This window comes from Mustela nivalis (assembly GCF_964662115.1).
Source record: "Mustela nivalis genome assembly, chromosome: 3".
Lineage (NCBI taxonomy): Eukaryota > Metazoa > Chordata > Mammalia > Carnivora > Mustelidae > Mustela > Mustela nivalis.
This window is the reverse complement of record NC_139022.1, coordinates 15631802-15703890: the sequence shown is the minus strand read 5'-3', so window position 1 is coordinate 15703890 and position 72089 is coordinate 15631802.

Here is a 72089-nt window from a genome sequence, read left to right as displayed (position 1 = left end):
GCCTGACTCTCTGCCTACTTGTGATCTCTCTCTGTCAAATAAATAAAATAAAATAAAAAATCTTAAAAAAAAAAAGGAGTCAGGAAGAAGTCATTCCCACACTTGAGGCATGGGTTGGTACTGACCAGAGACACTGGGCAAGAGACAGTGTCCTAGGACTGCTGTAAGACTAGCCGGGTCCAGGCAAAGCGCCTAACAGTGTGTAGATGTAACCCATCTGTAAAAGGTGGACGGGGGGTGGTGGTTGCAGCTGGTTGAGCATCTGACTCTTTGTTTTGGCACAGGTCCATTCACCTGGCCCATTCACCTGTGCCTGCATGTGTTCTTTGGTGTGCTCTTTATCTCTCTCTCTCTCTCAAATAAATAAATCAAAAAAAAAAAAAAAGGAAGTCAGGAAGGATCAGGAGACCTGCTGTTAAGGTCCCAAAGACTCCACCCTCCTCAACTAGCCTCCGGAAATAAAGTAAGTGGATGCCCAGGAGCCTCCTGGACACAAAACTTTCCAAAGCAAAGCTTTCAATTTCATACTGGAGAAAAGGTTGTTGTGCAAATTCAAGACAAAAAAAGCCGGCCATGGTGGGGTGGGTTTGGACAGGGTTGGTCCTGTAGGGCTCTGGCCACTAAATGCCCACTGCCCAAGCCAGGAGCCTGGAGTCTGTGCAGCCAGTGCTTCCTGAGGCTTCCACATCATAGCCTCACTCTGAAGTTTCCTCCTGGAAGCTCCTTACCCAGGGAGGCCACCTGTGAGCACCCCCTCACACACACCCCAGCTTCTGCCCCTCCATCCAGCTGGAGTGAAGGATCCCCAAGCCTGCTCTCTCTGGTCTCTCCTGCACAGAGAGGAGTATGTGCCCTGGAAAGGAAGGTCCCTGAGGATACCTGAGTCCTTGGTCCAAAGACAGCTGGCTTGAGAATGTGGGGTTTCGGTGCTCTAGGCACAGCAGTTCCTAGAGGAAACAGGGTAGGGAGCTCCAAGGTGAAGGGGAGTCCCGGGAGTCTGGTATCACAGATGCCAGTGGCCCCCAAGTGGAAGAGTTTCAGTAACTCCAGAGGTGAGAGGGGCCAGGGGTCAGGCCTGGAGGTGGACAAGGACCTGTGGGGTAGGGGGCCGGAGATGGAAGTGATCCCAGGGTGGTTGCAGGCCCAAAGTAGAGGGGTGGGGGTGGGGGTGGGGGAAAGGGGTCCATGGGCCAGAAAAAAATGGTATTCTGGGGCCCCTGGGTAAAAGGCACTTGAAGTGGAGGGGGCCCAGTGGGGTCCAGGCTGCACGGGCAGAGCCAGCGCCTCTCAGGCTAGGGAGCCCAGCGATTCTGAGGGACAAAATTTTCCATCAAGTTCTGGAAAAGAAGCCTGTCAGCACAGGTGTCTCTCTGGGGTTCAGACGAGCCCAGTGGTGCTGGGCCCCTTGATGTCAGTAGGGCCCCACGGGTTCCATGGATACTGAGAAGTGGAGCGAGGGCTGTGGGGCAAGGGCTATGGGGCTTAGGAGCACCAGGCCCCCCTCCCGCTCCCTTGGACGAAGCAGCAGGTGGCAGCGGGCAGCAGGGCCCCAGTCTCCCTCTCTGCCTAGCGCCCCTACTCCTCCCCAGCCCTCAGTACCTGAGTCAGCGGGGCACCGATGCACTCCCCCGCGCCTTGCCCAGCCAGCCCAGAACCCCTGCCTTCCCGGGAGGCGCTACTTGCTCAGTGAGTTTGCTGGGCCCACAGAAGGCGGTGGGCGGGGCAGGCAGGTGCAGGCGAGCTTTGGCGGGTGGGGGGCGGCAAACAGCAGTGCAGGCCTCTCTGCAGGCCTGCGCGCCCTCGCCCAGCCTCCTGTTCAGTCCTGTCCGGTGAGGGGGCTGGCTGCGCCCCCTGCTGGTTCCCGCTGCTCTTCTGCTGACTCCAGGACCCCAGTCCCCGCCCAGTCCCGGCCTCCCTGCTGCTCCCTGCCACTGCTTGAGCTCCAGGCTAGGCCCGCTGCTGCTCCTGGGCGGCCGAGCTGTGGCCCCGGTGCGGTGTGGCTGGCCCTTTTCTCTCCCCAGGGCACAGTGGAGCCGCGAGGGAAGGCCTGAGGGGATCTTCCGTCTGCTCAGTGCCAGTGGACACTCTCCAGGGGACTCTCTACCTGGTGGGCTCCACCCATGGCCATCTTGGAACCCCTGGAATCCCCTTCAGAGACCAGGTGAAGCCCTCCTTGGGGAATCCAGGCTCCTGGGACCAAGGCGAGTTGATCTTGTGTACTGCTGTGTTTGTTCCCTGGACTGGCATGGATTGACAGTTGCTGAATTGATCTATTCTGGGGTCATCAAGGGCAGAGCAAAGAGTTCAGGGCTGGTATCCCCAGGCCTGGGGTCCACACAGGCTTGGAGCCCTCTTGGCTGTCCCTGACAGAATGACCAAAGAGGAACCCTCAGAAACATGGATCTGCCTTGAACTGGCAGAGCATTCAGGGACAGGAAGGGGAATGTCTCCTTCGCAGAGTATCTGGAAGCCTGAAGTGGAAGATGGATTTGTCTGTGCCATGGTCATTAGTGTTGGGCCATGGAACCCCTGGCTTGCTTCTCCTACCTGCATCCTAGGTCTAAAAGGGTGTCTGGGTGGCTCCCTCAGTGCAGCATCTGTCCAGGGTCCTGGGATCCAGCCCTGCATCTGGCTCCCTGCTCAGTGCAGATCCTGCTTCTCTTTCATCCTCTCCCTCTACTTGTGCTGTCAAATAAAATAAAAAATAAAAAAAAGTTAAGAGGGGAGACAAAATGGCGCGGAAGTAGGAGGCGTCTTTTCAACTTGTACCCCAAAATGAGCTGATTACCTACCAATCACCCATGAACTCCAATCACCCATGAAATCAGCCTGAGATCAGAATTATACACGTGTGGATCTCTACAGGGGGAGAAGAAGCCAGTGGGCAGGTAAAGCAGAGTGGGAACTGTGAACTGATATCAGAAGATAAACAAAAGGGGGAGGGAGCTACCAGAGGCAACCAGTTGGAAAGTAATACCCCAATACAAGCGAGAGTGCCCTGCGTCTGGGGACCAGCATTAACTCGGAGACTGGTTGAAAGCACTCCAAAAGAGCAAAGCATCTCTGGGGAAATTGTGGGAATCGGGGCGGCTAGGGACAGGGGCTTAAGTCCCTGGTCCCAGGACAGCCTCCCTTGGCACTGAGTCAGAGAGAGTGCGGCAGAGAAACCAGCTCTTGGTCCCTAAGCTGCCAGAGCAAGGAGAATGCATGGGGTCCGTTTCCTGTGAGGGGATGGGAGCCACACCAGGCGGCAGAATGCAAGAGTCCTGCTATAGAGCCTGAGATACTCCCCTGAGAGAGGTATAAAGGCCCAGCCAGTGCCCTTTGATACACGCCCTTGTTTCAGAGCCTGCACCAAACTCTCGCCCCAGAGAGGTGCGCGAAGGCCCAGCCTGGTGCTCTCAGACCTGTGCCCCATTCTCAGAGCCTGAGACCCGTGCGCGAACCTCTGCCTTCCCTGAAATTGGTGCATGTAAGGTGGGCGCTCTTAGACCCAGAAAGACCGGGCACTCCCAGCCCGGGCCAGCGGGAAAATCTCAGTGTGCGATTGCTGCTTGGAACCTCTCTAGCGGTCTAGAGGTGCCCAAAGCTGCTGCTGCCATGCTTTTGGGTACAAGCAAAAGATCCTCCATCCCCAGGGACAGCGACTTGGAACCTGCTCTGCCAGCGGCCAAGGGGGAACTTATTTGGGCTCTGCAGCCAGACTGAGGCTTCTCTCTGAGAGGGAGATCAGGGTGCGGTTTGTTTTCCTCTAAAACTACAAAAACCATCAAAAGCGGTCAAAGTGAGAAAAAAAAAAGTGAACAAACAAAAAACCGCCAGAGAACAAAAGCCTGAAAAAAAAAAAGTTTCCTCAGAGCCCACCCCCTCAAGGGGGGCGGTAGGACTTAAGTCAGGGAACATCATTGACTGAAAACCCACATGGCAGGCCCCTTCCCCAGAAAACAAACCAAGAAAGAAAAAAAAAAAAAGAGAGAGAGAGAGAGAAAAAAAGTACTACAAGAGAACTACCACTACTACATAGGAAACTTTTATCTTTCATTCATTCCCACTATTCTGGTTCTTTTTTTATATATATATAGGTAATTTTTTTAACCCCAGCAGGATGGTGGAAGGGGTACATGGCTGAGTGCCTCCCGGGTCTGACCCTGTGTGACGCCACCCGGTGCCTGCAGCTGCCCTCTGGAAGGTGTTGCTTTAGTGGCAGAGCCGGAGGGCACCAACCATGTGTGTGTCTCCAAAGTCCTGGGCACCACATCACAATGCCTTCCTGAGAAGCAGAATCAAGGACAGTTGCTGATCTTCATTCCTTCCTACCAAAGGTATCTCATACACCATCTTTGGAAGTTGGAGCCAGGGGGCGCCTGGGTGGCTCAGTTGGTTAAGTGTCTTTCTTCAGCTCAGGTCATGATCCCAGGCTCCTGGGATGGAGTCCCACACATTTGCCTCCCTGCTCAGCTCCCCTGAGCCTGCTTCTCCTTCTCCCTCTGCCATTCCCCCAACTTGTGTTTTCTGGCTCTCTGTGTGTCAAATAAGTGAATAAAATCTTTTTAAAAAGTTTGGGCCAGGGGGCGCCTGGGTGGCTCAGTGGGTTAAGCCGCTGCCTTCTGCTCAGGCCATGATCTCAGGGTCCTGGGATCGAGTCCCGCATCGGGCTCTCTGCTCGGCAGGGAGCCTGCTTCCCTCTCTCTCTCTCTCTCTGACTGCCTCTCCATCTACTTGTGATTTTTCTCTGTCAAATAAATAAATAAAATCTTTAAAAAAAAAAAAGTTTGGGCCAGGGATGCCTGGGTGGCTCAGTTGGTTAAGCCGCTGCCTTCGGCTCGGGTTATGATTCCAAGGTCCTGGGATCGAGTTCCACATCGGGCTCCTTGCTCGGCGGAAAGCCTGCTTCTCTCGCTGCCTCTGCCTGCCTCTCTGCCTGCTTGTGTGTACTCTCTCTCTCTATCTCAGGCAAATAAATAAAATCTTTAAAAAAAAAAAGTGTGGGCCATACTCTTTAGCCATTCTACTTTCCCTGGGGTAATTTGCCACCTCCCTGAATTTACCTGCATCTTTCCCAAAATCTACTTATCTTCCTGCCTTCGTGACCATAATGAGTCTATAAATTTTCAATAGACAGTGTGAACTTACACTTGCTAATATTTGCATAACATGCACCCCTTTCGATCTCAAAGAAAAGCTTCACACCACAATGGTCTCTAATCTCCAGTTAGTTTCTGTTCTGGGATCCCACTGGAATTCTATGCGCCTGTCCCCTAAGATCGCATAAATTGTGGTCCAGTTTCCCAGCCAGCCAAGGAAAGCACATGGGAAATCTTGCTGAAGTATGAGTAAGAGCCAACGAAAGGGAACATATTTATCTGCCTCGAATGCTGGGACCTGAGGAAAGCAAGTTTCATTACAGACAAATCAGGAAGGAGGTGCAGATTGCTTTTTATGTCACTCTGGAGTGGAGGTCTGCTCACTCACAGAAGCTCAAAATCTTCACAAAGGACAATTCCCCCCACCCCCAAAGTCAGCTGGGGATTCTCAGGAAAACTTTAATTGAAAGTATTACGGATTCTCCAACTTCCCAAAATGCAGGAGGAACATCTACAAGCAAGACTGTCACCACTTTTAGGCAATTACACTTATTTACCTTTTTTCTTTCTAGAAAATCATCCTCTCTCCCAATCCATGCTCTTCTTTTTGTAACAGTTTCCTAAAGAAGGAAACAGGTGTCCTCCCATTCCAGTTCCATCCAAAATAATAAAATAAAAATCTTTAAAATTTAAAAAAAAAATTGTGATTTGTTGAGACAGAGCACATATGCAGAGGGACAAGCAGACTCTCCCACTGAGCAGGAAGCCTGATTTGGGGCTCGATCCCAGGACCCTGAGACCATGACCTGAACGAAGGCAGATGCTTAACCAACTGAGGCACCCAGGAAGCCCCAAAATAATTCAATTTTTAATCACTTTGCCATAGACACTTTTGGGTGGCTTTGAAACACCAGAATCTCATTGACTTATCAGTGTCCTCTTCACCATCTCAGAAAAGGACTGGGTGCCTCTCAGAGGCCTCTCTCCCCTCCTGACCCAGGTCCCAGCCAAAGGTCCTTCACATTAGAGTATGAGGTACTGAGCGGGATGGGGTGTGGAAGCACCCTGGGGTGGGGTGGGGGGCTCTGGGGCCCTCCCACTCCCAACTTCAAAGACAGCGCCTGCTTTCCCCTGCCTCATATAGGTACCCTGGGTTTGCCCTCTTTAAGGTTCCTGGTTGCTGCAAAGGTCTGAAAATCTCCTAAGTAGCACAAAAGCCATCATGTGCATTTTGGCCACACGGGACAGAGGGAGTTTAAAGGAAGAAAGATAAAGCTCCCCAGAATGAGCCAGCAGCTCTGGGCTTCCCCGCACATCTTTCCTGACCTTCAGAACCCTGGGAAGGAGCCCCTTGGTGCAAAGTCACAGGGGGAGCCCACGCATAGCCCAGGCCTCCTGCCCCAGGACCTCTCCAGCCATAAACTGACCCCCTAGCCCCTTCCAAACCGTCTACAGCCTCAAACCAGTGACGTGCGGTTCAGCACCCATCTCCAGAGCGCAGGATGCACGTGGCTTCCCGGCACCCTTCCGTGGCCGCTCCCAAAATCACCGTGGGAATGTCGTAGCAAGGAGACAGGGACTCGATTTTTATCCTCTGGGTTGTCTTCCCTCGTAGCCCCTCAGGAGTCCCCACGCAGCAATGCCGCGTGGGCCCAACTGCTCTGAATCCACTTCCCCGGAGGAATCTGCTTTTCTTCAGTGTCTGTGTCTGCAAACCCGGCTCCTCTAACACCCCCCACCAAACGTACCAAGAACCAACGGGGGAAGAAGTTCATTTCTGGCCGACAAGCCTTTAATCCCTGAGAGCTGTGGCTGATGCAGGAGCAGCTTTTCTCCAAATGGTGATTTCAATACGAGGTCGTTTTGCCTGCCGGCCCCCAACATCCCTGACGTGTGGCTGCCAGGGGCCTCCCCGCGGCCAGGCCTGAGAGTGGAGCCCACCCTTGGGCTCATTTTTCACCGCGCTGAATCCAGGCAGCGGCCCCGTCTCACGACAAAGGGTGCTGAGTAACGAGGTGCCGCCACCAGGAAGAGAGGCAGCAGGTCAGACAGATCTGGAGAATGACACTGGCCTTCAAGGGCCCCTCACAAGGGAAATAACATTAAGTAGCAGATCTGAACAGATATACTGTGTTCCACATTCACGCCGTAAGGATGGGGTTTCCTCGAGCCCTAATCAAAGGAACTCTTTCACCTGAGATCACTTGACCAATCGGTGACTCAGTTTCCTTATACTAAAAATGAGGATAACAATACATCGCAAGATTGTTTTGAGGAGCACACACGTTACAAAGTGTTTAGAGGCACCTGGGTGGCTCAGTGGGTAAGCATCTGACTTCAGCTTAGGTCATGATCTCATGGTCCTGGGAGAGGGCCGTGTCAGGCTCCTTGCTCAGCGAGGAGTCTGCATGTCCCTCTCCCTCCCTCTTCACTTCCTGCCCTCTCTCTCTCTCTCTCAAATATATAAATAAAATCTTTAAAAAAACGAAGTTCTTAGAACACTATATGCACATAGTAAAGGACACACAAGCACTTGTTAAACAGATAAAAGGGTACAAGAGGCTGGCTTCCCTTCAGATTTCTAATAGGCTCCTGTCTGGGGGTCTCTAGCTCTTAGGAAGTGGGCAGGCTGCAGAAGCCCAAGATTGTAGAGTTCCTCCGAGGCCAAGTTCAGTTTTCTATGCAGGACAGAAAACCTGTAAAACACATCCCAGACTTGCTTCGCTGCCTTCCTAGTAGGGAATCCGTTCCCTCAAGAGTGGTCCAACCTCTCTTCCACTATTTGGGATGTAGAAAACGTTTATACATTTCTCCATTGGTGCTGATTCCATCCTCATTTTTAACAATCTAGCTGTGTGTTCATCTGGTCTTCTGTTAGTTCCTTTATTCAACAAACATAGAGGACTCACCGTGTCCTAACTGTGACCAAGACATCCAGCATCTCATCCCACAAAGGAAACATATTAGCAAATGTGGCAGCAAAGAGGGATGGGGTAAGGCAGTGACATCTGAATCAAGATCAAACTAACAAGCAGAGCCTGCCATGAAGAACATTCCAGGTATGGGCCCCATAGGCATGAAGGCGGAAATGAATAGATTATGTGCAGACAGCAGGACAGGGGACTAAGGGGACACTGGAAAGGAAGGCTGCAGAGCAGCTGTCGGCATTGGAGGCCTTGCGAAGGACTCTGGAATTCCCTTTGGTTTCAGCCAGAAGCTACATGAAGGTTTAAGCGGGGAATCATCAGATTAGCCTATATTTGTAAAAGATCGCTCCTCTTCCACAGAAGAAATGGGGATGGGGTGGGGGTGTCCACGAGCCTAGAAGCTGGAAATGGAAGCAGATGAAGTTTCCAATATCCTGGCCAAGGAGTGAGTCTGTCGCAGTGAGAGTGTCAAGATTTGCAGTTCTAAACTTTTTAGTAAAGTGGCTTATTAAACACACAGCTAACTATTGCCCGGGGTTCCTACTTTTGTAATAAGTTTTTTCTGAAACTCAAAAAGGGGAGAGGGGCTCTCTGCACCACGTGCCAGTCTGGGCAGAACATCATCGTCACATTACAGGGTGTTTTCAGAGCCTGTTATCCTTTTAGTACGACATCCCTCCCACCCCAAGACAACACCGTGCCTCTTTCCGCCAACAGAAGTTGAGTTTTTCCCTTTCCCTCTTCCTTCTTTCGAGGGCAGAGCTCAGGGCTTCTCCAGAGATTCCATCCTAAGTTCATAGATCTCACCGAGCCGACCACATTCCCCTCCCTGTGGGCGCCAGGAAACGCCGGAAACATCTGTATCTGCACCTGAACATGGGACCTTGGATCCCAGCTACAGTTACTTGTGCTGTGGTAACAAGGACATCATGTCGCGTTTCAGGACATTTTCGTATATAAGGCCTCGGGTCGGGATGCTCAGGGTAGGAAAAGGGTGGGTTCGCCCCTGGGCAGAGTGGCATACCTTCTCTCTCCTCCTGGCCTTTGCCCGAGTTGGAGATGCCCTGTTCCTTCCTCTTCACCTGAGTAATCATTATCTCTGCTTCCAGAAGCAGCTCAGGGGGCCACCTCCATCCGAGGGGCCACCTCCTCCCCAACCCCGCTGGACCAGATGACCCTCCCCAGAATTCCATATAAATCCCTGTTAACGTTGATCCCACTGCTTCCCAGAGGCTCTTTCTCCTTGTCTTTACTTTGTCTCTCCTGCTGGACCCCAGGAGACAGGTCTCACTCATCATTATATCCCAGCAGGGTTCAGTATGTTGCTGAATTAACACATGGCATGTCCCGCACATCACTGGCAGCTGGATGAACTGGAACACAGTGTGGCAGCATGTACTGAAGCAGGGGTTCTCAGAGCACCAGGGGATTCAGTCTGTGAAGCATCTGCCTTCGGCTCAGGTCATGATCCTAAGGTCCTGGGATCCAGGCCTGCACCGGGATCCCTACTCAACAGGGAGTTGGCTTCTCCCTCTCCCTCTGCTTCTCCCCTCCCTCTCAAATAAATACATAAAATCTTTTCAAAAAATAAATTTAAAATAAATTTTAAAAAAATTAAGCAGTTGTTCTCAGCTGCAGGTGATTTGGCTCCCCAGGGGACATATGGCAATGCCTGGAGAAACGTTTGGTTGATGTAATTGGAGGAAAGGGCGCCACTGGGCATTTGGTGGGGAGAGGCCAAATTGGAGGTGGCCAACATCTGGCCATGCACAAGACAGGCCTCAGCAAAACATCACCCAGTACACGAGGTCGACAGGGGAGACCCGCATCTAATCTAGGAACTGGAAAACCTTTTCCTAGGTTTACATGATCAAGGGAAATGTATCTGTCCATCAAAACCACAAGAATGTCTAAAGCAGCTTATCCTCGGAAGCCCCAAACTGGATGCCATGTAAAAGACCATTAACAGGAGAACGGATAACCGACTACAGTACCTACGTGATGGAAGACAACAGACGATAACGAAATTTAAGATGCCACATACGTGACAACAAGAAGGAATCCACAGATGTCCTGAGGAACCGAACCACCAGAGCAAGGTAACAGGCAAACTTGATCGCTGGTGATGGAAGAGAAGCAGGGGGCACGGAGTGACTGACTGGGAAGGAGCAGGAGCGAACCTCTGGTGTGCTCAGAATGTTCCTGATCCTCATCTGGGTAGTAGTTACACACAGCGTGCTGCATGCTAGGACTCATGTGCTGTATGTGTGTATTACACCTCAGCAAGCTTTACCAAAGGCAACGGTCCTCTAAGAGCCCCGGCGGGCAGGAATCACACACTGGAGCAGGTCCTCCGAGCATGACTTTCTAAGGATTTCGGTGCACAGCTGGCAGGAGCATTGTAGATATGTTTATGGAGACCTATTTCACCACAGACACCAAAAACCTTACAGTGGGTCCTTGATTCAATTCTGCTTCGGTCATTTTCTGCTAAGGATTGTGCTACAGATGTGCATACAGACTTAGGTTTCAAGAATACTTATCACAGCAGAACAAATACAAGAGGGAGGCAGCAACAACATGGACCCAGAGGAAACTGTGTGATACCGCGGACTCATTAAATCGACATTTAAAAATGTAAATGGAAAACGACTACAATATATTAATTACAATTAAAGAGCAGGGCACCCAACAAGCTGACACCTAAGATATATGAAGAATATACTCAATATGATTAACTATGATTAGCTAAGGTCATGAGGAGTTATGGGATTTCTTAAAATTTTATCATTTTTCCCTAAAATGTACATATATTACTTATTAATAAGAAAAAATACACAATCACACTTCTTAAAAATATAGGTGAGTTTTCAACTCTAAAACTGAGTACCAGGGGCGCCTGGGTGGTTCAGTGGGTTAAAGCCTCTGCCTTCGGCTCAGGTCATGATCTCAGGGTCCTGGGATCGAGCCCCGCATCGGGTTCTCTGCTCAGCAGGGAGTCTGCTTCCTCGTCCCTCTCTCTGCCTGCCTCTCTGCCTACTTGTGATCTCTATCTGTCAAATAAAATAAATAAAATCTTTAAATAAATAAAATAAAACTGAGTACCAGACCCCACACAACTCCCAGATTCCCCATGGATTCAGAGCCCTGCTGCCTGCAGAAGCGCTCTATCGACGCTCATCACAGTGGCTGAGAAAGATTAAATAAAGAGATAACATTGCAGATTTCCTGTCTCTTATCCGACTGTGCAGATTGGTTACACAAATCCAAATCCATACATGCATTAGATCTCACTGAACTGCGTACGCCCTGAGAAAAAGACCCTGTAAAGCAATTCCCTGTAAAAATACAAAAGTATTTCTGACAGCAAAAGTTTTCAGATGCTGTAAAGAAAAAAAAAACTAAAAAGGCACGACCTTCCCTGATTAATCAAGTCTCCCTCCAGAGAAGGCTACCACTTCCCCAGGTAATCTCATCGCCTCAGACGAAACCATGTTTCTCTGTGAAGTGGAGGTGATCGCAGCTCTCTCGGAGTACTCGCAAAGGTTTGGCGTGATTATGAAACGGAACACTATGACCGGGGCCCGCTGGTTGTGGTCACCGTCATGCCCACAGCCTGAACACCACCTCCCTCCAGGAAGCTCCCTTCTCTGAATTCTGTGTGGTAGGAGCACTGCATAAGGCGTACCCTGTCGCTTGCCCAGATGCCCAGCTCCTCCCGGAGCCACCGAATGCCATACAGAGCTAAAGCTGGGAGCAGTGGCTCACCGTGGACACCAATGATGAGGGATCAGGTACCTCAGCTCACAAACCCATTACAAGCATATACATTTAACTCTAGCTTTAAGATGTTTCTCCTCTTACTTCTCAGTCAAAAAAGACTTTAAGCTGAGTAAATCAACAACAAACCCTAAGATAAAACATTTAACCGTGTTAATTTCCTAAGGCCTACGGTCGTCTTCAGCTTCTCAAGGTCACACCTCCCTGCTGAATGATTACCGAGGGTTGCTGACACGGTACACAGAAAAAAAAAAAATCTTAGGATGTCCAGCCTCTAAGAGAAAAAGCAAACAGCTCAGAATGCAGCCAGCCACGGCAAAGGAACCACCGACAAAGCCAAACACAGAGGGGCCCCTGAGCATCTGGGAATCTGCCTGTTCCTTTGCCTCCTCAGAGGAAACGAGTCACAAGACTGCTCAGAATGGGAAATGAGAAGGGCAGAAGCCCGGAAAGCAGCGCGTCCTGAATTTCGTGCTGCTTCCAAGGAGTGAGCCCGCCTGCTGTGCTGCTGTGTCAGTTATTTACACAGTGGGCAGGTGAGGCTGACAGCTTGAAGGGGTTATTTTAGAGGGAGAGCTGTAAGTCTGATCAGGAGAAGGTTCTGGACCCTGGGGTCCCAGCACGCATCTCCAGCTTACAAGCTGACCCTCCCTTCAGACAGGGTTTAAGAGGCAGCAGGGCAAGCATGGTCTTTGTATTTAAATCACCTCAAGGGGGCCCATATCTCCAGGCACAACCAGAAGCCAGGGAGGAGAGGGAAGGGGGAGAGGGAGAGGATACCTCCACTCCTATCTGCTGGCTGCACTTCTGGAGCGCCTGATCCAGGAAGCTAAATGTGTGGACAGAACAGAAGGAAGAATCTGGGAAGACTGGAAGACTAGAAGAGCTGTTCGTGGACTAGTCTCAACCTGAACCACAGAAACACCTCTGCCTCCCTGCCCTCCTCCCCTCGGCTGGGCACCAGGTGCCTCCCTACTGCACTCCAGATGCAGATCCAAGCTCAGGGGTGCCCAGTGCCGATGCCTCTCTCCGGCGCAGGGACTCTAGGGCATCAGCGGGACTCCTAGACAGCACCTGTGATCTCTAATTTAAAACCAAAACCAAAATCCCCAACCAGCCCAATCCAGCACAAGCAATACATATTTATGTGTAAGACACCTATGCACACATACACATTCACTTATCTACACACACACACACACACACACGCTTTTGCAGCAGAAGGCAGGCATGAAACCTGTTCCCTAAGTCCTTTGCTTTCCTCATCTGCTTCTAGCAGCAACATCCATTTCTGCTACGGATTTTCCTATTCGAGGGTTGATCACAGATCCAAATGCCACCATCCTGTTTGCCACCCTTTCCTACCCCACCGGCCCGCTGACGTCTGTCAGTGAACCATGGAACAAAGATGGAAGACAGGCCCAAGCTGCCTTCCTAAAGTGGGGTTATATTTGACACTTTAATAAACCTCAGAGCCTGAGCCTCTCTGCTCTCAGACTGGCCAGGGTGCAGCTCTCACTCTTACCAAACCCGTCCATCTCTCCTCCCCCCACCGTGGGGCACAAGGGTTTTCTCTGCCCGGCATCTATTTCCAGGCCCCATAAATCATATCCCATTGTTCCAGGCCATCTGAACTCATGCTTAATAAACCATCCACCTCACCCTTCCGCCACCACCCCGAATTTCCCACAGGGAAAGACTGTTTCAAGAAGAAAAGGAAATTCTTCATTAGGGCTGGATTTTAAAAGCAAGCTTCCACAAGAAACCAGAAAACAAAATTGGGTATAAATACCATCCAATAACCACTAAATGTCTTTGGTTAAAGCACCTGCCTGCCTGTGATTCTCAGGTCCAGATGTGAGCTCAGTGCACATCCAAAGGAAGCAGAATTTGAACCTGATGCTAAATGACAAATGATCCTGAACTTCATGACCATTTAAGTGCCACAGTGGCTAGACTAAATTGCTCTGATGCAGAATTTCTCCCAAGTAGAGGTTACTGAGAAACATAATATTGCTTGAAAATGTATTTAGGTGCGCTCATCCTTCTCAGACCAACACTCATGGGCTCTTAGTCATAACCAGGCTTAAGCTAACACGATTCCCCTATTTTCCCCAGAGAGGGAGGGAAACAAGAGGACATGTCTCTCATGTTCCAAGATCAAAAACTGGATCACAGCACTCACAGCATCAAGTCTGCCAAACCAGAGCTCTGGGTATGTACAATTCTTAAAGAGCTAATTGAATGGAAAACAGCCATCTGGGGCTGGAAACCCTTATGACATTCTGGGAAATGTATGGGCTTTAAAAGGATTATGCAGGGTGATGTGACTTTCAAAATTCCCAAACTCTGAACGGAAGCCTAAATGAGAATATGTTAAATTCACCCATTCCAAAACACAGCACAGTTGACTCGGACCCTAGAGCCCAGCTGTAGCTCAGGGTGTCCACACTGCAGCCTGGCTGTGGGAGGTCTGCAGACCACTCCCTGCTGAGAGAGTCCAGCCAACCCAATCAGCCTACCAGCAGGCTGTGGCACAAGGTCCAGATCCTAGCCCAGGCACCAGCCAGGGTTCCCTTTGGCCTGCCCTCTTATGGTTGAACAACAATCATGGAGAGCCACAGGGAGAGCGGCATTGGGTCCAGTATGGCCACTCCCTGGTCCTCCACAACACTGGTTGCACACTCTTCAACACAAGAAAATGGTGTGCAGAATCAAGGGCCTGCCACAGTAGGCTGTCGAGCAAGGAACAGAAAGCATCAGGGGACAGGTGGGACTGCTGGCTGGTCTCCACCTCTCCCAGAGGGCAGAGGCCGCAGAGCTTCTGCAGGCTAAGCAGAGACGTGCCAGAATTACCTTCCCAAAAAGTAGGCAGTAAAGGAGGATTTCAAGCAGCCACAACCACCAGCAGGCCTGCGACCTCCAGATATCAGGGGCTTGACCATGACCGTGTTGGTAAGCAGAACACACAAGTGCCTTCTGGAGCGAGAGAAGACAGCTTAACGCTGATAACTGGTCCTCTCACTCTTCTCTGCTCTCAGCAAGTGATCCTGAAAGGGATGGACAAAGTTGGTCAGATTCACTGGAGAAAACACGAGCCAGTGAAGACGTCCCGGCTCGCACTAGGCCTCCTTCCAAAGGGTGGCTGCCCCACCCCTGGCACCTGGGTAACGCTGCTCTGAGGCCATCCACACAAAACGATTTACGTACCCCCCACCCGCAACAAACACACACAGACACAGACACACAGACACACACACACACATACACACACAAGCTGCATCGGGCTTTAGGAACCTAACTCAAATGCACCCCTAACGAGCAACCCCACAGGTGTGACTGGGTTGGACACTCCCAGCAAGGGAGGGAAGGCCCCCCCCTTGGGTCCTTGCCAGCGGCAGGGTGCCACCTGGGCCTCCGCCTCATCCTCTACATCCGCGGGGAAGTCGGAGCGGCCCCCACCAACCACCACCACACAACCAGATTGATTCTCCCACTTCAAATCCCCGCTGCCAGGGTCCCATCTGGGTGCTGACCGAAAAGCCGCCCTCAAGCAGCTGGCCCGCGGAGCATCTGGAGTTCTCCCAGCCCCGCGCTCACACCTCCCCAGGCCGCCCCCTCCCCCGCGGGCCTCGCCTTACCGCCAGTGTCCACGAAGCGCGGGGGCGGGCGGTCCCGCAGCGTGGCACTCCAACCCGCGCTGGCCTCGTCCTCGTCGGACTCCGGCCCTTCGGGGGCGTCGGGAGGCAGCGGGGGGGCCGGGGCGCTCGTGTTCGGCGTCCGAGGAGGAGCGCGAGGCGGCGGACGTGCTGTAGAAGGCGTTCCCGCCGCTGTCCGGGCCGGACTCGCGGAACACTTCGTCCCAGATGTGCAGGCTCTCTTGGCCCGCGAGGGCCGCCTCGAGCAGCGCCGGCGCCCTCCTCCGCGCGCTCCCGCCGACCTGGGTCATGGCCCCGGCCGCCGCCCGCGCGCCCGCCCCCCAGAGCGCCTCCCAGCCGCACGCGCCGGGCACCAGGCCCGCGCCGCGGCCCGCCGCCCCCCACCAGCGCAGCCCACAGCACAGCGCCTGCCGCCCCACGCCCGGCCGGACCGCCATCTTGGCCGCCTCGGGCCCAGCGCCCGAGGAAGCGCCCTCGGAGCTCGGGCGCCGCAGGCTGCAGGCCGCGGAGGGACGCAGGGCGCGAGGGCGGGAGGCAGGGGCTGCGGCCGGGCCCAGGTGCCGCCGCTACCGCCGCCGCTGCGTCTCCTCGGCGCCCGCTGCGTTCCCCCGCGCCCTCCTGCCGCACCCCGCGCTCCCTGGCCGACCTTCCCGGGCGCGAGCCGCCAGAGACGGACCCGCCTCCTCGCACCTGCGGCCCGCCCGCCGGCCAATGGGGAGCAGGCCGGGGCGGGGCCCGCACGTGGCACGCCCCACACCCCTCGGCCGAGCGGGGCGAGGAGAGCAGCTGCGGTGGCGGTGGCGGCAGGGGGGAGGGCGGCCGGTGGCTTCCTCGCCTGCGGGACGTGTGGCCCGGGTCGGCCACCCGCAGGCCCCGCGCGGCCCCGCAGGGGGAAGGGAGGAACCCAGTGGGTGTCGGAGGTTGGGGGGGACGCAGCCGGTCTTCCCGCCGCCCCAGCCGGCTCACGGAGCGTGAAGCCTGCGCTCTCGGTCCCCTTCCGCAGTCGGCGCCGGCGGCGGCGGGGAGCTGTCCGCCCCGGTGGTTCTGAACCAGGCGCTGCGGAAATTCCAGGTAGGCGCCGGGCCTGAGGGTCACGATTCCCGTGGCTGCTGTGGCTGCTGCTGCTTCGATGCTCCACAGCCGGCTGTACCTTGAGCTCTTGCAAGCACAAGGGCTATCTGGCTTCCGGGAGCCTTGCTCTAATAAGGAGCCCTCCTCGCTGGTTCATTCCTGGGGTCAGGTGGTGACTCAGTCTCGCTTCAATACCCTGTAATTTGAGGGGGTCAACATCTGATCTTAGTCATTCCTTCCGTCTTTGACCTTTGACATCTTTAAAATCAAAATATTCATTACCTTCCAAATATTAATTACTCTAACACCACCACTGCAACATCTTCACCCATACATTTGACACACTTGTCTGTTAAAGTACAGCACAATCACCCAGGCTTCAGTGTTCTGATAAACAATAGATCAGAAAGGTTTCATCCATCCCTTTGCCTTGGCCAGGAGTGCGTGGCACTCATTCCATTGATGACGATACACGTGATCAGGCGTTTCTTGCTCCTCTCTCCCTCCCACAATAATGCAATAAGTCACAATGATGGTAATTGGGCCATAAAGTCACTTGCACTCTGAAATAAAATAAATCCACAGAGATGTGAAGGGCTTGCAAATCCTACTGGGTATTAACTAAATAAGGATGACACGAAAGGGAAAGGCATATTGCTATTTCATGCATAAAGGATGCAGATGCATAAAGGGTGAAGATGTTGGTACCACCAGCTAAGGTCGTTCTAACAGCAGGTGAGCAGCTTCTGCTCTCGCCCTCCCCTCGCAAGCCCCTCTTTCCTCCTCCCAAACCAGAGTCTCTGTACCAGCATGAATTCCTGATCATCACTGAAAGATGATATATAAAAAGGAAAGGATTCACATGACATTGCTTTGTATATGAATTGGCTGATATACGTGAAATTGTTTGCAAAGCATTTCAACTCCGTTGGAAGAATTGTGTCACAGAAAAGAACTGGTTTCCAGCACTTCTCTATACTGTGTTAACCAGGGAAAGATTCTGAAGAGAGTTCATACAGGTAATCAGACTTAAAAAGGTCACTGACACATAGATTAAAGACGAAAAGTAAGATTGTGTAGCTCAAGTTCAAATTCTGCAATTAGGAATTCTGTAATACTCCTGTAAAATTTAATGACATATATTTTAAAAAATAATTGAAAGGGATCAAAACACTGAAATACATAGGCAAGAACTCCTTCTCTTCTCCAGGCAGCCAATGAAAAGTCAGCAGCTAAAGTGTGCATTTTAAAAACAGTGGCTTGCTTTGCTACCCAGAGGAAGCAGGAAGTAGAGTAGTAACAGTTACAAGGATGGAATCAGTCTTCCATTGTGCCAAATCTGCATTTGTATGGTGCTAATCCCAAAGAAACCTTAGAGTCTTTGTGCTTATGAGCTCTCAAGTGCTTGTAGCTCACAGAGCATGCAACACTGGGAGAGGATTATATGGTCACAAAAGAAACAGACTGGGAAATCAAATTGTTATCCAAACCCTGGCCCAACAAAAATGAGATGGCTATGTCCATTTAGAATCAAGGGTTTAGCAACCAAGTGCTACTTTGTTTAAACAAATGTTTCCGACCAAGAACAGTAAAAATACTTCAGCCTTTTAAAACAGGTGGCTGGGGGCGCCTGGGTGGCTCAGTGGGTTAAGCCGCTGCCCTCTGCTCAGGTCATGATCTCAGAGTCCTGGGATCGAGTCCCGCATCGGGCTCTCTGCTCAGCAGAGAGCCTGCTTTCCTCTCTCTCTCTCTGCCTGCATCTCCATCTACTTGTGATTTCTCTCTGTCAAATAAATAAATAAAATCTTAAAAAAAAAAACAGGTGGCTGATTCTCCTTGTGAAAGGAGGGGAGGAAAGGGAAGAAAACAACTGGAAAACAAAAACCAAAAAACTTTCCCATCTGCTTGGCAACCTCCTACTCGATGCTATGATTATGGTTCTACATCATTAAGTTTTACAAGTAATGTTTTCTGGGAGGATAATTATAGAACCAGCATTATACTGAGATCTTTTAACTTTGAGTTTTCCAAATAATACAACTTTGTAATATAATTAATTTTAAGATTAATATTGAGCTTTTGGTTCATAGTCTGCACAAAAGGCTCCAGGGTAGTAAGAACAACCCATTTCTGTAGTAGATTCCTTAGGCTTTGTTAAGCCAGAGAGGTTCATGCTCTTGTGAAACTGGGGATAATAGCCATATTTCATTGAGTCTTGGCCTCCTTTCCTGGTATAGTTTAAAAAGAAACAAAAAATGCTACCATTCAAACTATGATACAATGTTTTCTTTTCATTAATATTTTAATTTAAATGTATTCAAAAAGCTCTTTGGTAAGTATTTAGACAGATTTTTATTACATATGGCCTTAATGCATACATAAAATAAAAGTTAAAATTTTTGGTTAACGTTTTTCCAAACCTCACATTAAGAATCTCATTACTTTTATTTACTTTCTAACTGAGAGATTTCAGTGCCCAGATTTTTCTCACAATATGTTCCTCTGAGCCACCCAGAGCTTTTGTCATGCTGCACTTAAAAAATTATTATTAGACATATACCTGACATTCAATGTTAAATTAGTTTCAGGTGTACAACATAGTAATTTGACAATTCTATATATTACTCAGTGATCACCACAATAAGTATATCATCACGTCACCATATAAACTTATTATAATATCATTGGATGTATTCCCAATGCTGTACTTTTCATCTCCAGATGAGAACAGGAAATTATTTTATTTATTTTATAACAGGAAATTTGTACCTCTTAATCCCCTTCACCTATTTCACCCATCCCCCATCCACCTTCCCTCCCATAACCACCAGTTTGTTCTTTGTATTTAAGAGTCTATTTTTGTTTTGTTTTGTTTTGTTTTTGTCTGTTCACTTGTTTCTTTTTTTATATTCCATATAGACGTGAAATTACAGGGGCCCCTGGGTGGCTTAGTGGGTTAAAGCCTCTGCCTTTGGCTCAGGTCATGATACCATGTTCCTGGAATCGAGGCCCGAGTCGGGCTCTCTGCTCGGTGGGGACCCTGCTTCACCTGCCTCTCTGCCTGTCTCTCTGCCTACTTGTGATCTCTCTCTCTTTCAAATAAATAAATAAAATCTTAAAAAGAAAAAAAAAAGGAAGTGAAATCATATGGTATTTGCCTTTCTCGGTCTGACTTATTTCTCTTAACCTAATACCTTCTAGATCCAGCCATATTGTCACAAATAGCAAGATCTCATTCTTTTTTATAGCTGGATAATATTCCATTATATATCTATATACACCATATCTTTACCCATTCATCTACTGATAAACACCTGAACTGCTTCCATATACTGGCTATTATAAATAGTGCTGCAGAAAACCTAGGAGGGCATATATCTTTTGGAATCAAGTGTTTTTATTTCCTTTGGGTAAATATCAAGTACTAGAATTACTAAAGCATATGGTAAATCTATTTTTAATTTTTTGAGGAACCTCCATACTGTTTTCCACAGTTGTTGCACCAATTTACATTCCCACTAAAAATGTACAGAGGTTCCTTTTTCTCCACATCCTGGCCAACACTTGTTCTTTCTTGTCTTTTTAATACTAGCAATTCTGACAAGTATAAGGTGATACATCTCCCTGTGGTTTTGATTTTATTTTCCTGATGATGAGTGATATTGAGCATCTTTTCACATGTCTATTGGGTGTCTGTATGTATTTTTTAGAAAAATGTCTATTAAGTCCTCTGCCCATTTTTCAATTGGATTATATGTTGGGGTTTGGGTTTTTTTGGGGTTTGGTGTGTGTGTGTGTGTGTGTTCTTTACATATTTTGGTTATTAATTCTTTATTTTATTTATCATTCACCACTGTATTCTCCCATTCTGTAGGTTCCCTTTTGGTTTTGTTGCGGGTTTCCCTTACTGTGCAAAAGCTTTTTATTTTGTTGTAGTCTTAATAATTTATTTTTGTTCTTGTTTCCCTTGCCTAAGCAGACATACCCACAAATAATGTTGCTAAAACCAATCTCCAAGTGATTACTGCTTATTGTCTTTTAGAAGTTTTATGGTTTCAGGGCTCTCATTTATTCATTTAATTTTTTTTTTTAAGTAAGCTTTACACTGAATGTGGGACCTAAACTCACAGCCTCAAGAATAAGAGTCACATGCTGTAAAGGCTGAGCAAGACAGGCACACCTCACACTTCACATTTAGATCTTTGATCCATTTTGAGTTTCTTTACGTGTATGGTAAAAGAATGTGGTCTAGTTTCATTCTTTTGCAAATGGCTCTCCAGTTTTCCCAACACTGTTTTTGAGGAGACTTTCTTCTGTTACATATACTTGCCTCCTTTGTCAAAGATTAATTGACCATATAATTGTGGATTTATTTCTGGGCTCTCTATCCTGTTTCCATTGATTTATGCGTATATTTTATCCCAGTACCCTACTGTTTTGATAACTATAACTTTGTAGTATATCTTGAAATCCAAGAAACTGATACCTCCAGCTTTGTTCTCCTTTCTCAAGATTGTTTTGCATGCTACACTTCTTATAAAAGTATTCTGAGGTCATCCATTCTGCTTGGTTTGATGCTGGTAGGGTTTCTCTTTTTCTTTTTTCTTTTTTTTTTCCTTATCTGAGATTTTCATATAATAACCAGTTTATTTTCTTTCTTTAAATGGTCCTCAAAAGGCCTGTGGCTTGGCATGCCAAGGGATGTAGATGATCAGTTGTGCCCTAGGAGCAATAACCACATGGCCCAGGGTCAAGCTGTGGTAACTTTATAGGGACTTCCAATTGCTCAGCCCCAACTATAAGACAATTCCTGACATTGGAGATGTGAAAGAAAATGGGAGGGGAGGGGCATCTTAAAATCCATAAAATATGGCATATTGTCTCCTGTTTGTACTTTTACAATTTCTGATTTTGCAAATGGCCAAGCTGCCGCAGGGAACAAAAATGAGGTCCTAAGGTGGCAGAGACTGACCTGGCCAGCCGTGTACTGCACAGGCTATGCGTTACTGGATCAGTATGAATGGAGAAAGCAGGGGTGAGTCAGGGAAGCTGCTGCTTCTCCCTACATTGCCTTCATCACCCACAGGGAGGGGGCCCAAAGCCAAGGAGGACCTCCTGGAACTGAGACAGGGGAGGGGAAAAGAAAGCTGAACGATGCCACAGCTGCTGAACCATGACCAAAATATGGGGGAGAAGGCTGGAGGCAAATGTGCATGGTACACCGTGACATTTGGAGTCCTAGGTGACATAGAAGCTTAAGGATCCAACCTTGCTCAAACTGATTTTACATGATGATTTTATCTACTAATCAACCCAGAGATGCAGAGAATGAAATAGGGCAATACTATAGAAAATGCTTGAGAGAAATCTCTCTTATGATTGAGATAACCTGATATTTCCATTGATTCATTCATTCATTCATTCATTCGTTCAACAATTATGTACTGAGTATTATGTATCAAATCCTCTTCTGAACACAGAATAAATAAGGAAAAAAACCCACAAATACCATTTTTATAGCACATGCATTCAAATAGAAGAGAGAGAACAGACAGTAAATAAATAAATATATAATATGTCAGCTGTTGATAAGAAGTCAAAAGTAGAGAGGGACAGAAACTATGTTGATTGTGATGGTGCTGGTGCTGGCTGTGTGTGCAGTTAGGGGAGATTACTCTGATAAGACATTGGCAGATCCTTGAGTGGATTCAGAGAACAAGACGGGTACATTTAAGAAGAGGAAACAAGTGCAACGCCCCAAGAAAGGCACGCACTTGCTGTACTCTGTTAAACACTAAGGAGGCTGGTGAGCGGAGGCAGAGACAGCTGAGTGAAGAGGTAGGAGATGCATTGAGAAGGAAGTTGAGTGTTAAATTTTGTAAGACTGAATTTTGTATTGAGTGAAGTGGGGAGCCATTGGAGATCTTAGAGCAGAGAAATAACAAGGCCTGACTTTTGTCTTAAACGGATTGCTTTAACTGCTGAGTGGAAAATAAACTAGAACAGAGCAAAGATGGAATCCAGAAGACCAGATAGAAGACTATTACAATAACTCATAGAAGACGGTGTTTTGGACCACAGTGGGAGTAACTGAAATGTGGAGAACTGGTCAGATTTAGAATATATTTTGAAGATAGAATCCACAGCTTCTACCAAAGAATTAAACGTGGGCAGTGAAAGAAAGAGATGAATCAAGAATGACTCTACAGTTTCCTGTTTGAGCTATTGCAAGACCAGCAGAGCTCGAGAAGAATAAGAGCTTGGTTTTGAACATGTTGGGTTTAACTCATCTAGGTAGATCTGGAAAGCAGGCAGTGGAAGAAAGCTCAAAATCCAGGTCTGGACTGGAGGTGGAGATGTGGAGTCATTAGGAGATAGATGGTAGAAGAGGGACAGTCACCAAGGACTCAGTGTAGACAGAGGAGAAGTCTGAGGTTGGGTCCTGGAGCACATTCATACTCAGAGATCAGGGAAATGAGAATAAACCCCAAGTGGAGGGGCTTGTCCTCACTCATAAGGGATTGGAGTAAGGGTTCCACCCAGGTAAACTTAGTGGGATTCTGTGGGTCTTCTTTCCTTACCGATTTTTCTTTTCAAGATTTATTTGAGAGAGAGAGAGAGAGAGAGAGAGCAGGAGCACACACATGCAGGGGGAAGAGACAGAAGGAGAGGGAGAGAATCTCAATCAGATTCCCCACTGAGCATGGAGCCTGACGTGGGGCTCGACTCCATAACCCTGAGCTCATGACCTGAGCCAAGATTCATACGCTTAACCACTTAGCCAACTAGACACACACCCAGTTTGTTTTTCATTCTTTTTTTAAAATATTTTATTCATTTATTTATTTGACACAGAGAGAAAAGAGAGAGAGAGATCACAAGTAGGCAGAGAGGCAGGCAGAGGAAGAGGGAGAAGCAGGTTTCCTGCTGAGCAGAGAGCCTGATGCGAGAGCCCGAGACCCTGAGACCATTATCTGAGCTGAAGCCACCCAGGTGCCCTCAATTTACTTTTCTCAGAGAAGTCATCAGAATGGTCGGTCATCAGCTGTATCTGATGGAAGGTGTTCAATTCTCACTCTGAACAAAATGGCTGTACATTAGAATCACTGGGAGAATTTTAAAAGCACACTTATATCCAGACCCCAATTGGATATTAATCTAATTGGTTCTACACCAATTAGATCAGGTCATTTGGAGGTGGGCACTCCTGTGTTTTAAAGTCTTCCAGGTGATTCAAAAGTGTGGCCAGTGTTGAGAAGCCCTGGCTTAAGGTTGGAGGAAAGAAGATGTGAAATAGTAAAAATATTTCACGAGAAGAATGGAGATTCTGTCGGTCAGAGAAACATACTTGGATTTGTGGCTGAGAATTTAATGTAAAAGGGGCGCCTGGTAGGCTCAGTGGGTTAAGCCGCTGCCTTCGGCTCAGGTCATGATCTCAGGGTCCTGGGATCCAGTCCCACATTGGGCTCTCTGCTCAGCAGGGCGCCTGCTTCCCTTCCACTTTCTGTGATCTCTTCCCTTCCTCTCTCCTACTGTGATCTCTCTCTGTCAAATAAATAAATAAAATCTTAAAAAAAAAAAAAGAATTTAATGTGAAAGCTTCCAGCATTGTTGCTTTTCTCACCAACCACCTTCAGCTGCCAGGGGCAGACATAGGGTGGACAGAAGGTTGGGTTTTTACCAGGGTGGGGTTTTATCAGGTATGTATGATGTATGATGGAGGTGAGAGTATGGGACAGGGATTATAGTTATGGGAGTGGACTCTGTGCCAGCTGCGGAGGCCTGTGAGAATTTGGGGTAAGGATCAAAAACCACAGAAAATGAAATAGGGGGACGCCTGGATGGCTCAGTTGGTTAAGCAGCTGCCTTCGGCTCAGGCCATGATCCCAGCGTCCTGGGATCAAGTCCCACATCAGGCTCCTTGCTCGGCAGGGAGCCTGCTTCTCCCTCAGTCTCTGCCTGCCACTCTGTCTGCCTGTGCTCGCTCTTGCTCCCTCTCTCTCTCTGACAAATAAATAAAATCTTTAAAAAAAAAAGATTCTCTTCAAAAAAAGAAAATGAAATAGGTAAATGGATTCTTCTGAGTGACTTAGATAATACTTCTTGAAATAATTTAGTGCAGCCAGACCCCTGCAAAGCAGCACAAACAACTCTGATGAGTGATTCAATCTACCACTTCTTCCCAGGGCTTCAATCAATTGCTTTCAACAAGTGAACATTGAGATATTTAGAGCAAAGGAAAAAAAAATAAATATTGGAAGTTCGCATTTTTTTTAAGATTTTATTTATTTATTTGACAGAGACACAATGAGATAGGGAATACAAGCAGTGGGAGAGGGAGAAGCAGGTTTTTCCTCTGAGAAGGGAGCCCGATGCGGGGCTGGATTCTCAGGCCCCTGGGATCATGACCTGAGCCAAAGAGCAGATGCTTAACAATTGAGCTACCCAGGCTCCCCTGGAAGTTAGCTTTTTACATTCTTGGAAAATGGGATTTTGTACATTTATGTCCTTTTTCTGTCCCCTTGTGGATATTTTCCCTCTTGAAACACACCCAACCCCTGCTCCACAGTTGTCCAGTAAAAGAAAGGGATCTGAGTGCCATCCCCAAAGTTCACTTGCGTTTAAAGGAGAAACAATCCTGGGAAGCTGTTTTACACAAAAGAGTAGATTGCTCAGTTGTAGAAATCAGGTATTATAAGAAAACGGGAGAGATATTCATTACTAGAAGGGGGACTTGCTCAGCGTTTCTAAATTCACATTGGTAGATTGTTGAACTGTTGTAGGCTGAGTGTTAAAATCACATCTTTCCCTCCGTTTTCTTACAGAGACAATGATGGTTCTTCCAAGATTGTCTGTGAAAGGCTAGGCACCTGCAAAACCACACATTTGACCTGAGCCATCACCCAAGTAGAATGTAATCCGCTCTCAGATCATAGGAGAAAAAAGAGAGAGAGAGAATCTCAAGAAGAAACACTCACGTCAGGATTTTCATCAAATTTAGTGCACGTCTCACCATTTATCTTCATTTGCAGTAATTTTTAAAATAAACACTAATGTCGAATTGCCCTGCGTTACAACGAGCAACTCAATTATCAGAAAATCACGAGTCTCCAACGTTTGTTCTAATTACTAAAGCAGAAGAGTGGACAGAGTTTAGAAAAATTTCAACAAGGCTTAAACAAGAGAGATTTTCCACTTTTTTCTAATCAGGTCAACATAGATACCACTTTCCCTACAACCTTGTAGGCAGTTGGTATTTTTCAGAGATATCATTTGGTTCTTTATAGAAGGCTTAAAGTTGGAGGTCCATAAAAATGATAATCAACTTTTATGTGTGCCTTCTATAGGCCAGGAACTGTGCTAAATGAACAGTATCTAATTTAATCCTCCTAACAAGCCCTGTGAAGTCAATACTACTGACTATTCTCACTCCAAGGGGGGGCAAAGCAGATGCTTCGAGAGTTGAACTCAGTTTTCCAAGTTCATACAGCTCGTATATGATGGAATCAGGACTTGAGCTTAGTCTAATGCCAGGTTGGACCCTCAGTGGCAGCTACTGTAGTTTTTTTGACCTTCACCTGCTACCCTCCCCCACCCCCGCCCTCATCTCATTCCCATTTAGGGATAATCAGCCATACCTAAATGACAGTGGCCAGGCAGGAAGGGTGGCTACTGGGTTTAATTATTTATATCCAGGGGGAAGAGCCGCCTCGCCCCATACGTTCTGCTTCAGCTCTTGCCCTGCCAGGGGAGTAGCCATCCTTCAAACCATCAGTGTTAATTGCTGGTGAGGGATGAATTAGGCGGCAGGGGTCACACACAGTTTACTAGTCATGCATATTTCTTTCAGAATAACTAAGTACCATTCCCTTGGAGATGAGAAGAAATGATGGGAGGGATGTTAAAAGGGACTCCCAGAAATATTTCTGGACCAGTCATGATCACTAGCCCTTATGATACTCTTGGAGTCATTTTACTGGTTCTTGAAATGAGTGCACTTGCCCTAGGATGGCTTGGCCCCTCCCAGTAATCAGAAGCTCCCAGGATGGGTCAAAGATTACTTTATTTGCTATAATTCTGCAAGTTGAATGTATCTCTCAGCCATTTCCTGTGAATGCTATTATGGGGCAGGCACAGGGGGATGACTATGGGACAGAAACATATCAGGTGAGAGGGATCCTATGCTTTTGTATGAAGGAGAAGCCCATTCTCCTTGGTGATGGGAGTTTTCCTTCTGCTCTGACTCCTGCCCAGCCGGGATCAGTGGGGAGCCTCCTCCTTTGGGCGACAGGTCTCTTTCTTTCTAAATCTTCTTTTTTTGGGACAAAAAGCAAGACTACCCTTCTTTTCATCTTTCAGCTTTTTCATCCTGGCCAACGACACTCAAACACCCTCGCCCCCAATTTGGGCTGCTAGACTATGCCAAGAGGCCACATACTGGATATATTACCTCAGGCCCAGTGTTTGGACTTCACTGAACCTTAATTGTAACATCTGAGAAGGGTTGGGGAGGCGGATGTTGTGAGGATTCATTAAGACAATGTTATATTTTTATCACGGAGTCAAGAAAGATCTCTTGTTAGGAATGTGTTCAATCTTACCAGGATAGAGGGCAAAATAGCATTTTACATATATTTTTTTAATAAAGTATTTCTTTTTAAAAAATTATTTATTTGACAGAGAGACAGAGCAGGAATACAAGCAGGGGAGTGGGAGAGGGAGAAGAAGTCTTCCTGCTGAGCAGGGAGCCCAATGTGGGCCTCCATCCCAAGACCCTAAGATTATGATCTGAGTGGAAAAACGACGCTTTAAGGACTGAGCCACCCAGGTTCCCTGCAACACAGCATTTTTTTTTTAAAGATTTTATTTATTAATTTGACCGACAGAGATCACAAGTAGGCAGAGAAGCAGGCAGAGAGAGAGGGAGAAGCAGGCTCCCCGCTGAGCAGAGAGCCCGATGAGGGGCTCCATCCCAGGACCCTGGGATCATGATCTGAGCTGAAGGCAGAGGCTTTAACCCACCGAGCCACCAGGCACCCCGGAAAACAGCCTTTTAAACAATATTTTTATTTTTATTTTATACATATATATGTAAACAGAGAATTGAATGTATACATATAAATATAACTTGTAAACACATTTGATATATATTTATGTTTATCCTAGGACGCAACACTGCCCTCCTGAGCAGCGCAAGAGGGTGGGTTTTTACAAAGAATCACCAAACAGCTTGACCCAACTGAACGGCCTGCCTTGCGCTGCTGCTTAAGAGAAAGCCTTGAGTTGGGAAAGGTTTGACAAATACTGAGAAAAACCAGTCAATTAATATGTTAAAAACACTACCCAACCACAGTATGAACCATTTAGACATATGGCTTTAATTTTGACTTTAGTCTCCAAAGCCTAGGGGTCCCTGGGGAAAGGGGGCAGAGGGAGAGAAAGGACCAGCTTCTCTGTGGGCCAGGTTTCTGGGGTTGCTCCCAGCCCTGCCCCCAGAGGGAATGCCCCCACCCAGGGCTTTGCTCCCAGAAGGGCCCCTCCCCCAGAAAGCCCCTTCCCAAATGGCCCTGACCTTTGGCCACACCCTCAGAGGTCCCATTATCCACCCCCAACCCCCTCACACCCCCCTACCCTGCCAAGCACCGCCCTCAGAAGGGTTCTAAGGTGAAGTCAGTGTGCTTCTCTCTCAATGTCTAGGAATTACTCAGTTTTATTTTTGACTTTGTGTTTTTTGAGCGAAGTGGGTGGTGTAAGGACCTACTTTATATTTTTATATTTTAGCCAGAGGCTTCCATTGAGGTTACACAATAACCTTGTTGTTTAACCCTTAAGCTGTCCCTGCTCCCCTTCTCCCAGGGGACTTACTTAAAAACAAGTCCCGGAAATCAACCTCAGGTAACAAAGCCCAAATACAAGGGTGGGTCAGGCCAGGTAAGACATCTGATCAGTGGAGGGCTGCATACTGTCTCCCTAGCTACCAAGGAGTATGGGTCCCGCCCTTTGTGAGTCTTTTGGGCGAAAATCCTAACCAAGGTGATAGGCTAGGTCAAATATCTACTAAAAGGTAAGTTGTAATTCAATTGGTCACCTAGCATCACTGTGCAGCTTTCTCTGTGTGTTACAATTTCATTGGCCACCTGTGCATGACCAGGCCCAACCACATGGCCTATGTCCTTAAAAGCTAGTCTGTAAAGGAGAGAGGGGTTGACTTCTCTGTAAGAAAAGCGGCCCTGGCTGGTCAGTTTGATTCTTGATGCTTGGTGCAAAATAAAGCTTTGTTTGACCTTCGCTTTGTATCAGTCTCACTCTTTTAATCATGGACCCATTATTGGGGCGTAACAGGTGGGATAGTGGAGCACGTACATAGTGGAGGGGACAGCCCACTGTGGGTATCCACCATTCCTTGCCTGTACTGCTCATTTGCATGTACTGCTCGCCCTGCCCGGTGAGCACAGCATGGAAATGGACTCCTCGTGAGTGGTGGTCAACGAGACTCGCTGACCACGTGATGTCTATGACCGAGTCAACCGGAGCTCACCTTCCCTACAGACCAGAGCTTGCTCTGAGCACCGGCAGGAGGCGGTGGCCTCTTGTGAGCAGCCCAGAACCCTGTCTTGTCCTTTCTCACTCATGTCACCTCCCTGTGTTAGCCAAGCCTTGGAAGTGGTGACTTAGGAGGGAAGGGAAAGAAAGGCAGCCCCTGGCTCCTGATCCTGTCAAGTTCCGTACTCATCAGGAAGCCGAGGGCAGCAGGGTTGGTGGAACAGGTGTGAGTCCCCAGGTGAGGTAAAGATGGCAGAGCTGGTCTTGTGCAGGATTTCTACGGTTCTGATAAGAAGAGGGCACGTGGGTGTGCCCCAGCTGTGGAATCCCTGCGTGAATTATTTAACACTGACATTGCACCCTGCGAAGATGAATGGCATAAATCATGCCCATAATCACATTATAAAATTTTTATTTGCTTGGAATGACATTAAATGCAAATAGAAAACAGCAGCCATGCCCCTTCAGAAGACAGATGATGGAGGAAATGAGCTTTCTATTTTAGTACCTTTAACAAACACTTCCTCCCTGTTTTTGCCCAAAGGGCCCTATATCTTCATTTTGCATGGGGCTTGTAAATTATGTAGCCAGCCCTGGGGACAGCTGTGCAGTGTCTCAATGACCCAGTGCAGGGACTGGCAGGAGCCTCCCTCCTTGATACAGTAGTATTACACAAGCCCCTGAAGCTGAAACAGAACTTCAGGATAAAGTCTGGGGGGGAGGTCCTCAAATTTCTGAGTCATGGGCTGTCGTAAACAAAATAACAGCCGGGTGGCTTAGGCAACATACAATTTATTTTCTCATGGTTCTGGGCGCTGGAAGTCCAAGATCAAGGTGGCAGTAGGGTTCGATTCTTCAAACGTCTCTCCTTGGCTTGCAGATAGCTGTGTTCTCCACTCTGTCTTCAAACGATTGTCCTTCAGTCTGTACTGTCTGTGTCCTAATCTCTTCTTCCTGTAAGCACACCAGTCCTGTTGGCTTGGTGCCCACCCCCAGTGAGCTCGTTTTCCCTTTATCACCTCTTTAAAAATCCTGTCTCTGAATACTGCCACATTCTGAGATGCTGGGTGTTAGGACGTCAACGTAGGAATCTGGGGGCATCCAACTAAGCCCATAACAATAGTCAAAACTGGATCCGAAACTGAAATTTAGACACATTTTAAAATGCTAAAAGTGGGGCGCCTGGGTGGCTCGGTGGGTTAAGCCGCTGCCTTCGGCTCAGGTCATGATCTCGGGGTCTCGGGATCGAGTCCCGCATCAGGCTCTCTGCTCAGTAGGGAGCCTGCTTCCCTCTCTCTCTCTGCCTGCCTCTCCATCTACTTGTGATTTCTCTCTGTCAATAAATAAATAAAATCTTTAAAAAAAATAAAAAAAAATAAAATGCTAAAAGTGTATATATATAATTTTTGTGGTAGGCCTGAGATGGTTGGTAGGCTGAGATGTATTTGTAACCTTTGAGGGAAACATCCTTTGGAATGATCAAAGAGAGCTTCTATGTAATTCCATACATCCACAAGTAAACCCCAGAGCTTTTTAATTTGGAATATGGCTGTTTTGTGCTTGGTGGTAACCAAAACCAGCCTAGGGCTTTTCTTTTGTTTTGGCAGAAAAGTAGGAGGCCGAGGACTTGAGCATTTAGACATCTTGCTGCTCTTTGGTTTAATCATACTCTACTGAGTTGCCCGAAACTAATTAAGCTCTTGGCTCTGTAGAGGAGAGATGATGTTCATTACATGTCATTGGCCACAATGTTCCTTTTTTAAATTGTTGTTAACATTTGTGTTATTTTTCAGTATAAGAGACAAGCTTTATCTTAGTTTGGGCTGATGTAACAAGAGCACCATAAACTAGGTGCTTTAAAGACATACTTATTTCTCTCAATTCTGGAAGCTGGGAAGTCTACGATCAAGACCCTGGAAGATTCCGTGTCTGTTCAAGTGCCCACTTCCTGGGTCACAGATGACCATCTTCTCCCTATAACCTCCAAGGTGGAGGAGGCGAGGGATCTCTTTGGGGTCTCTCTTATGGAGACACTAATCTCGCCCATGAGGACTCCACCCTCATGACCTAAACATCTCCCAAGGACCCCATCTCCTAGTTATGTCCCTTTGGACATTGAGTTTTCAACTTATGAATCCTGGAGGGATACACTGTCTACAGTGAGCTTCGTCAAATATCTTTTATGTTCAAGGCACTGTTTTTTGGCAAAATTAATCATTTCCTACACATCCTTTGAAGCAAGAGTATTTCTGCACTTTGCCTTCCTTTAGAACCTTTCTCTAGAGAGGATCCTAAAAAGTTCAGAAAAGATGCAGAAGAAACCTGCTGGTTAGCTCGTTTTTCACAGTAGAGCAGAATTCATTTTGAAGTAGGTTAATCTTAGAAATCCAGGCAAAGACACTTCGCTTGAAAATCATCTCAAATGATCAGTTAGTTTTGTTAGTATGAGTAATAGTAACTATAAGATCAATAGAACAACTTTTTGTTCTACTGTGGGCCTACTGTGTGCTGGGTACCTCGGAGCACCTGAGTCGAACCATCTCGTGATCTTTTCAACAGCCCACTGAGGGTCACACTGTCTTCTCCTCCACGTTATGGATGAGCCTTAAGTCGGGACCAGAAATGACACAACTTTCCCAAAGCCATATTGCTACTGAGGGGCCAGCTGGGATCTACGCCCACTCTGGTGCCAGAGCCTGTGATTGCAAACGTGGGCTGCACTAGCTGTTCAGAACAAAGGACTGTTCATGGAGGTGACACAGCTAACCCGTGAGACCCACCACCCTTTTCCCTAAGGTCATCCCGGTACAGCCTGCAGTGATGGCCCGAGTTAAGCATTTGAACTTGGTGCTGCAGAGGGCGTGTTTTAGGGACAAGATTGGTGTTAAGAGGGTCTAATGAAGCCCAGAGGGAATGGAAGGAAACAGGACTTGGGGAAATATCTGGGTCCCTGGAGCAGTGATCTCCTTTTATTACTGTGCACCTCTCTTTCACAAAAATAAATAAATACATAAATACATACATACATACATACAAAAAATATTTGCGGACATAGCACAAATTTAAGCAAATTTTTGATAAATTATAAACTCTACTACTCTACTAAATTATTATAAAAGGCATGCAAAAGCTAAGCAGTTAAATGGATGACATGAAATATGAATAAAACTTATAATATTTTCTTCCAGCCCCTTACTGGACTATTTGTCAAACTCCCTTTGGAGAAGACTTTTTAAAGATTTGTTTATTTATTTATTGAGAGAGAGAGAGACAACACGTGTGTGCACATGTGAGTAGGGGGGTGGGGCAAAGGGAAAAGGAGAGAAGCAGACTCCCCATTGAGCACAGAGTCCTCACTAAGGGCTCAATCCCATGACCCTGAGATCATGACTTGAGCCAAAATTTTGAGTCAGACATTTAATCAACTGAGACACCCAGGTGCCCTGGAGAAGACTTTTTAAGAAAGAGATAGGACACTGGATTTATAGCAATAATTCCTTGAATTAATCTTTAAAAGTGGGAAGATAGAAATGGTTTTTTAAATTTTTTTTAAAGATTTTTTTTATTTATTCATAAGAGATGGGAGGCAGAGGCAGAAGCAGGTTTCCCGCAGAGCAGGAAGTCCAGAGTGGGACTTGATCCCAGGACCTGGGATCAGGACCCTAGCTGGAGATAGACGCTGGAGATACTGATAAACCAAACTTTAGGGAAAAATACTGAACTTTACTGGGAAGATGAAGCAGAACAACAGCATATGGCAGCAACATGAGTTTTAGATAGTTGTTGGTCACCCAGAAGGCTTAAGGTGGAGAGAAAAACAAAAGGCTGTAGTGACCCAAAATTGTCCGAGTTGTGTAATTTGACCCAGAAACTTCCGGGTGACATAAAGATTTGTTTATTTATTACACGGACAGCGCCATGTGGGGACAGAGCGAGGGGGAATGAGAATTCCATACAAACGTGTGAGTGGCTCTTCTCCCATCTCCAGGGGGGAAGGAAGAGATTGGGTTTACTCCAGTAAGCATGGTGATGAGTTGGTGAGGTAGGTTGACTAGATGTCTGGACACCTGAAAAAGCCAGCTAAGGGGGCTTCCTGGCCATCTTGTCAGTGTCTTATTGAAAGCTTGTCATGTGCAAGACTTTCTTTTAACAGGTTGCCAGGTGAATTGATGTACAAATCAGACTACCGGCCGCCATGTGTCATTGCTCAGGTGGTCCATGACACAGTGCCCTGCAACTAAGGGGATGCACTTAGCATTACAGACATCGTTCTGTCTTTGTTATTTTGAAATTTAGAAAATATCTTATTAATTTGTTCACCCCAAAGAGGCAATTTATTGCTTACTATGACAGTCTTTTGGTAGAGGACACAAAACTGCTTTCTTTGTTATGAAAATCAATGTGTTACACCAATTTTCTGAAAGATAGAAATGAATTGCCTCCTTCCAGCTGGGTCAGGACATAAGTGTACCCTATGTATTGGTTTTTCAATAGATTCCATTTACAGATTGTACATGTCTCTCAATACAGAAGACATTTGCTCACATTTATGTGTAGAACATTCCCGAACCTGGTCCAGATTGCGGATGAAACCGTCACTCTGACTGGCAAGGCATAACGAAGAAGAGTTTTCCTGTAAACAATATGTGGTCATGGAAGGAATCAGCACTGCAATTCGTGGCTGATTCCAAAGGCTCTAAGAGGTGGTAGATGCACAGGCAAAGTGGTGACTTTTGCAGAGGAAGCAGGCTGGGGAGAGATAGCAAAACAGAAGTTTGAGAGGGCCCTAAAATCTCCTCCTGTGGGATTATTGGCCATTGAGCTTGAGAAAGGCTATGGTGAAAACTTGAAAGAGCATCAGATCAAACCCTTGGCCACTGGAGGTTGAAACTGACATGAGCAGCACTATCTCTATTCTTGACCCAAGGCCACAGGATGACAAGCTTTGCTTTTTCAATGTGGTCTCAAGTCTCTATACTGCCCTATAAAGAAAATAATACAAATAAATGCTGAGAGTGTAAAGTGTAAGCAGAGCTCCCCTTGGCCATTTCCTAAGTTTTGTCCACTCCGAAGTGAGTATCACTTTGGTGAGTGCATTGCAGGAAACGGCCTTAATGATCAATGGCAGACCTCCACTCCAGAGTGACATAAAAAGCAATCTGCACCTCCTTCCTGATTTGTCTGTAATGAAACTTGCTTTCCTCAGGTCCCAGCATTCGAGGCAGATAAATATGTTCCCTTTCGTTGGCTCTTACTCATACTTCAGCAAGATTTCCCATGTGCTTTCCTTGGCTGGCTGGGAAACTGGACCACAATTTATGCGATCTTAGGGGACAGGCGCATAGAATTCCAGTGGGATCCCAGAACAGAAACTAACTGGAGATTAGAGACCATTGTGGTGTGAAGCTTTTCTTTGAGATCGAAAGAGGTGCATGTTATGCAAATATTAGCAAGTGTAAGTTCACACTGTCTATTGAAAATTTATAGACTCATTATGGTCACGAAGGCAGGAAGATAAGTAGATTTTGGGAAAGATGCAGGTAAATTCAGGGAGGTGGCAAATTACCCCAGGGAAAGTAGAATGGCTAAAGAGTATGGCCCAAACTTTTTAAAAAAATTTTATTCACTTATTTGACACACAGAGAGCCAGAAAGCACAAGTGGGGGGAATGGCAGAGGGAGAAGGGGAAGCACGCTCCCCGCTGAGCAGGGAGGCAAATGTGTGGGACTCCATCCCAGGACCCTGGGATCATGACCTGAGCTGAAGGCAGACACTTAACTGACTGAGCCACCCAGGCACCCCCTGGCTCCAACTTCCAAAGATGGTGTATGAGATACCTTTGGTGGGAAGGAATGAAGATCAGCAACTGTCCTTGATTCTGCTTCTCAGAAAGGCATTGTGATGTGGTGCCCAGGACTTTGGAGACAGACACATGCTTGGTGCCCTCCGGCTCTGCCGCAAAAGCAACACCTTCCAGAGGGCAGCTGCAGGCACCGGGTGGCGTCACACAGGGTCAGACCCGGGAGGCACTCAGCCACGTACCCATTCCACCATCCTGCTGGGTTTGGAAGAGCGCTATCTAAGTCCCTGCTGCCTAAGGACCATCCAGAGTGACATGTCCCATGGGGCATGCCGGCATTCCTTTACCCCTTCAGGTTATTGGCAGCAAGGCTGGAAATTTTTTTAATTGCCTGGGAAAATGATAGCAAACAGCTCCAAAAAGGAGTTTCAGAACGCAGACTTCATACTATGTTTTGAGTACATTTCATTCATTTGGCAGGTACTGACAGGGTGCTTAAGTGCCAGGTGCTGCTGCATTAGAAACGGACTTGAGAAGTTAGCAGGAGGGGGCTCCAGCCCTCAACCAGCACAAAGTTGATCAATGGATGCATGTGACAGACAGAGCACTGTGACGGGGAGTACTAGGTGCTGTCATAAGAAGGGTATGCCTGGAGTTAAAGGAATACTCAGGGGGAGCCAGCACCAACACTCGGGGAGAGCTGTGGGAAATATGATGGATGCAGATGGCTCCAGGGGAAACCAGAGAACTGCTCAGATCCCTGCTTCTTAACAGCTCCAAGTGCCCGCCGCTTCAGAGTGGGGGCTGGGCGAGCAGGGAGCTGGGGTGGGCACAGCGATGCCTAAGTTCCGACCTCAAGCCCCTGCGCTATTTCACCTGTCCCTTTAGGAGTACAATGACATAGGATGTCACCAACGGAGGATCTACCCCTGCATCCTGGTACTGGGAAAGCACGCGAGGGCTGCGGAGCTTAAAGCAAGAGTTGGTAGTTCCAGTAGTGCGTGCAGGGTTTTAAAAAACTATATACCGGAAAATATCCGGTCTTATTTGCATGTGTTTGTATCATGCACAATTTTTAACTGCAATCCTCCTTTTACCTTCTTCCCTGTTGTTAAGACTCTCCTCTCCTCACCGCTGCCTTTGTCCCTATAATACCTGTTGACAGCCTGGTGCTCATCTATGAGCTCATTCGCCTCTATCCACGCACCCATGGGGTTCTGTCACTGTTTAACAAATATGGGCTCATTTTATCTACCTCTTGATCTAGTGCTTCCCAGTTAATAATCCCTCCTGCATAACGTCCTTCTGTTTTTATCTTCATTTTTATAAAGAATGGCTGCTCACCTTTTATCAGGTGCCTTTATTTTTTTATCAAATGCATTTATTGCTATGGTCTTAAGAGTTTTTTCACAGTTAATTTAGTGATGAGGTAAATCTTATTGATTTTCTGGTCTTGAGCTCCCTTTATTTTCCTGGAATGAATCCAAGTTGGTCTCAGGATATAGTCCTTTGATAGATGCCTGACTTCTGTTATTTGCTAACATTAGTTCAGTTTCTGTTAACTAATCTGTCCTAAGCCAGATTTGTTAATAGCTTCCCCGTTCCTCCCTCTCAGGTTTGGGTATTAAAATTGTGCTCAGCTTCATCAAGTGAATTGACTTATTATTGTTTAATTGCCTGTTGCCATTTAACAGTAGAATGACAGTTATCCAGCTGCAAACCTGTCTGATCTTGGAACTCATCTTCTTAATTTTCCATTCTTGAATCATTTGGATGATTTTGTTTTCCTAGGAAATCATCGTTTCTTCTAGGTTATCAAATTGATTAGTATAAAGTGCCTTGCAGTTTAGTGATTCTTTTATATTATGCATTTGCTTTTATATCTCTGTTCCCAATCCTTATCTGTTTTGCAACTCTCTCCCTCTCTCTGTCCCCTCCTCCCTGAAACCCCCCTTTCCCCATTCCTCTTCCCTCTCCCCACCTCTTCCCACACCCCATCTTCCCCCTCTCTTATCCTTAATAGGGCATGTGAAGTTTTTTTTATTATTATTATTTCATTAGTCTTTCATAGAAACAACTTTGAGTTTATTTGCCCCTGAAATTTTTTTTAGTTTAAAAATTTATCTTTATTATAACTACTTCCTTTCTTTGGATTGAGCTGCCCTTTTCTGATGGGTTTAAATGAGTACTTTCTTTTATTTAAAAAAAATGTTTGAAATTGAAGACATTTGACACTAAAGTCTCCTTAGAGTATAACTTCTGGTGTCTTCTGTAAGTTTTGGTATGAAATTGTCTCCTTTCCATTGCTTTCAAGATTTTCTTCAGTCGTCTTATGATTTCTTCTTTGACTGAAGACTGTATTTCTTAACTTGTATGTAGTTTCAATTTTTTGTTACCAGGTTATCTAATTCTGATTCTACCGGATTGTGATCAAAGAACTGTTCTTTAAATCTTTAATTTAGAAGGCTTGTAAAGGTTTCCTTTGTTGCCTAGTATGCAATTAATCTTTACAAATATGGCTTTCCTTAGGTGTAAGAAAGAAATGTTTTCCGAGGGAAATAAGGATGTCTATTTTCTTTTTTTTTTTTAAGATTTTATTTATTTATTTGACAGACAGAGATCACAAGTAGGCAGAGAGGCAGGCAGAGAGTGAGAGAGAGGAGAAAGCAGGCTCCCCGCGGAGCAGAGAGACCGATGTGGGGCTCGATCCTAGGACCCTGGGATCATGACCTGAGCCGAAGGCAGAGGCTTTAACCCACTGAGCCACCCAGGCGCCCCAGGATGTCTATTTTCTGTGTGTCCTTGTTTTTCCCTCCTTCTAGTAGATACTCCCTTTTGAAAAGCTAAAATTTTACCTTGTTATTGCATTTTTAGAGTCTTCAGGTATTATGTTGTTAGATGTATACCTGCTTATACCTTTTACATCTTCTTTCCAAACACTGCCTTTAAAAATGTCCCTCTTCATCTTAGTACCTATAATTTTAGACCCAACTTGTCTGCGATAAATTTTGCCATTCCGGCTTTCTCTTTTGCATGGTATCTCCTCACCTGATACATTCTCAATCCCTTTTGCATTTTAAGTATGTTTCTTGAACAGCGTGGATCTGTAACCTCCTAATAGGCGCTTTAATAGAAAAAGTCAGTCTGTACACATTTAAATTAATGATAAACAGTTATAATTTTATTCCTCCCATCTTATTTTGTTTTTATTTTCCCCATTTTTGATGTTTTTAATCAAGTTCATTCTTTTTGTACTTGATAAATAGAGAAGTTCTTTGCATTTTTCGATGACAGCTTAATTGAGATATAATTCACAGGCCATACCACTCACCATCTAATGTGGACAATTTAATGGCTTTCACTATATTTAACTATACTATACTGAACTACCTACACATTTTCATCATCCTCAAAAGAAAACTTTAGCCATCACCACCAGTCTTAGGCAACCGCTCATCTACTTTCGGTCTCTGTAGATTTAGCTATTCTGGAAATTACATATAAATCAAATTATGCAATACGTGGTCTTCTGTGACTGACTTCTCTCAATCAGCAGAATGTTTTCAAGGCTCCTCTGTGTCGTGGCACATATCAACATTCTATTCCTTTTCAAGGCTGAATAATATTCCACAGGCTGGATGGATCACATTTTATTTATCTCTTCATCAGTTGATGAACATCAGGGTTGTTCTCACCTTTTCGCTATTACGAATAAACCCTAAACCTTCATGCACAAGTTTTTGTGTGGGCATAGTTTTTTTCTTGGCTCTATACACAGGAGTGATATTGGTGTGTCATATGGCAACTCTGTGTTCTGCATTTTGAGGAGCTACTAAACCATTTCTAATGTGGCTGTGCCATTTTCCAAGCCCACCAGCAATTTACAGGTTCCAGCTCTTCACATCCTTCCAACACCTGCTTTTGGGGTTTTTGATAGTAGCCATCCACGTGGGTGGGAGGTGTTATCTCACCATGGTTTTGATTTGCATTTCCCGAATGATTAGTGATGTTGAGCATATTTTCACGTGCTTATTGTCCCATATATTTTATATATACCTTATATGTATCTTTAAATATATATTATATATTTCATATTTTATTTATATTTAAATACATATTTAAGAATGTAAATATATTTACATAAATATGTTTATATAAATATATGATCATGTAAAATATATTTATATATACATTTATATATTAATGTATACATTTGAATATTAGAGAAATGTATATTCAAGTTCTTTGCTCATTTTTTAAGAGATTTTATTTATTTATTTGAGAGAGATTTATTGAGAGAGATCACAAGCAGGCAGAGAGGCAGGCAGAGAGAGAGGAAGAAGCAGGCTCCCTGCTGAGCAGAAAGCACGGGGCTCGATCCCAGGACTCTGAGTTCAAGACCTGAGCGGAAGGCAGCAGCTTAACCCGCTGAGCCACCCAGGCGCCCCTCTTTGCTCATTTCTTAACTTGGTTGTCTTTTTATTTGAGTTGTAAGAATTCTTCACACAGTCTGAATGCATGTTCCTTATATATGACCTGCAAATATTTTCTCCCATTTAGTGGCTTGTCTTTTGACTTTGTCAATGGGGTCCTTGGAAGCACAAAACTGGAATATTTTGGTTGAGTCCCATTTATTTGTTTATTATTTTTTTTAAGTTGCTTGTACTTTGGTGTTTGGCTGAGGAGCCGTTGTTAGATTCAAGACCACTAACATTTACCTTTGTGTTTTCTTCTGAAAACTTTATCATTTTACTTTATTTTTATTTTTAAAAGATTTTATTTATTTGAGAAAGAGACAATGAGAGAGAGCATGAGAGAGGAGAAGGTCAGAGGGAGAAGCAAGCTCTGTGGAGCTTGGAGCCTGATGCAGGACTCAATCCGGGAACTCTGGGATCATGACCTGAGCAGAAGGCAGCCGTCCAACCAACTGAGCTACCGAGGCATCCCGAACTTTATCATTTTAATGCTTACACTTATGTCTTTGATGCATTTGGGGTTATTTTCTCTGTATGGTGTGAGGCAGGACTCCTGTTTCATTATTTGCATGTGGCTGCTTGGGAGTAAAATACTGTTCTTACCCCCATTGAATTGTTTGGCAGTCTTGTCAAACATTAGTTGACTGTAATTTATTTTCCTTATTTTTTTTCCCCATTGAGGCATTTCACGTGCCATGTATATTATATTTCTAGGAAAAAGGAATCCCAGGATTTTCCCTCCTGCCTGGATTCTTCCTTCTTCATGGTGCATGATGCCAGAAGAATTTTTCCATGCAGTGAAACCAAACTGAGGGGATGGAAATCTTCTGCCACTTTTCTAGATCTTTCAGTTATACAAGTCTAGGGCTGGTCATGCCACACTTGTTTAACTTGCCCGTGAGGTTCACAGCAGTTTTCCCAGCTCTGTGGTCATCAATAATTTCAAATTTGCCAATGTACTCATGCTTCGTCATCACAGCGAGGAAACGGGACGATGACTTTGGTGCAGAGCCTCCTAAGAGCCTGGCCTTCGCCCCCCCCTTTCAGCAGTGTTAATGTTCTTGAGGGCATCTGTGGGACATTTGTTCACACTGTTACTGCGGCACGGAAAGATGGCAGAAAAAGCTTTTTTCCCTTTTATTAATATTTGGTCTTGTTCTCCTTCCCTTTCTCATAACCAAATGCGTATTTCCCCTTCGTCATTTGAAAACTGCATACTGTTCTCCAGCTGTTTTCCCCAGACGAAACCTTGTGTATCAAGAATCCTTATTTCACGGTTATTATACACAATCTTAAAGATTTATGACTGTCCGCTTATTTTACACATGCATACACACGAAGCACTAAATACGGACTTTATCTGAATGGCTAAATGTTGGCCAAGACAGAAGCCAGTTGTAGTGGGAACTGATAGGATAAAGATATAGTCTGAAGTTTTGTTCTTTAAAAAAAGCCTTCATGGGGCGCCTGGGTGGCTCAGTGGGTTAAGCCGCTACCTTCGGCTCAGGTCATGATCTCAGGGTCCTGGGATCAAGTCCCATGTCGGGCTCTCTGCTCAGCGGGGAGCCTGCTTCCTCCTCTCTCTCTCTCTCTGCCTGCCTCTCTGCCTACTTGTGATCTCTCTGTCAAATAAATAGGTAAAATCTTTAAAAAAAAAAACAAAAAAAGCCTTCATGGGGCGCCTGGGTGGCTCAGTGGGCTAAAGCCTATTGCCTTCAGCCCAGGTCATGATCCCAGGGTCCTGGGATCAAGTCCTGCATCGGATTCTCTGTTCAGTGGGGAGCCTGCTTCCCCGTCTCTGCCTGCCTCTCTGCATACTTGTGATCTCTGTCTTTCAAATAAATAAAATCTTAAAAAAAAAAGGCCTTCATATTTTATTAAAAATTTTAGGTGTCCGAATTCAAAAGGTTAACAGTATAGTACAATAATAATAATAATAATAATAATATATCATCTAATAATAAAATAATAATAATTTCTCCTGCATAGTCACTGCTGAACACTAGTAAAATGAGATGTTTCTTTTCTTTTCTTTTTTAAAGATTTTATTTATTTTATTTATTTGACAGACAGAGATTACAAGTAGGCAGAGAGGCAGGCAGAGAGAGAAGGAGGGAAGTGGGCTCCCCGCTGAGCAAAGAGCCCGACGTGGGGCTCGATCCCAGCCAAAGGCAGAAGCTTAAACCACCCAGGCGCCCCGAGATGTTTATTTTCATTTGGGATTATGGAGGGGCAAGGTGTTTTTGGCTCTCCTGCTGAAGTAGGGACTCAGTCAGTATGGTCTCCACCTTTTTCCCTAATAGTAGCTCTGGAAGATGAAGACATCCCTCCATCTCCCAGACATGAGGGTTTGACCAGGACATGGGATGGTATAAGCTCATTGACATAGTCTCATGAACTAAGCCCTGGTTTATTGGTCACAGTAGTTCTCCAAGTATTTTCAGGAATAAACTTCAGGTGTTGCCCTTACTCTAATTTTTCTTTCTGAGATTTCTGACTGCAATCGCTACTTCCTGCAGTCACTCAAGGAGAAACGAGGCATGTGGCAGCGCAACAGTGTGTTTTTCTTTCAAGATGACAGAATCACTCTTGATTTCTGTACGCATCTCGGATTTTCATATATGAACATGGATTTTGGTGTCTACCCTGAGGAGATAATACATATGGTGTGAGCTACACATGTATTCTCATGACACGTCACCTGGGTTACCCAGAACTTTCTGGGCCCGGCAGAAAGGCAGAAACCCAGGTGAATTCCTCATTGTTCCAACAGGCTGTCACCCCTCAAAGGCCTTCTGGATGTGTTTGTGCATCACAGTGTCTGCTATGTAAGATACAGAAAGAGCACAGTAGTTCAGGGGGGAAATATTTAGGAACACATTTTCCAGGAGGAACCAGGATTCAGTTTGGGTGACTCTTGACCATTTTTCATCTTCTGACGACTGAAAGTGGTAGTTAATCTACAGTCATGGTTTTAACATGCATTTCGAATGTAATGTGAGTTTCTATCAACATAAAACTATAAGAACTGTCTTCCTAAAGGGCATTCATTCATGTAAGGCCCGTTATTTTCCAGCTTGATTAATAAAAACAAAATTTTTCTGTAATGCTTTCTTCCTACTCTGTATTAGTTTTCAGGACTGGATTGAAAGTGATTTATTGTGGATAGGGTTATACCTGCTCGTGGAATTTTTTTCTCTTCCTGGGTTTTTAAAGGTGGCAGAGTTGACTTTCTGATTTTAATTCATCTTCACTAGATGAAGAATTCACAAATAGGACTTTTTCTTGAAATAACCATAGCCTGGGGGCGCTTGGGTGGCTCAGGCCATGATCTCAGGGTCCTGGGATTGAGTCCCACATCGGGCTCCCTGCTCAGTGGGGAGCCTGCTTCACTCTTTGCCTCCCCCTCTGCTTATGCTTTCTCTAATAAGTAAATAAATAAATAACCTAAAAAAAAGAAGTTGTATTTGACTGGAGCTTCATGTGAAGTGACAGATCAACAGAAAGACAACAGAAAGACAAAGACAGGAAGCAATGAAGGAAAACACAGAGGCGCACAGTATAGACAGATGTTCCTCGGCTTATGACGGCCTCGGCTTCTAATAAACCCATTGTTCAGCTGGAAATCTCTTTAGTTGAAAATGCATGGAAAACACCTAAGCGACTGAACATCAGAGCTTAGCCCCGCCAAACTTAAATGTCTTGAGAACACTTACAGTATTGCACAGTTGGGCAAAATCCTCTAACACAAAGCCTATTTCACAATAAAGTGTCTGGTATCTCATGTAACTTACTGAACACTGCACTGAAAGCCAGAACAGGACGGTTCAAGTGTGTTGGTTGCTGACCCTCGTGATCACGTGATTTGCCTGGGGGCTGTGCTCGCTGCCCCTGCCCAGCATTACAAAAGAGGACCCTACTGTAGATCTCCAGCCTGGAAAAAGATCCAAACTAAATGCATATCACTTCTGCACTATTATAAAAAGCCAAAATAACCATAAACTGAACCAAGGTGAAGTCAGGGATCTTCTGTACCAGGTTTGTTAGGGAAGGTCAAGTGCTCCTGTCTGGCCAGGAACCATAGTGGTATGGGGGAAAGTTCCACAGTAGAAAGTTCTACAGTGGAGAAACACTAGGACTCAAGCACCAACGGTCACAGGTTACACCAGGAAGACTGGATGCTCTTTTGTGGGCGATGAGAAGCCACGAGCGACTCAGGAAGGCTGAAGAGCTCTGGGCAGGTGGGACAGCTGAGGGCTGCAATGAAGAGGGACAGGTGGAGCTGGGAGACCAGGTGGGGAGAGCCTGCTACCCTCGAACAAAAGGCAACAAAGGTCTGGACTGGGATGACGGAGATGGTGGAAGGTAATGGGATATTCATGAAACAGAACTGGAAAGCCATGGAAATGAAATAAGAGAGGGAGGGAAAACCGTTCATGACTTTAATTGCCATCAGTATAAAACATGTTGAATTAAAATGAATTGGTATTTCTAGACCGATGATGACATCACAATAATGGAAGGAAACCAATTTTGATTTTGAGCCTGGTTAAGGAGACAGTATAGACAAGAGAAAAGCAGAGGCTCTGGAGTCACACAAATGTCACCATTGAGATTCGTCCCCACTCTTCATTCCCTTCCCTGTAAACCCAGGCAAGTGACACCTGCCTCACAGCACTGGTAACAAATAGGGAAGAGCACACGTTCCCACGTTCCCGGGTCAGACAGGACAGCCAGGGATCAGCGGCACATGAGGAGGTGACAGGTGGTCACTAAACTGAGCTCAGGTGCATACACAGCATTTTACGTCACCTTGAGATGGCTCCTCTTGTGACCTCTCGAAGAAGGTGGCAGTGGTGAGGAACAAACTCCAGGAGCTTATTAGCATACATGGTCTTCAGGCCGTCTGGATGAGACTCAACGATCTGCTCTACAATCACCTAGCAGAAGGAAGAGCGTTTTATTTTTATTTATTTATTTGTTTGTTTGTTTGTGTTTTTGTTTGTTTTTAAAGCACCTAAAAGAGAAGTATGAACTATACACTACAGAGAAAAGAATCGTGTAAACCTTAAAAATGCACTTCGTCCTTCCTCCTCCCCACTCAGTATGCTTTCTAAACAGGAGGTAAGTAACAATGGCATAAAAATCTAGGTCCCGGGATTTGGGAATACTACTCCAACCCTAGGGGACACAGAGGCTGAGGGACAGAGACTGGCCTGAAGCTAAAACATCACACACACTCATCTGCTTCCCTTCTGAGCTTAAAAGCAAAATACTGTATCTGCAGACAACAGCTCTGTATCATCTTCACCCTGGCCTTATCCTCTACCGTCTCCAGAACAGGGAAAGGGCTGAGATGGAAAGTGATGGAAGAAAACACATCTTATTTTGCTTTAGTATTTAATTTTTTTTGGTGAGGCTGAGTTGCAGGAGGTGAATGACAAGCATACAAACTTAAAATGCAAACGTGGCCACAGTTCATTTAATGACACGGAAACGTAAAGTACTTCCCTAATTTAGCATATTAGATTCAGTTCAATGAAAAGGGCATAAATTAAATAACTAAAATATTTTCATTTAGTGACAAAGAATAATGTGATCTTTTTCACCCCCACAGAGAGAGCTATGAACTATAATAGGATACATACAAAGAACTGACAGATCATTTACTTTTAGTAGTCTTAATGAAGCTGAGAAGGTTACTGAAATTAATCCTTCAATTTCACTTCTATCACTGGGATACTGTCTCGTTTTAAAACTGGAAGCCTTTCATCCTGAAATCATGGTGGGTAGCTTTATACTTACCAGACAGAAAGAACACTCGCACTGGCAGGTGACTGGAAGAAAGCCCTCAAATGCTGAGACTGGATTCATGACTTCTGTCAGCTTGAACTAGATGAAACCGACGCTCTCTAAGTTGGAAGCTGCTGATTGCTGGCGGCCTCACATGGTGCAGCCCATACTCTGGCCGCTCAGAGGCAGGATACACTGACTCCCTGTATTTTACTGTATCCTTATAGGTCAAGAACACTGGGTAACCAAGTTCTGGACTTAAGGTACTACCCCGCTAACTCGCCCTTCAAAGCCCTTTATCTTTGAATATTCCCTCCCTCCCACCTTCCTAGCCTGGCAAACTCCCCCATGGTCTTCAAGACTTAGGCCACATCAATTCTGCGAATACGCTTCCCCTCACAGACTTTCCCTGCGCACAGAGCTGTCTTCCAGCTCCTCCAGTGGGCACGGGCGCCTTGGTGGGGTCACGCTTTTCGGCAACTTCATTAACGTATAACTTATGGAAATGGAAATTGACCTGAAAATGTTCTGATCCGTACCTTCTTCCTAGGCAAGTCCCTCACCCCTACTAAATTAAGATGATCCCTGAGTTATGGCATCACTGGAAGAGACCAGAGCGCATGCCTGATTCCTGCCATGCTGATGGGCACCAAGCGGGACCAACCTTTTCTTACAACCAGAAGAGCAGGAACTAAGAGCATCTTCAAGGAAGAGCCCTGAGCTCTCTCGAACCCAGTCAAGAAACAAAGCCAGATTAGATGCTCTGTGTTTGTGGAATGAGGTGCATGGGGGCACAAACCTCATCCATGTATGGTTTCACCAGTACTTGACCGACTAACGCCTCTGCATCCCGTGTCTTGTCAATTGTAGCGTAAGTCTGGAGGCAGTGCCGTATGATGTCCACATTGGAAGTCTGAAGCCCTTCTAGCAGCAGGCCTCCCAGGGACTGCTGCAGCATGGCCGTAATGTGGGCTATACACTGCAAGAACAGAGAGACCAGGAAAGAAGGTCCAGGTACCACAGTTTCTAAAAGCTCAAATATATGTGTATAATTTATATACATATGTGTTATATATATAAAGCGAGCCTCTAATTCTACCAGAATATATGTAAGATTAAAATCCCAACATTTCCTAGAGAATAACAATGAATCTCTTCTCCCCATGATTGCTTTCTTTCTTTTTTTTTTAAAGGTTTTTATTTATTTATTTGTCGAGAGAGAGCACAAGCACACAAGGAGACACAGGCAGAAAGAGAAGCAGGCTTCCTGCCAAGCAAGGAGCCCAAGGTGGGACTCAATCCCAGGACCCTGGGATCATGACCTAAGCCAGAGGCAGTGGCTTAACTGACTGAGCCACTGAGGTGTCCCCTCCCTATGATTTCTTTGAAAGTAAGTTGGCTTCATCAAAGTGAAGTTTAGACAATTACGGAATGACAAAAAGTTATTTGCCTCTTAAGCTACGGAGTAAATCTGACAAACGTGCATTTAAACCCAGTCAAGGGCTTTGGATAAATGAACTCTGACTACATCATATGATGTGTCAAGTTACATGAAATTCAGAATTAATTTTACTTGCATAGTTTGGAGACTACGCTTGTGTCTTTACACAAAATCTATCTAGTGTGACATAATGGAAGCAGGGTCCCAAGCAGGAGACACTGAAAAAAAAAAAAATTCAAAGCTAGCTTCAAAATCCTGTAGAGTAGCAATTATCAGGGGCAATGCTAGGTCAAACCAAAATCATTCAGGAAATTCGCAAACAGCAAATTGAAAATCGAAACCAACACTTGCTGGTCTTACTTTGTCCAGAAGAGGCATGCCTTTGCTCTGAACAGCATGAAAGTGTAACTGGTTAAATTCTGTGGCAATTCTCTCCAAAATCTGTCTAGTCCAGAGAGGGCTAGTAGAGACAATTAGAGAAATGTAATTCCCAAAGTTAAAAACCTGCCACCCCCACCGCCCCACATGCCTTACAGCGCTCAGGCACCTGCACCTGAACGCCATCAATTTTCATGACAAACTGTCTGTGCAGCAGGCCCCAGTGCAAGGGGTGAGGAGCGGGGAGGTTGTAGAAGCCACTGACGCAGCCTGGCCCAGGCCACAGGGCCCAGGCAAGGGGATGGAGCTATTTTAGGTCAGTGTGGGTACAACTGCATGATTCCTCCACGTTCCTCGGGCTCTCCCATTCGTACCCTTCTTCTCCCTTCTTCTCCCATTCTCTAACCCCCTCCTCTCTCTTGCCCTGTCCTACCGTTCATACCCGAAGCCCCCTCTTCTTCTCTGCCTGCCTCATTCTCCCTCCCAAGTACCTCCCCAGTACCAACTACTGCTGTCTCCTCAATCAGCTAAAACTGACCGCCTAGCAGCAACCTGGGAAATCGCTCAGAGCAGCGGACTCCAAGTTTAAATTTACCCAACGGCAGAAAGAGCAAGCTCGGTGCTCCGGGAGCTGGTGAGAAATCACTCACAGTGCATCTGCCATCAAGTGGACTGGATACACTTCCCTCTTGCCCCCCACATTAGAAAGCGTCAACCCCATTCAAAAGGAAGTCGAACAGTGAAAGAAAAAAAAAAACACACAACAAAGGCCCCAAAGCCCCTGCTGGGCTCTATGAGGCATCCCACATCTGAGGATGGGCAGTCAGGTAGTGAGGAAACACACTGTAAGAAAACCCAAAATCTCTGGAGACCTGCCATGGTGTGCCCCGTCCCAGAGCATCAGAACTGGTGTGGAGGGAAGGCAAGCGCTTGGCAGGAACAGTGCCGAAGCCTAATCCCAACCTCTACTGACTGATCCCATGCGTATTTCCTATTTATCCTTTTCTCGGCATTTCTGGGCCTGGCAGAGCATGATGGATTTACTGTGCGCTGACGCTGCTCTGGCTTTCCTGACTCTAGAGCTCAGAGCTGCTCTTCTGGAGAAAAAAGTCCTCCAAGGTAATTCTGAGCAAGAAAGCGCACAATGTCTGTTTATCAAGGACAGTGTTGCAAAGGGACAGGATTGTAGACACAGAGCTCACTGAGGTGTTTCTATCCGATGAGCACAGCAGCAACAGCAAAGACGGGAAGAACACTGGAGGGCCAGTTCCCCAAGGGCCGAACGTGGACATGGCTGGAGGGGCTGCAGGCACTGCCAAGGGCCGCAGTGAAGCAGAGCCGCTGGAGACACACGGGCTGCAGAAGGGCCGTGTGCAGACTGTCTGCTAAGTGTGGACGAACGGGGCAGAAGCACGAGTGCAACGGGCTAGAGACACAAGCACAGTGGAGGCTGACCACTTAGTTGAATGCCTTGATGTGAAAGGGGACAGAGACCTAGGACCAGAGAATCGCTTCCTTTGGGATGTGTCCGTTCTTAATCTCCATCATGAGACATGTGGAGCATATGGTCTCTCAAGTTCCTTCCAAATCTAAAACCTTAATTCCTAAAATTTAGAAACCTAACTCCACCTGCAAGGGGAGGGACTGTTAGCGTCACACAACAGAGCACTCAGGGCACCAGGCGACCTTGACGCAGGCAGCCCAGCTGGTATGTGTAGGACCAGCCCCGGCTACTCCCACTGCACCACTGTGCGTCTCACAGTGCTGACAGGACCTAACTACTCATTTTCTGAGTCACTCATCTACCCTGGCTGATTGAAAATTCACACCAGGAAGGGAACAAGACAATCACAGTATAACAAAGAGAGCCATCATCTTTTTTCCTATTTCATAAGTTTTTCCTTTCCTGTTTGTAAATTTCAACTGGATATGTCCTATACTGTTTCATAATAATATAATGCTGGTGCAAAATACATCAATGGTAATACTCTGGGCATGTCTAGGAAAAAAAATGAGATGGAGAAAAACCAAGATGAATGGTAGGTATGCCTTAAAGATCAACCGGACTTTGCTAGTCCTCAGGGAAGGTGATTCCAAATATACTTTTACACTGCAAGCATAATGACGTGTTGGAACTGTGGTCTATAACCAAAGCGTTTATAGGAACGTGTTATAGATTTCACCATTTCATGCTCTCCACTCTCTTGGAGCTACATTCTAGCCACAAACCTGGATTTTCTTCTTGTTCAGAAATGAATTCTAACTAAGTCATCCCCGCCTAATTAGATTGAATGTGAAGTATTAATTTATGTGCTACTTAGTTAAAAAAAATGCTTACCTGCTTGCTTCTAGTGCAGAGGTTTCTTTCGAACTTTGTGAATTTAAGATTTTTTCAATCTTTTCCACTGATCAAATAACTTGTATAAGCCTCAACACACACATCTATAAAAATAAAAATTAAGCAAACAAAAAACGTCACCATCTTTACTCTTAATCATCTTTATTTCCCATGCTAAATGCAGGAAAATATAAGACCAAAAGTTAGCTTCAAATATATAGGGCATGCTATATTTTGAATATTTCTATGAAACTCAGAATTCTCAAGAATGCAAATCTTAGTTCTAGAATAAGCATACTTCCATATTCTATTGCAAGTTTATAGAGGAAAAAAAAAAAACCCTAGACTTTGCTTTCTCATATTCTATACTCTTATTTCTTTTTTTTCCCATCCTGAATCTTTCTATGGGCATTTCTTTCCTATTTTTTTAAAAAAGATTTGTTTATTTGAGAGAGAGAGAGACTGCATGTGCGCGTGCAGGGGAGGGGCAGAGGGAGAGAGAGAATCTCGAGCAGACATCCTGCTGAGCACAGAGCTCAATGCGGGGCTCAATCTCATGATCCTGAGATCATGACCTGAGCCAAAATCAAGAGTCGGACGTTTAACCAACTGAGCCACCAGGCGCCCCTCCATTTGTTTTCTTATGGCCCTTCATTCATGTTTTAACTTTGGCTTCTGATTGTACTGGCCCTCTCAGTTTACATGTGCATATACCTATATGCCCAAGCACCAAATCATTAAAGACCTTTTACACTACAAATATTATCAAAGAGGTTGAGGGACATTATGAAAACTCTCATCCTTAAAGAACAAAAAAATACAAAGTCATCCATTCAATAAATAATAATAATAATGAACCCTGGGAGCTCGATATTCATTCTGACGGGGGGTGGGGGGGGCACGAGAAAATAAAGCAAGAAATACACCCTGCTCTCACAAAGCTTACTGTTTTGTCTGGAAGCGCACGGCAAGCATTCTTTGGACAAAAGCTGTGAGGAGATCCAGAGGCGAATTAAACAGAAGCCTGTCCCTCAAACAGGCTTCTCCCCACTGAGATTTTAACAAATATGCTAATAATACACATAGAAAACATTGTACAGAGCAGCAGGCGAGAGTCAGAAGCCCAGACACCCAATGCCCGCTGTGCCCCTACATCGTTATGATCATGAATGATATCGGGGACACTTGGAACTGGAGATAGCACTAAGGGGCACACTCCCGGGGTGAGCCCTCAGATGTACAGAGCCGTTGCCTGTCTCACACACCTGAAACTAAGCCAACACCGCATGCTAACTACGGGAATTGAAAAAATTAAAGTGAACACCAGAACATAAAGAACACAGGATCAGAAAATAACAGCAAACCTACGGCAGAATCCTGAGTTTGCTTTGGAAAGCCCACTTCTCCCCTAGTCTCTAATATAGGCCTATTTTCTTTACAGGGCCACTGACAATTTATACAGTCGTTAACTGTCAAGCGCTGCACCGACAACAGTTATCACTGTTTCTTGTTCTGGAAAAAGTGGGTGACTTGAGATCGTGTGGGTACCTCTGAAATTCTGTCTTCTTATTTCAGGTAGATAACGTGACATAATGCATAAAATGCACATGCGTGAGAGCTTTGAAAAAAAGCTAAATTTAAAAAAAAAAGAAAAAAGCTGAATAGTGCTGACAAGTTCACGGAGACAAGAGGAGAGGGCTTCAACTGGCATGCAGCATAAGAAATCTACTGGAGGGGGCGCCTGAGTGGCTCAGTGGGTTAAGCCACTGCCTTCGGCTCAGGTCATGGTCTCAGGGTCCTGGGATCGAGTCCCACATCAAGCTCTCTGCTCAGCGGAGAGCCTGTTTCCCTCTCTCTCTCTCTCTGCCTGCCTCTCCATCTACTTGTGATTTCTCTCTGTCAAATAAATAAATAAAATCTTTAAAAAAAAAAAAAAGAAATCTACTGGAGGGTACCTTTTTCTTCCTTATGTCCTCTTGTTTACACATTCGTTCATCTACTGCCCGAATTCCTTCACTGACTGATGACCTGAGACTCTTTAAAAGAATAATAAAGAAAATGTATTACAGACATTGTTTTGTCACATTATCAATTTCCTACATCTCATTCAATTCCACAGAAATTAATACCTGTGCACCTGTACTATGCAGATATTGACCAAAAAAAAAAAAAAAAAACATGATATACCAGATACAGTTACTGTTGAGGGGACTCATGACCTGGGGGCATAATGACACGAAGGCAGGGTCGCATGGCCAAAAGAAGAATGACATATACAGTGAAAGTTATGGGGATGAGGGGGCTTAGAATGGAGAACAGATAATATGAAGCAAAGTACAGGAGAGTCTGGAAATGCGACGGGGCTCGAATCGGACTCTGAAAGCCATGTGTACACAGCTGCCGAGGTGGGGAGGGGATGGGGAGCAGATGTAAGTGCACACACACTCAGGGGCAGGGTCAGACAGGCACACAGCCATGTGCACTGCAGGCTTCCTTCTGGAGAGAAGCAGAAATAGGAATGGAGGGCCAACTTCACTGAGATGAAGTCTTTAGATTCTGCATATTTTGGAGAACGAAAGAATGTCAAAGCACTGATGCATGATGATGAAATGTGGGTATGGAAATACCAGGAATCAAGAATGAAGAACAGAAGACCAGAAAAAGGCAGAGCACAGAGGTAGAGAAACATGTCCAGAAGCTAATGAATAAAGAGATAATTAGGAATTAGGGCCAAAACAAAGGTTAAAAGAAACAACTAGAATGAAGTAGGCATATCACAAAAATTCCACAGGAAGGTGAATTAATTCACTCCATCAACATTATGAAACACCTCCTGGACGTCAGTATTGTGGCAGCCTACAGGGATGCAATGAAGACAGATATAGTCGTATCCCTCAGTGGTCTGAGAATCTCACAGAACAGCTTCAGAGTTGGGACCAGAAAGGCAGGTCAGGCCTGTGGCTGAGCAGGACCAAAGTGGCCATAAAAACAGGCCATGGAAAAGGGAGGGGATACGGTGATGGCAGGGGGTGAGGCGGGACAGGAGCCTGTGTGAGTAGAGCAAATCTGCCTCCAGGGAGGGGGTTCGAGAGAAGAGTGGGAGGCCAAAGGAAGGCTAGGCTTGGGAAACAACACCACTATGAGGCCCTGGGAGGAAGAGGCACACCAAGGAGGCAGTGGGAGAGCCCCACAGCGGCTGGTGTGGAATCCAACAGCGGACCATGAAAATTCCTTCCATTCCAAGGAAAAGTATCTTTAACAAGATTTTGTAAAATTCAAATGAGACATAAACCATGGAAAGTATTGGCTACCTCAAGGCACAACTCAAGATTTTTACCTGTTTCACGAACTCTTTCCTGCCTGCCCCTCCCCTAGGCTTCTCAGTACTGATATTTCCATCACTCCGCATTTTTCTTGGTTCTAATCATGTACTGTGTCTTCCCTTAAATTATGTTCTCCTTATATTCTCTCTAGGATGCAGGCACTGTCTTAGGGGAGGGACGTAAGAGGCCACTCAAGCTAGAGGAGACACACAAGGAAGGATGGTGTCGTTTATGACAAATTTACGACAGGGCATCAGAATGGACAGAGGCCGTAAGTCAGGGCACCAGACACAGACGGGGGGGGGGGCGGGAGGGGAGACAGGGCAGCACAGTTTTCTGTAAGAAGTGATGCCACAACTGCCCCTCCACTGTTCACCCAGGTGGAGTTCCTATTCCCAATGGCTTAGAGGTGGGGAGTCCCATTCCCACAACAGAGATTTTTCTGAGAGAACATGCAAATGTAACATTTATTAAGTATTACATTTTATTTATATTATCCTTCAGTTCCATTAGGGATTACACAGATTTGTAGATCAGCCCAGGAACCTAACCACACGTAGATTACGTGGGGTGGGGGGGGATATTTACAAGATTACAAACTGTTAAAATACAAGTCATTCGTAAGTTAGAAACCACTTACATATGACCAAAGTGGCATTAATAAGTTGAATTTGGAAATATGCTTCCTCTCCCCTAACATTTTAAGGTTGTCTACTCTGAGAATATGTCTTCTTCAAATCGAACATGTTTTTTTAGGTTTTTAGCATATGCAAAAACAAAATCATTTACAACTCTTCTGAAGGTGAATATTATAATCATGAACCATTAAAATACAACCACCAGTACCACCAAACTAACAGATGAAAAGAATTCTTAGAGAAAAGCCAACGAGGACAACAGGCATCACAGCAGACTGTTTTCATTAATTGGGGACTTACCAGAACTTCTCGTAACTGTCCCAAAGGCACAGAAAGTTGATTGAGGGCTTTGTCCATGCCAACCTAAAGGCAAAACCAGGTTGGCACAAACACATCACGATAAGGAGTAATAGTGACGTATCTATTTAACGATCAAAGCAGTACCAGATTTAAGTTATTTTTTTGGCACAACTGTATTTTGCTACATAACTAGCTAAACAACAGAAGTGTTATTTGGGCATTAATGTTGTTCATAGAATATGAAAAAAATCTGTTGAAATACATGAAACTATAAAAATAAGGGAAGTCAGGAGAAACGAAAGCTTCCTTAAGAACAATTTGCCTTTAGATGACATTTTAAATGAATGTGAAAAATTTTCACAGAAGATGAACAGTTCTCTGTCTGTAATTGATGATACTCAGCCAGCTGATGTGAAAGTCTGACGGGCTACGTCTCTCTTAAACATTATTATAAGCCTTGAGAAAAATAGAAATTAAACAGAAGTAAAATTTTCTAGGTTTTTAATCCTATTGGGATATTTATCTTAGTGGTATATTTCCCAAAAGCAAATGTGCATCATTAATTTTAATGCTTCTTGAAATTCCCATGGAGCTGCAACTTTCTGTGCTTCTCTGGACAAACAGATTTAAAACAAAATGAAGCATCAACAAGGAGACTTTTCTGCCAAGTAACAAAATTCAACATTTCTAAATGGCTTTTACAAACAATTGATAAGCTCACTGCAAATCATTCTTATATTTTTATAAAACCAAACTTTTTAAATATCAATATTGGCCAATGTTCCCTCAACCTAGCTCTGGCTAACAGATATACCTGGGAGTAAATTAAACATTGTAAGAGTGGTGGACATTTGCTCCTACAAATTAGTCTAAATCAAGGAAGACTTCAGGGTAATCACTTAGCAACTAATAAAACAACCTCTTGGGTATTATTATCCTTTACTTTTCACTGTTGACTAATGAATTTGAAACAATCAAACTAGAGCAACCTTAAATGAATAAAAACTAAAACAAAAAAATGTATTCCAAAAAGTTTAGTTCTTTTATTAATGAAATTGGTAATTTCTTCTAGTTTCTGGTGGGGTTGGTGGGCTAATCAACTGAAAGGTTTCTAAAAACTCTGCCCTTTTAATAAATATGAAGGAGAGAGAAAGTGTGTGTGTGTGTGTGTGTGTGTTTAGGACTTGTGAATTTCAGGTTTACCAAGTTTGTGGAAAGGTTGACAAAATCTGCATAATCCTTGTTGATGATCTCGACCATGGCTATTTTAAGAAGTTTATAGTAGAGTTCCAGATCTCCTCTTAGTTCCTCCAGCTGGACACGCTTCCTACAGTCAGACACAAAGTGATCGACGTCGAAATCTTCCTGAAAATCAAACCAGAAAGAAAAAATGATTGCACTGATACCACATTTTACATAGAAAAATAAGATCAGAGAAAGAATAAGAGGCTGTATTACTGCAGGGGAACACACACAGGACATCAGGGGGTCTGCTCACTTCCTAAGATTATGGGAAAGGGGGCCCCTCACCAAGACCATTCTCTCCTGTTGCCTAACTCTACAGGCATTTTATTTCTTTTAATTATACATTTCAAAGAGGCTCTTCTCAAAATAGAAACAGCTTTTTCTTCTTAATTTTAACACAGCGATTCACATCCTTCCAGACTTTGTTTTGGTCTCTTTACTTTTTTTTTTTTAAGATTTTATTTATTTGAGAGAGAGAGACAGAGAGAACAAGTGGGAGGAGGGGCAGAGGGAGAAGCCGGCTCTCTGCTGAGCTGGGAGCCTGATGCCAGGGTTCATTCCAAGACCCTGAAATCAAGATCTCAACCGAAGGCAGACGCTTAACTGACTGAGCCACCCAGGTGCCATAGTCTTTCTCTTTAAAATATAAATTACTTTTGGGGTGCCTGGCTGGTTCAGTGGTTATGGGTTCAAGCCCACATTGGGCTTTCTGCTCAGCAGGGAGCCTGCTTCCCTGTCTCTCTCTCTGCCTGCCTCTCTGCCTAATTGTGATCTCTGTCTAATAAATAAATAATTTTTAAAAAAATAAAATATCAATTACTTTTTAAAGAAACTGACATATAATGGACACATGTTAGTTTCAGGCGTACAACATGAAAATTCCATATTTTTATCTGTTGTGAAATGATCACCCTAAGACTAGTTAAAATCCATCACCAAACAAAAACATTTTTTTCTTGTGCTAAGAACTATTAAGCTTTAGCAACTTTAAATATATAATAATATACGGCACCTGAGTAGCTCAGTGAGTTAAGGCCTCTGCCTTCGGCTCAGGTCATGATTCCAGGGACCTTGGATCGAGCCCCACATCAGGTCTCTCCTCAGCAGGGAGCCTGTTTCCTCCTCTCTCTCTGCCTGCCTCTCTTCCTACTTGTGATCTCTGTCAAATAAATAAATAAAATCTTAAAAAAAAAATATATATATATAATATACTATGCAGCCATCAAAAGAAATGAAATCTTGCCATGTGAAATGACGTGGATGGAACTAGAGGGTATGCTGAGTGAAATAATCAGAGAAAGACAATTATCATACAATCTCCCTGATATGAGGAATTTGAGAGGCAAAGTGGGGGGTGTGGGGGTAGGGAAGGAAAAATGAAACAAGATTGGATTCGGAGGGGGGCACCTGGGTAGCTCAGTGGGTTAAAGCCTCTGCCTTCGGCTCAGGTCATGATCACAGGGTCCTGGAATCGAGGCCACATCGGGCTCTCTGCTCAACGGGGATCCTGCTTCCTCCTCTCTCTCTGCCTACCTCTCTGCCTACTTTTGATTTCTGTCTGTCCAATAAATAAATTAAATCTTAAAAAAAAATATTGGATTGGGAGGGAGATAAACCATAAGAGACTCTTAATCTCACAAAACAAACTGAGGGTTGCTGGGGGGAGGGGTGCAGGGAGAGGGTTGTGGGGTTGTGGACATTGGGGAAGGTATGTACTACGGTGAGTGCTGGGAAGTGTGTAAGCCAGACAATTCACAGACCTGTAACCCTGGGGCTAATAATACATATTTCTAATAAAAAATAATAAAATTAATATACAATAATACACAGTATTATTTACTACAGTCACTATGATGTACATTACATCCCCAAGGCTTATCTTATTAACTGGAAGTTTATACCACTGGACCCCTTCATCTTTTTCCTCTACAACCTCGCCTCTGGCAACCACCAATCTGTTCTCTATGACTTCATTTTGTTTTGTTTTTTAGATTCCACATGTGAGGGAGATCATACAGTATTTCTCTTTCTCTGTCTGACTTATTTCACTCAGCACAATATCCTCAAGGTCCATCCATGTTGTTGCAAATGGCAAGACTTCCTTCTTTTTATGGTTAATATTCCATCGTATACACACACATTGTCTTTATCCATTCACCCCATTGGTGGACACTTTAGTTATTTCCAAGTCTTGGTTGTTGTAAATACTGTGATACTCACTACCGTGAGTGTGAGTCTTGCTAGCCGCTAGAGCCAGGTGATCTAGAGGTATACCTGGGTAGCAACTGCAAACCTCGGGGCATCATACGAGCATTCAAGCTCCTTTCCAGGAGATACCAGAAAGCAGAAGTGAGGTAGAGGGACAGCGCAAAGATGGTACCCATCAGCTCCATCTTTGGAGAATACCTTACTAGGCTCCCAGATCCACGTTAAATTAGATGCCTGCCCCTCAGGGCTTTAAGATAAGCAAATGAGCCTCTTTCACAGAAATCTGATCCCATTTCAGTCTGCTGCTTCTGTGCTGAGTTCCAGGGTGGGTCAGTCTACTCGCAGGACTGCTTTAAGAACTGTTTCTCAGTTTGCTATAGCCTTGTGGGTCTCATAGGTGCAAGCTCTGATGGCTTTCAAAGCTGGATGTTTTGGGGTCTTGTCTCTTAGATGTACGACTTGGAAGTTGGGGTGCCAGAAGTGGGGCTCAAACCCTTTGCTCCTCAGGGAGAAGCCTGGGGTTTTGAGTACCCTCCCAATCCCAGGTCGCTGTACCAGGGGTGGGGTTTATGGCAAGACTGATTCTTACTTCAACATAGGTTTTTTTTTCCTTACTCACCTAATGTGTAGGAGTCACTCAGCTAGTTGTAGGGTTTTTTCCACAGGAAATTTTTCCATATGGAGCTATAGATTCAGTGTGTATTTCATAGAAGAGATGAGTTCAAGATCCTCCTATGCCACCATCTTGAATGGAAACCCCAGACCTTCTCTATGTATGTGTGTACACACACATATGTGTACACACACACACACACACACACACAAATATTCATGCTCTTCTAAACTATTTCCCATCTAGGGGCACCTGGGTGGCTCAGTGGGTTAAGCCTCTGCCTTCGGCTAAGGTCATATCTCAGGGTCCTGAGATCAAGCCTCACATCAGGCTCTCTGCTCAGCCGGGAGCCTACTTTCCCCCCTCTCTCTGCCTGTCTCTCTGCCTCCTTGTGACCTCTCTCTCTCTCTCTCTGTCAAATAAATAAATAAAATCTTAAAAAAAGAATAAAAAAATAAAAAATAAAAACCCATTCTATTAAAAAAAAATTTCCCATCTAAAAATATAACTTGAATGTCTTTACATAAAACACATACATTTCTATTAATATTTTATGTGCATGCTGAGTGTCCCATTGAACAGATGTTCCAAATCTTTCATAACCTATTTCCAAGTATTGGTCTCACAGGATTAGCTATCCTGTGTTTCCCATTTACAATACTGTGATACCCTGGTAGGCTTATATGCTTAGAGGCAATAAATTACTATCTAATTCCCCTAACTCCATGACCTGTTTAGTCAGCAAGAATCAAATGTGATGATTCCCAAACTAGTTAAGGACACCTACACTTACTTTTCATTAAACACTATGTAAACCAACAAAATATGACTGCAAAAAAAATCACTGTTCTTTTGAAAACTAACACAGCTACTTTGGAAAGATTTGATACAAAGAAATCAATAAGAAAATTTTTGCTAAGTTAGGTATGGGTGAGATGACCAAGTACCAGGCAGGGAGGGAGTGATCACAGGATTCTCACTCAATTCAGTTAAAGAAACTGAAACTGAATGCAAAAAAAGACAACATAGAAAGCTTTTTTTAAAGATTCTTTTTATTTATTTGAGACACAGACAGACAGTATGAGCAGGGAAAGGGGCAATGGGAGGAGATTCCCTGCTGAACAGGGAGCCCAGTGTGGGACTCCATCCCAGGACCCCGAGGTCATGACCTGAACCGAAGGTAGATGCCTAACCTATTGAGCGACCCAAGTGCTGTGATAACTCAGAAATCTAATCTGCAGGCCAGTTTCCAGAGAAAAGACCTGGCACTGTTTCAATGGAGAATAAATGTACATATTTTTTTCCAAATAAAATGCTAAAAACTGTATGTACCATTCCCTAAGAGTACTTGTTTAAACTGACTTTTTTAGTTAATCAACCAAAGACTGACCGTGCTAGTGTCAGAGAGAAGGACTTCATTTAAAACCGTAATTTCACAGTCATCTACAGAAAGCCACCTGCTCCTTACACTGGTGACCAAATTAGCCTGGACCTTTCTCTCCGGAGACAATTTCAGACCTTACATCATAGTTATGTATTACATCATGGGAGGGGGTCTCGGTTCATAATCCTGGCCATCCTACTCATCAACTGTATACCTTTAGGTCGATCACTTTCCCTGCCTCAGTTACACGTTGTTGAAGTTCTTGAACTTCATGATGGCATTCTAAATTGTATAACTGGGGTGCCTATGTGGTTAAGCATCTGCCTTTGGCTCAGGTCATGATCCCAGTCTCTTGGGTTTGAGTTCCACATCAGGCGCTCTGCTGAGCAAGGAGCCTGCTTCTCCCTCTGTCCCTTCCTCCTGCTCCTGCACTCTCTCACTCTCAAATAAAATCTTAAATAAATAAATAAATAAATAAATCATATAACTTAGCCTCAGTGAACAAATGCTATTAGGTAATATTAGTACTCAACTTACCATTTATGCATTTGTTCTCAGATAAACAAAAGTTGCATAACACATGACTAAATAACTCGGAACATCTGTGAATACTGGGTTAGGCAGCGTTTGCTGTGAAAAGCAAACCCAAACTCACAGTGCCATGATAGAGACCCATTTCACTTAACCAAGAATGGTTTTACTACTTTAGAAATGGGTTTTACTTTATAGTGTAGATTCCCCAAGTATTCAAAAAGAAAGTATTTACAACCCATACATTTATGGTCAACTGATTTTTCACAAGGATGCCAAGACCATTTAATGGGGGGGGGGAACAGTCTTTTCGAGTGCCTACTACTGGGACAAGTGAATATCTACATGCCAAAGAATGAACTTGGAACAGCAACGTCACACATACACAAAAATACTCAAAATGGATCAAAGATTTAAATGTAAGAGTCAAAACTGTAACACTCAGAGAAAACAGGTGAAAATCTGTATGACTTTGGATCGGGAAAAGCTTTCTTAGACATGATACACAAAGCAATAAGAAATATTAGATAAGCTGAACTTGATCAAAATAAAAACTTTCGTGTGTCAAAGGACACTACGGAGAACGTGAAAAGACAACCCACAGAATGGGAGAGAGTATCTGCAAATCATTTGTCTGACAAGGGTCTAATAACCAGTATATGCAAATATACTCTTATAACTCAACAACAAAAAGACAAATAACCTAATTTAAAAACAAGCCAAAGACTTTTGAATAGACATTTCTCCAAAGATGATACACAGACGGTCAAGAGCACATGTCGGGATGTTCGACATCCTTAGTCATTGGGGAAATGCGAATCAAAAGCACATGCAGATGCCACGTCACACCCACTAGGACAACTATGGTAAAATAAGAAAAAGAAAAAGAAAAAAAAAGAAGAAGAAAAGTGCTGGCAAGAAGGCGGAGAAGCTGGAACCCTCCTGTATTGTCGGTGAGAATGTAAAACAGTGTGGCTAAGGCAGCAAACAGCTCGGTAGCTCCTCAAGAAGTTACACACGTACAATTACCCAGCAGTTCTACGTCTAGGGGTATGACACCGACAGAACTGACAACAGATGTTCCTGCCACAACCTGTACATGAATGTGTACAGCAGCGCTGCTCGTAACAGCCAAAAGAGTATATACCCAACGTCCATCAACTGATGAATGGATACATAAAATGTGGAAGAGCCTCTTACACAACCATAAAAAGGAATAAAATGTTACATGCTACAACACGAGTGAAGTCTGAAAACATTCTACTCTCAGGTTAAAGGAAGCCAGACACAAAAGGTCACGTGTTATACAATTCCACTGATATGAGATGTTCCAGAAAAGGCAAATCCATAAAAACAGAAAGTAGATTCATGATTGCCAGGGAATAAGGGGAGGGGAGAATTGGAAGTAAGAGGTTTATTTTTCGGGTGATGGAAGCATTTTGGAATTAGACAGAAGTGACGTATGTACCATATACACAGTAAATATACTAAAAACCAGAGAAGAGTACACTTTAAAATGGCAACTATTATGCTTTGTGAATTATATATATATTTTTTAAGATTTTTATTTATTTATTTGACAGAGAGAAATCACAAGTAGATGGAGAGGCAGGCAGAGAGAGAGAGAGGGAAGCAGGCTCTCTGCTGAGCAGAGAGCCCGATGCGGGACTCGATCCCAGGACTCTGAGATCATGACCTGAGCCGAAGGCAGCGGCTTAACCCACTGAGCCACCCAGGCGCCCCTGTGAATTATATTTTGATGAAAAATGAAACAACTTAAATATCAACAAGCTAAATGCTAGGATACATTAAAAAAAATCCAAAGTAACACTAATCACAGGAACAATGGTGTAGCTACATGAATTTCAGACAAAGCAGATTTCAGAGAAGGAAAATTATCAGGCATAAAGAGCAGCATTACATAATGATAAAGAAATCGACTGACCAAGAAGACACAATTATCCTTAAGGTATGTGTGCCTGATCAACACAGGTGAGACACAACCTAACAGAACTGCAGGGAGAAATAAACAATTCCATTATCACAGCTGGTGACTTCAACACTTCTCCATCATTAATGGGCCGATCCAGCAGCAGGGCAACAAGGATTCAGTCCAGACATGGCACACTTAACACCACCATCAATTACCGTACAACAGATGTACACAGACTATTTCGCCCAGTAATAGTGCACACACATTTTCTTAAGCTCATATGGAACACTCATCAAGACAGAATAATTCTGGGCCACAAAACACAACACATTTTTAAAAATAAAAATTATACCAAGTATGTTCTCAGACCGCAATGGAATTAAAAATCAGTAACAGAAGATAGTTGAAGAAGTCCAAAATACATGGAGATTAAATGACACACTTCTAAATGACAGGAGACCAGTCTCAACAAAATACAATGTAGCAAAATGTGTGGAATGCTGCTTAAAGGGAAAATACAGTACTGAATGCAAATATTAGAAAAAAAAAGATTAAAGTCAATAATCTAAGCTTCCATTTTAGGCAACAACAACAAAATCAAATCTAAAGTAAGGAGGGGCTCCTGGGTGGTTCAGTTGGTTAATCATCTGCCTTTGGCTCAGGACATGGTCCTAGGGTCCTTCCTGCTCAGGGAGGCTGCTTCTCCATCTCCCATTCCTCCTGCCTGTATTCCCTCTCTCACTGACTCTCTCTGTGTCAAATAAAATCATTAAAAAAAACCCTAAAGGAAGTAGAAAAAGAATAAAAATTAGAGCAGAAATCAATGTAATTATAACCAGGAATTTTTTTTTTAAATCAATAAACCCCAAGTCTGTTTCTTTGAAAACATCAATAAAACAGATAGACCCTTAGCCAGTCAAACAAAGAAAAAAAGGTAGAAGACATAAATTACTAATATCAGATGAAAGAAGGGAGGGCTACTGCTAACAATCCCAATCACTGTAAATTCAACCAAACATTTATGGAATACTACACAATTCTCTAAAATCTCTTCCAGAAAGTAAAACTAGAAGGAGTACTTCCTAAATCATTCCTAAATCATTCTAGGAGATCATTATTACCCTGACACCAAAACCAATACTACAAGAAAAGAAACTACAAACTAGTATCTCTCATGAACACAGACACAAAAATCTTCAACAAAAATTAGCAAATAAAAGCAAACACTATATTAAAAAATTATACACCAGGGTCATGTAGGATTTATTCCAGGTATGCAACATTAGAAAATGTTCAACATTAGAAAATCAATGTGATCCATCATATCAACAGAAAGAAAATCACATGATCATATCAATGAAGGGAGGAAAAAAAACATTTAACAAAATCCACACCTCTTCATTATTAACCCTCAGGAAACTAAGAATAGGAGGACTTCCTCAACTTGATAAAGAATGTTTCCAAAAATTCACAGCTAACATGATATTAATACTGAGAAAATAGAAGACAGGGAATCAAGGCAAGGATGTCCCTTCTACTACTACTATTCAATACTATACTGGAAGGCCAAACTAATGAAATAAGGTAAGAAAAGGAAACAAAAGGTATACAACCTGGGAAAGAATAAAACTTTGTTCACAGATGACATGACTGTCTACAGAAAATACAAAGACTTCACACCCCACACCCTCCTGAAACTAGTCAAGTGATTATAGCAAGTCTGCACAATACACAGTTAAAATACAGAAGTCAATTGCTTTCCAATGATGTATCAGACAAAGGGCCAGTACTCAAAATTTATAAAGAATTTATCAAACTCAACATCCAAAAAACAAAAAAATCCAGTCAAGAAATGGACAGAAGACATGAACAGACCAAAGAAGACATCCAAATGGCCAACAGACACATGAAAAAGGGCTCCACGTCACTCAGCATCAGGGAAATACAAATCAAAACCACAATGAGACACCACCTTATATCAGTCAAAATGGCTAAAATTAACAAGTCAGGAAACAACAGATGTTGGCGAAGATGTGGAGAAAGGGGAATCCTCCTACACTGTTGGTGGGAATGCAACTCTGGAAAACAGTATGGAGGCTCCTCAAAAAGTTAAAAATGTAACAACCCAATGACTTAGCAATTGCCCTATTAGATGTTTATCCAAAGTACACAAAGTGATTTGAAGGGGCAAAAGCACCCCGATGTTTATAGTCAAACTATTGAAAGAGCCCAGATGTCCATCAACAGATGAATGGATAAAGATGTGGTATACATACACACACACACACACACACACACACACACACACACACACATTACTCAGCCATCAAAAAGAACAAAATCTTGCCATTTGCAAGGACATGGATGGAACTAGAGGAAGACAAATACCATATAGTTTCAGTCACATGTGGAACTTAAGAAACAACAGATGAATATAGGAGAAGGGAAGGAAAAATAGAAACAGACAGGGAGGCAAATCACAAGAGACTTAACTACAGGAAACAAACTGAGGGTTACTGGAGAGGGGAAAGTTGGGGTAACTGGGTGAGGGGTATTAAGGAGGGCACTTGTTGGGATGAGCTCTGGGTGTTGTATGCAACCAATGAATCACGAAATTCTAACCATGAAACTAAAAGTACACTGTATGTTAACGAGATTGAATTTTAATTAAAAAATTTAAAAAGTCAATTGCTTTTATATATACCAGCAATGTATAAGTGGAATTTGAAGTTAAAAACACAAGACCATTTACATTAGCATACCAAAAAAATTAATACTTAGGTGCAAATCTAACGAAATATGCACAAGATCTATATGAGAAAAAGTATAAAATTCTGATGAAAGATAACAAGCAAGGTAAGATGTGAAGTGGAAAGAAAGTCCATAATCTTGGGTAAGAACACTCAATACTGTTAAGAGGTCAGTTCTTCCCAAACTGATCGACAGACTCAATGCAATCCCAATCAAAATGCCAGGAAGTTATTCTGTGGATAGCAACATGTTGACTCTAAAATTTTGATGGAAAACTGGAAAACCAAGAGTCCCAGAGTAGTCAACAAAATATTAAAGAGCGGGGAAAAAAAGGAAATTGAGGATTGCCACCACCCAATCTCAAGACTTACCATTAAAGCTATAGTGATTAAGACAGAAGGTGCCTGGCAAAAGAGACAGGTGCTTGGAACAGAGTGGAGAGCCCAGAACAACATCCACACACACAGGCAAAGGCAACTCAATGGCAAGGACAGTCTTCAACAAATGGAACCGAACAATGGGACATTGATAAGAAAAAACAAACAAATGAAAAGAATAAAAACAAACTTTTCACACCTTTCACAAAACCTAAACGTAAAATGCAAAACTTCTTAAAGATGACATAAGAAAAAATGTAGGGATCCTTGGATTTGGCAATGACTTTTCAGATATAAAACCAAAAGCATGATCTACGAAAGAAAAAAACTGATGAGAGGGATTTTGTTAAAATTAAACTTCTCTGTAAAAGACACTGTTAAGAGAATGAAAAGACAGGACAACTGGGTGGCTCAGTTGGTTAAGCAGCTGCCTTTGGCTCAGGTCATGATCCCAGCGTCCTGGGATCGAGTCCCACATTGGGATCCTTGCTCCGCAGGGAGCCTGCTTCACCCTCTGACTCTGCCTTCCACTCTGTCTGCTTGTGCTCACTCTCGCTCGCTCTTTCTCTGACAAATAAATAAATAAAATCTTAAAAAAAAAAGAGAGAGAGAATGAAAAGACCAGTCACAGAGTAGAGAAAATATGTGCAAAACACAGCCATGGTAAAGGACTTAAAATAAGAAATATAATATAAAGATGTCTTAGTAGCAACAAGAAATCAAACCTAATTTAAAAATGTGAAAAGAGCGGTGGCTGGGAAACCCAGTCAGTTAAGCATCTGCCTTTAGCTCAGGTCCTGGGACTGAAATCCACACTGGGCCCCCGGCTCAGCGAGGAGCCCGCTTTTTTCCCTCTCCTGCTGCCTGCTGCTACCTCTCCGTATGCTTGTGCTGTTAATAAATAAATAGAATCTTTAAAAACGAAAAAAAAAAGGATCTGAAAAGATGCTCAACTTTGTATGTCATTAAGAAATTGCAAATTTAAACAAGGTACTATTACATATCACGTAGAATATAAAAAATCCAAAGCACTAGTAATACCAAATGCTAGCAAGGATGTGGGACAACTGAACTCTCATTCACTGTTTGGACAGAATGCAAAATGGGAGGCAATGTGTGAGACAGCTTGGCAGTTTCTCACAGAACTAAACACATTCTCACTATAAGATCAGTAATTGTGCTCCTTTGTATTTACCCAAAAGAGCTTAAAACTAGTGTCCACACAAAAACCTGCACACGGATATTTACAGCAGCTTTATTCTCTGAAGTGCCAAAACTTTGAAAAAATCCAATCTCCTTCAGTAGGTGAACAGGTACACTGTGCCACACCCACACAACGGATTATTAGACAATTAAAAGATGAATTATTAAGCCACAAGACTTCGAAAAACCTTAAATGCATATTGCTAAGTGAAGGACCAGTCTCAAAGGCTAAATACTATATGATTCCAACTCTATGGCATTCTGGAAAAGGTAAAAATTAACCAACATTTTAATTTTTATTTATTTTTTAGGTCATCTCTATACCCAATGTGGTGGCTAGAACTCACAACCCTGAGATCAAGAGTCAGATGCCCTAGCAACTAAGCCAGCCAGGTGCCTCTAAAAAGGTAAATCTCTAGACAGTAAAAAAATCCCGGGCTGAGGGGTGAGCAAGGAGGGTGCAGAGAGAGGAGAAGAAACAAATAGATGAGGTACAGGGTTTTTCAAGGCAATGAAACTAGGCTGTAAGATACCAACAGTAGGTAAATAACATTATACATTTGTCAAGACCCACAGAACTATAGAAAGAGGAGTGAACCCTAATGTAAACCATGGATTTTAATTAATACTGTATCAATTCTGGTTCATCAGTTGTAACACATGTACCACAACAATGTAATACATTAATAATAGGAGATAGTGAAGTTAGAAGAAAAATATCTGTACTCAGGGGTATTTCCTATCTGAACCCAGTTATAGTACAAATCCCCCAAAAGGCCAGAAGTTGGGAGATCACAAGAGGTGTTGGAACACAGAAAAATAAATGAGCAAACCAGACAAGCTGCAGGTAATTAAGAACCATTAACCATGAGAGAAGCAGTGACATCACTCAAAATTAAAACCAAGTAGAGTTTAAAAGTTTAGCTACTTTACTAACTAGCTGCAATCAGGGATGGCAAACAAAGACTAATTCAAAGTAACCTGGGAATTAATCATTTAAAACTTACCAATAATCTGAAATTAGTAGCTTTAATGCTATGAAAATTACATAGAATTTGGAAAGATTGAAGTTCTCTAAGCTGCCAAGAAGTAAAACACTCCTTCCCAGATACATGGACTTATAAAATCACTATATACTATCTCCACGAGAAGCAGAATCCCCAAGAACCATCACTCTGTAATGATGAGAAGTACTAAGAGGGCATATGAAATTTATGAAACATGTCCCATTTCATCGAGACAAAAAACCAAAATAGTTAAGCACTAATCTGCACACTACATAGGGGTTGAAAGACATAGAAAGTTTGTGTGAGCTCACGTATGTGTGTGTTTCCAACCATTCTTGAAAACAATGGACAACAGAGATGAATAAATGTCCCTGTATATCCCATAAATATTCCTCAAATATTTATCATGCAACTCCAGCTCTGCTCTAAGACCTGGGGACACAGTCATGAAAAGAAAAGACAAGGTCTCTGCTTTTAAGGAGCAGATATTCTAATGCAGAAATGAGAAAATAAATATGTAAACAAACATTATATTAATGAACAGTGATCAAATAGTGATTAATGAATAGTGATCACAGCTAAAAAGAAAACAGGACACAGTAAAGGTTGAGTGACAAATGGGATGTATTTTAACTTGGATGAACCAGGAAATATAGAACAATGAGTTGAGATCCAAATGACACAAAAGAGCTAGCCACCGGAAGTGTGGGAAGAGTGTTCCCACCCAAGGTATCAGCATGTATACAAAAATGTCCTTGTAGCTCTTCCCTCCAGCCCCTGCTCTCAAATCTCTGACCCAGCTAGGTGGGGACATAATCTAGGACTTGTGTCTCCCAAAACTCATTCTAAATCTTTGTTCGGTGACTAAATTATTCAAGCTTGAGAAATTAAAAACATATGCTAACAAGATCTTCCCACCATCTACAGAGAGATCATCTTAAAAGCATCATGAAATAGTAACACTAAAATTCTAAAAAACTTCTGTTCTAACATTTTAATCAATTTTATATCAAACTCCTTTCTTGAATTTATATACCCATTTGACATATTTATGAAGAGACAAAAAAACCAACAAACCCTACATTCCGTAATGTATTTATCCATCTAACAAATATTTGAGTACCTAATTACACTCTGTTCCAGCTGATTTCTTCTCTTTATCTCTTTTTTCCCCTCAATTTAACACCAATCATAATCTATGTAGGCTTTTCGTTCGCTTTTCAAAATTAATTTCTTGAGCTATTTAAAGGAATTATCCAGTGCTAGAGTTCTCAACACTGGTCACACATTAGAATCACTTAAGGAACTTTTTTTTTTAAGATTTTATTTATTTATTTGACACAGAGAGAGAGATCACAAGTAGGCAGAGAGGGAGGGAATCATGCTCCATGCTGAGCAGAGTGTCCCATGCAGGGCTCGACCCCAGGACCCTGAAACCATGACCTGAGCTGAAGGCAGAAGCTTAAACCTCTGAGCCACTAAGGCACCCCCTCACCTGAGGAACTTAAAAACAAAAAGCCCAAAGGGCACCTGGCTTGTTCAGTCACTGGAGTGTGCAGGTCTTGATTTCAGGGTTGTGAGTTCAAGTCCCATGTTGGGTATAGAGATTACTTAAAAAAAAAAAAAGAAAGAAAGAGCCCAAGCCCCAGTTTGTGATTAATTTGTTTAAATGTTTCAAGAAATTTGATGCTAAATGTTGTAAGACTAGTTAAATAACAAAAAGATATATTTACATAATACTTCTTGCTCTCAAATTTTGAACAAAGAACTTACTAATAATCAATGACTTAGTAGGCCAACATTTTATTTAAATAAGTTTTATGGTACTACAAAGAGTGAATTAGAAAATCAAAAGCAAGGAGAAATGGGCATGATGTGAACATGGGGAAGCAAGAGAAAGCAAGAAAGTATGTGACCGGGAAGCGAATGCTTAGCTCTGAGATCCTTCTCTGAGAGAAGGACAGATTAAAACCTAAAAAAAAAGAAAAGAAGGATCCCATGCACTCAAGGAAAGAGAAGTCCCCCAACATCCCTCCTGCTTTTTCCAATATAAACACACAGCTGGGCCGACTTACCACATCCTGGTTGGTACCGATGTTATCAACTTTTCTATTTAAGCCAAACTTGACCGGTCAATGATGGATGGGCTGTGTGCCAAGTTTACCAGTTGTACAACTGACTGTGTAATGGCTGAAACTGAGAAACCGGGGTGAAAGTATCAAGAGGCTCTAAAGATTGCGAAAGAGCCAAGATTCAAATGATTACCACATACACAGAAGACAAACTATGCAGATGACTGCTCAGTATGGAAGTACTTCAGAGTGTTACACTGTGGCATCAGCTGACCCAGACCCAGAAAATTGCTGGAGTTCCCATCATGGACATCTCTAACCATATAGACGACACTGAGCAAATGCCAGATGATGATGGAGCCCCTCACTCCTATGTCTTAATAGAGTTCCTCAGCTCTCCTTTACCAACTTTTCCTGTTGCCAGTTCATACAAGCAATTCTCCTTACCCAGTTCCTCTGTTCTGAGCTATGGCTAAAGACACTCACTTTTTTATGTTTTGAAACTGATTATCTTGTACCATTTTACTTTTTGTTGCATCTTTTTATAAATCAGATGACCACTCACAAGACAAAAAAAAAAAAAGTAATGGAAAGGAAAGATCAAAAGGGAGGACAACAACAACAAAAAAACAGTTCTTTTTTGCCGGGAACCCTTCTTACAAGTGCCAATCAGATAAACTTTATCTGATGTTACATCGTCACAACTCCTCTATCATCAGGGAAAGTAGTTCACATAAGAAAATTTCTCTATAAAATGAGTCCCAGGCTTACATTCCATATTTGGCTAATTAGAATTTCATTACGATGTCTGTCTCACACTGATGCGGAAGAGAATGGAATCTTGTCATCAAGACGTGACATCGAACTAAGAACCCACAGGGTAAGCACTCAGATCCTGTGATACGAAGTCGGCTCCTGGGGATGGGCAACCCTGGGCAACAGTGGCTGACCTGCGGGCCTGCGGCTATCTGCCGTCTGTCACTCTTCCCTGTTCCTCCTCTGTCAGCTGCTATCTCCAGCTGCTGTCAACAAAGTCCCCCTCAAACAGCCATCACTTCCCTCTGGTCCCATTTACCATAGCTAAGCTCCAGGCCAGGCATCCGGATCACCAGCTCTGTGGGAACTTCTTCTAAGGTAAGAGGTGGCCCTATTGGTGAAATGCAGGTGCCAAGGCATGCGGACATTGTGCCATCTTCTGCGCTATTCTTAATGTTCTGATTGTCCCACTTCCCTCAGTTCCCACCTGTGGCCTCTGGAAAGGAACATATTACAGTAGGATTTCCAAGGACTGATGCGTGGGGGTCAGGAGATCTGGCCTGTGATTGGCCCCAACTAGCTGTGTGGCTTTAAAGGAAGTCATCACACCTCAGGCCTCAGTTTCCTTATCTGCAAGCCAGGATGGACTAGAGTCTTTTCAGAGGAGCCCGCAAAGATCACATAGATAAGCACCACCTCATTATACTAACAAGCAAACAGAAGGCCGGAGGCGAGTGATTTGCCCCAAGTCAGACATAAGCAGGCAGAGAGCAGAGCCGAGGATGGGACCCACATCTGCAGGTCACAGCTAATCAGCCAGCACAGTACAAACAGATCTGAGCAGCTGCTCATTCTTCCCCTTTTCCGTTTTGTCCATCAGAATGCATGCTCCCTGCAAACAAGGACACACAGGACCTGCTTCCTGCCTCAAAATTCCCAGTTCACCCAATTAGAACAGGGAGGAGCCTCAAGGACTTACCCCCCCACCCCCACACACGGTTCTTTTACCTATGGAACATGAGGGTACATACATTCACTGTCCAGAGGGCTCCTGCCTTCACTTCTCATGGAAAAGGTCATCATGTGCCTACCCAGGGTGCCAACGAAGCCACAGGTTCCAGAGAGGAACTGACACAGAGAAGTTCGAAGGAGGCAGATGGCTAATTGCAGAAACAAACTGTCTACCAAGGAAAACTACCCCATGGGGGACTGATTCTCTTTGAAATACGTTCGAGTGTGTGGGAAAATGGTTTTTCAAGAGCTGGTGGACTGACCAGTCACCTGGTACATACAAGATCACATCCGCATTCTGACAAGAGTGGCTTGCCTGCAGTGTAGACCAGGGGCCAGAAAGACAAGGAAGGCACATGGAGACTGGGTGAGAAGCTTCTACGGTGTGATGGCAAGGGCGCACTGCAAAGGTACGAGAAGAGATGGAAAGAAGTATATGGACTCAAAAGGTTTAGTAAGCAAAATCCACAGGACTTGGTGTAACAGACTAGATTTTGGAAAGGTGACAGAGTAGGAGTTGACTTCTGGTTTCCCGACTCCAGGCTAAACGGATGAAGTGTTTACCGAGAGAGGCAATAGAATAAGAAAGGTGGTTTTCCGTGGAGGAGGTGCTCATGAATTCCGTCTTGAACCTGATGAGTCTGAGGGGCCACAGACACATCCGAGAAGAAAGGTCAGCAAGTCCGATACACAGAACTGGTGCTCAGGAGGCGTGTGGACCAGAGACAGGAATCTGCCTTACCTGCTGATAGGTGGTCATGAAGCTGCACAAAAGGTCATCTAGGGAAAGAAAGGAACACGGGGCTGAGCCCATAATCAGCATTCAGTGGCTACCAGGAGCATGACTTTGCACAGGAGACACATCAGAGAGGTAGAAGAAAGACAGGAAGCAATGCAGAGCATTTGGTCTACTGCGATGTCGAGTAAGGAGACAGAGAAAGGTCAGGTGCGCTGACTTAGAAACAGTTTTGGTAAGAACTCTTTAGTGGAATGACAGGGCCTGAAGGGTGGAAGGTGGGAAAGTCAAGTCAACCCCTGAGCACTGGCTGTGATGCACGACAGTGACAGGGCAATACCTAGAGGTGGGGCAGTCGCGACAGTGACAGGGCAATACCTAGAGGTGGGGCAGTCAAGTGGGAGAGGATCAAACAGGAGCGCGTGATGGGAAGGAGTGCAGGGGAGAGGATCCTTGCAGGCTCCTGGAAGGGCGGGAGGGCATGGACTTCGCCAGAGTGGAGACTGAACCCGAGGAGGAAGGAGAGCCCCTCCCCGTACCAGGCGAAGAGGAGAAGGGGACAAATACAAGAATGGGATCATGATCAGCAGGATGGAAGAGGTCCCGTGGGATGGCTGCTAATTTTTCTGTACGACTGGAGATGAAAGAAGAAGGCTACTTGTGGTGTCAATAGCACACCCATGTAAATGGTCTAATTTATCTGTTATGCCAC